General features: G+C 44.3%; 2 protein-coding genes and 1 pseudogene across 5 annotated transcripts in view; all 3 read left to right on the plus strand.

The window, feature by feature from the left end:
- The first annotated feature begins 2,023 nt into the window (after nt 1–2,023).
- Nucleotides 2,024–26,536, plus strand: NPHS1 (NPHS1 adhesion molecule, nephrin). Of its 4 annotated transcripts, none has more exons than XM_024577604.3 (29): nt 2,024–2,706; nt 2,816–3,031; nt 3,108–3,230; nt 3,393–3,521; nt 4,049–4,130; nt 4,514–4,617; nt 4,806–4,933; nt 5,022–5,193; nt 5,381–5,538; nt 5,779–5,923; nt 6,027–6,151; nt 7,571–7,757; nt 7,970–8,099; nt 8,272–8,444; nt 8,891–9,031; nt 9,111–9,251; nt 9,797–9,918; nt 10,784–10,952; nt 11,053–11,209; nt 11,305–11,456; nt 12,696–12,807; nt 12,891–13,072; nt 16,708–16,764; nt 18,469–18,588; nt 18,722–18,746; nt 18,855–18,930; nt 19,078–19,171; nt 19,268–19,383; nt 23,480–26,536. In XM_024577604.3, the coding sequence occupies exons 1-29, from the start codon at nt 2,649–2,651 to the stop codon at nt 23,609–23,611; spliced, it is 3,726 nt and encodes a 1,241-aa protein (XP_024433372.1). In that variant the 5' UTR covers nt 2,024–2,648; the 3' UTR covers nt 23,612–26,536. The 4 variants fall into 4 exon arrangements, with proteins under 4 accessions (XP_024433372.1, XP_045041333.1, XP_045041334.1 ...); XM_045185398.2 differs by having other exon boundaries at nt 10,784–10,880; XM_045185399.2 differs by lacking the exon at nt 3,108–3,230.
- A 4,351-nt stretch (nt 26,537–30,887) lies between these two features.
- LOC112320253 (translationally-controlled tumor protein-like) lies at nt 30,888–33,498 on the plus strand (annotated as a pseudogene).
- Nucleotides 33,499–43,388: 9,890 nt separating this feature from the next.
- The window catches only part of PRODH2 (proline dehydrogenase 2), a 9,798-nt gene continuing 807 nt past the window's right edge, over nt 43,389–52,379 (plus strand). The window contains exons 1-9 of the mRNA XM_024577436.4: nt 43,389–43,632; nt 43,709–43,905; nt 44,110–44,248; nt 44,335–44,421; nt 47,184–47,264; nt 47,347–47,502; nt 47,579–47,745; nt 51,389–51,499; nt 51,909–51,994. Coding sequence (XP_024433204.2) covers nt 43,456–43,632; nt 43,709–43,905; nt 44,110–44,248; nt 44,335–44,421; nt 47,184–47,264; nt 47,347–47,502; nt 47,579–47,745; nt 51,389–51,499; nt 51,909–51,994 — 1,201 coding nt within the window. The 5' untranslated portion in view covers nt 43,389–43,455. The remainder of the gene's footprint in view (nt 43,633–43,708; nt 43,906–44,109; nt 44,249–44,334; nt 44,422–47,183; nt 47,265–47,346; nt 47,503–47,578; nt 47,746–51,388; nt 51,500–51,908; nt 51,995–52,379) is intronic.

Raw genomic sequence — 52,379 nt, forward strand, 5'->3', positions numbered from 1 at the left:
TGGGACTGGGGTCCTCACTCAGGTTTCCTATTGTTCCTGAGCTCAGATTCTTGCGTTCCTCCCTAAGTGGCAGCTACTTGGACTTCCAGGATTCTAAGCCTGGGGATTCAGACCTCTGTTGAATGAGAAGCTCCGAGTTTCCGAGGAGCTGGGGACTCAACTAGGTCCTCTGCCTGTGCAGCAGGATGCAGTTGGGAAAGTATGACCAGGGGTCAAAAAATCTGGTCTTATGTCTTAGAGTCAGTGGATTTAAGCACCTCTCTCTCTTCCAACACCCACACAGGCCCAGGAGGAGGATTTGAAAATCAACAGACAGTGAACATCTGCCCTAAGTTTGTTGAGGGGCGGCGGGGAGGGGAGGGCAGGGAGGAAGGGCTGGGGAGGAAGTAATGGAGACCTGAATTCTTGGAAATTTGAGAAGAAGGGGCTGCAGGCCTGGCTTCCTGAGTCTGAGAGGGGTGGGTCCTTGTGGGCCCAAACTTCTGGGTCTGGGCGCCTGAACTCCTGGCTTCTCTTTTGTGGATCCAACACCTGGATTTTGAAATAAGGTTAGCTTGGAGCCAGCACTCCTGAGGCTTGGGGAGGAAGTCAGGTAGTAAGACTGTTTTTCCGGACACCTGATAATCACTTTCCTTTCCTGGCTCTCTGGGGCCATAGATGGAGAAAGATGGAGAGCCTGGAGTCCCAGGAGCATCCAGAGAAGGAAAACAGCTAAAGTGGAGGATGGAAGGTTTGTGCTAATTAAAGTCCCCAGCAACTGACACCACTACACCCTGGCCCACATGGACACCATCTGGTGAGGGCCCCTATAACAGAACCTCCAGCTCTGCATCCAGCCCATTCCCCAAGGGGTGTGGGGGCAGTTGGAAGAGAAGACGTGGGAGGGTGCAAGGAGTCACTAATGGGAGGGAAGAAGAAAGATTAGAGGGAGCATCAGAGATGGAGCTGCGGGGGCTCAGGCCAGATGCCTCATTTTGTTCCTAAAGGAGGACCAGATAGGGCATCATGGCAGAGGAGACCAATTCCTGCAGGAGATAAGCAGCCAGAAGAAGCTTATCCTATGTGAGTGTGTATGAACACACTGGGGTGAGGAGGGCAGGTCAACCAGCATATGGTTATAAAATTCAAAGATGCAACAATCAGGAGAAACAAAGAAAAGAAAGAGATGTAGTCAAAGGGTGACTGAGAACAAATACTTATTGAGCTCCTGGTGTGTGAGAGAGAGCATGGGATGGGGTGGGAAGATAGAGATGAGAACAGAGCCAAAAAGACAGAAAAGCAGGAATATATCCATATATCTATATAGAGGAATATATATATATAGCGAGAGAGACAGGCAATGACATAAAGGTTGACTGAGGTGTAGCCACCTAATAAAGAGAGAGGAAGAGAGAAAGACACCAACACAGAGAGGAGAGACTCAAAGAGATGGAGAAAAATAAAAAGATAAATTAAGATGGATAGAAGACAGGAGAGGGACAGACAGAAGAGACAGGGAGAGACAGGGAAGCTACGTGAATGAGAACTCACAAGGCCTTTGACAAGGGGTTCCTACCTGGGCTCATTCTTATTCTCACACTTAGTGCTTATGGTCTTAGACTCTATCTTATACTCCCACCCACTCTGATTGCCCTGTCCCCTGCACACTTATACCTTACTCACTTATATACTTTCATATACTCTGCACATGCTTTCACAGATTACAATTCACTCTCACCTTCTCCACATTCACAATCATACTCACTTACATGCACTTCACACACACATGCACAAATATCTCCCAGTCTCTCATACACATTCTTGCACACTCCCTAGCAGACATCCCTGATGTCATTTAGGGGGTAATGCCTACTCAAGGCAGGAAAGGGCTTACCAAGTTTGTACACCAGGGCAGGGAAGAGCTGGGGAGTCCTAGCCCCATGCCAGGCCCAGCTCTCTCCTCCCCATGCTGAGCTGGGACTGCCTGGGTCTGACCTGAACCCCCTCATGCCTGGCCCAAGCCAGGCCCTTGGGGTCATAGGAACTGGGAGGCACCAAAGAATATGCCTGGCATGTGCTGACAGGGGATTTTATGCTCCAGCTGGGCCTGGAGGAGCCTGATGGACAGAAGCCTGTAGTTGGAGACTCCAGAGGCAGACTAGGGAGGTAGTAGTGGGAGGACAAGATCACACTGGGTCCCAGAACAACACTCAATTCTGCCACTGACTTCACTGACCTCATTGCCTCTCCTTGGCTCGTGGGGCCTGTTGGACTCTGAGGGGCTGTGAATGGTGAGAGGAAAGCAGGGGTTAGGGTGGCAGGAGAGAAGAAAGACAAATAGAGACTTATGGAGAGGGAGAGAGAAACTGAGAGAAAAGCTTGCATCTTAGGGAGAAAGAGATAGAAAGACAGGAGGAGGGAGAGTGGAAGGGACTTAGGGCAGGGAGGGAGATAGAAAGACAGAAGGGGAAAGAGAGAGGAAGAGAGAAAGAGAGGGAAACACGGACTCATGGGAAGAGGAAAAAATTAGAGAAAGAGATAGATGGCAAAAGAGAGACAAAGAGAAAAGCAAGAGACAGAGACATAGGGAGAAGGACCCAGAGAAAGCCACAGGCAGATGCAAGAGGCAAGCAGTGGGTATTGCGGAAGCCAGAGGCAGACGACACAGAATGGCTCTGAGGATCCCCGTCTGGGCTCCCCTGCTCTTCATGGGGCTGCTGACCACAGGTGAGTGGGATTCTGGCTTCATGACCTAGTGTTAAGGGACCCTCATTTCCTACTCACATACTCCAGACAGACCCTCTGGACTTTCCTGCTGACTTTCCTGTATCCCCAGGTCTGGCCCAGTTGCAGATTCCTGCATCAACCTCCAGAGGTTTCTGGGCTCTGCCTGAAAACATGACAGTGGTGGAGGGGGCTTCTGCTGAGCTTCTGTGTGGGGTCAGTGCCCCTGACAGTGCAGTGCAATGGGCCAAAGATGGACTACTCCTAGGCCCTGATCCTAGGATCCCTGGCTTCCCACGGTACCACCTGGTAGGGGACCCTACTAGAGGTAAGGTGTCAGATCCTGAGACCCTGAGCCACCAGCAGAAGCTGACTGTGGCCCTGACCTTGAGTCCTACCTGCAGGTGAGTTCCACCTGCATATTGAAGCATGTGACCTCAGTGACGATGCAGAGTATGAGTGCCAGGTCAGCCGCTCAGAGACAGGGCTGGAGCTTGTGTCCCCCAGAGTGATCCTCTCCATTTTGGGTATGGGTCTATACTTCTAATCCTCTCCTACCACAGGACATAGGAGTCCAAGCTACTAGCCTCTCCTTCCTCAGATCCAGGGTACAGAACTCATTTCATAAGCAATGAAATCTTCATATCCTTGTTGGTATTGATGGCTTACTCCAGACCCTTTCTCACCAGTGCCCCCCAAGATGCTTCAGATGACCCCTGAGGCAGGGAGCACAGTCACGTGGGTAGCTGGGCAGGAGTATGAGGTCAGCTGTGTATCTGGGGATGCAAAGCCAGCACCTGACATCACCTTCCTTCAGAGTGAGTGTGGATGAACTGCTGGGAGCAGTGTGAGGCCCCTGGAGTTGGGAGGGGTGTATCCTTGCTCTGTGCCCTCCTAGGGGCCTCAGAAAATATGACATTCTGGAGATGAGGACACAGGCTTGGGGAGGTGCTGAGGCCAGCATGGGATCTGGTGGATGGAAGGACATCCAGGGAAATGCACCAAGGAGATCACAGGAGCACTGGTCTGGGACTCAGTCATCTGGGCTGAGGCTCCAGAAAGAGCTGTGGTGTCATCATCATCAATGCAAAAATGAGAAAAAGAGTAATGGGTGTAGGTGATATACCTAGCAAGGATGGGAGGGGAGGTGAGAAGCCCAGGAAGCAGCCCTGAGTGCTCTGGGATTCAGGGAAGCCTGAATGTGTGGAGGGAATGGAGCTAGCACTTTTCTTCCAGAACCAGGAGGGAGGGGGCAGTATATCCATCCTGATGACTTCTAGGCCATGATCCCCAAGGTCTACCTTGGGGAGAACATGCATCCCTTCTGCCCTCTTGTTACCCCAAGGTGGACAAATAATTTCCGACATCACTGCTAATGTGAATGAGGGATCCCAGGAGAAACTCTTCACCACAGAGGCCACAGCAAGGTAAGGGAGTTGGGATGCCCTAACCTTAGCCTGACCCCCAAATTTCTACATGAAAACCCCATGTCTCAGCGATTCAAGAATGAAACTTGGCTTAGGTTAGGATATCAGGGTTCCTGACTTCACTCTGACACTGCTTCACCCTGACACTCCAAAACTTCTTCATGGGAACCCCAGTTCCAGAGTTTCAAGTATGAAGATTTTGGCCATGCATGGGGCTCTGGGACCACAATTCTCATTCCTAATCTTCCAAATCCCTTCCATAGAACTCCAGATCCTAGAGGAAATCAGCATGGAGACTTAGACCAGGTGTGGGGACTTCTTCACCCTAACTCTCCAAGTTTCTGATAATGACTCTGACTCTAGAACCCCAACTTCCCACCCAGAGTGACACCACAGAGCTCGGATAATGGGCAGTTACTGGTCTGCGAGGGGTCCAGCCCAGCTTTGGATACCCCTATCAAGGTCTCAGTCACCATGAATGTTCTGTGTAAGTGGGAAACTAAGTGGGCTGTGGGCACTGGGGACAGGGAGCAGGAACTGGGGGTCCTGGGAGTGCACAGGGATTATGAACGGTTCTGGTTCTCAAAGAGAAACATAAGGGTTCAAAGGCAGACTGTAGAGCCTAGAAAGAATGGATGGGCTCCCCAGGCCCACTGAGGGACTGCTGCTCTCCAGTCCCCCCAGGCCCCCCTGTGATTGAGTGGCCAGGCCTGGACGAAGGGCACGTGCGGGCAGGGCAGAGCTTGGAGCTGTGGTGCATGGCCCGAGGAGGAAATCCACCAGCCACACTGCAGTGGCTGAAGGTGAAGACAGAAGCATACATGAAGGTGGGGAGAGGGGTGGGGGCTGAGAGCTGGCTCTGAGATGGCCCGGGCCTGTTCCTCTCTCCAGAATGGCCAGCCCATGCCCACAGCATGGGGCACGGAACATGCTCAGGCAGTGGCCAGAAGCATGCTAGTAATGATTGTGCGGCCGGAAGACCATGGGGCGAGGCTCAGCTGTGAGGCCCACAATAGCATATCTAAAGGGATCCAGGAACGTGGGGTCACACTACAGGTTACCTGTGAGTGTTGATGCCAGCTGCCTGTCTGTCAGTCCATGTACCAGAGAGCCCTCTGTTTGTGCCCCCATATCATGCCTGTCTCGTGCAAAAGACCTCATCGTCTGTCCCCAGTTTCCCTGTCTGTCTGGGCTGGTCTGTGTGGTGTCCAGCCCAGCTTAGTGTCTCTCCTCTGCCCATCATCCCTCAGTCCCCCCGAGTGCCATTACTATCCTGGGATCTGCATCCCAATCTGAGAACAAGAACGTGACGCTCTCCTGCATCACCAAGTCCAGTCGCCCACGGGTCCTGCTGCGATGGTGGCTGGGATGGCGGCAGTTGCTGCCCTCAGAGGAGACTGTCATGGATGTGAGGCAGGGGACAGACTCCTGGGTGTGAGGGAGGAGGGAGTTGAAGGCATGGCTCTTGGATCTGAGAGAAAATGCCTTGGTTGTTGGGGAGCATGGACTAGGACCTGGACATCCTGGCTCTGACAGAAGAGGGGGTGGGAAGGCTTCATGTGTCCCCACTGGGGCATGCAGTGGACTCAGGCCTCTGGTCCATGGGTGAGGGTGCTCTAGTTCCAAGCCTGAAGCTCTTTCCTGCCAGGGCCTTCATGGTGGCCACATCTCCATGTCCAACCTGACGTTCCTGGTACGACGGGAGGACAATGGTTTGACCCTCACCTGTGAGGCCTTTAGTGAGGCCTTCACCAAGGAGACCTTCAAAAAGTCACTCACTCTGAATGTGAAATGTGAGCCCATATCCTCCCCCTGAGGGGTACTCCCTGCCTTAATAACCCTACCCTCAGTCCTCACCCCAGAGAGAAGAATCACTCATTCTGTCTCTCCCCATAGATCCTGCCCAGAAACTGTGGATCGAGGGGCCCCCAGAGGGGCAGCTGCTCCGGGCTGGGACCCGGGTGAGGCTGGTGTGTTTGGCCATTGGAGGCAACCCAGACCCTTCCCTCACCTGGTACAAGGTCAGTGCCAAGCAAGGGCTGTAGGGTGGCCAAGAATGTGGGGAAATGCTGAAGTCCTGTCTCTCCTCCAGAGTCTTTGGAAATCTTGGACAAACCTGAATTTAAAAAAAAGTACTAAGAATTTCAAGTTTTGTCAGGGAATTGGAAAAGACACAAATGCCATAAGAATTAAATGGAATCCTAGGAAAATCCTGGGAAATCAATGAGAATCCTAGCTTAAATGAAGGAATTCTGGATCACAATTGGGAATTCTAGAGAAAAGACAATTTCATTAAATGAAATTCTGTTGAAATCTCAGAATGCAGGTGAAATGGTAGAAATTTTAGGGAAAGACTAAGAATTCCAGGAACAAAGACAATGATAGGCAAAGACTAGAAATTTGGAGAAAGACTGGTAATTCCACAGAGCATTGAAAATTCATTAATTAGTATTAAATTGACTTCTTATTGAAATTGATTTGGAGGTAAATAAATGAAATTGTGGTAAAATTAAAAGAAATTCTGACAGAATTCTGGAAAAGATCTTGGGTAGTTAGAGAGCTAGTGGAAATTCTGGGAGAAAAAAATAGGAATTATAGAGATGAAATGGAAGTCCCTGTAATTGGATGGAATTCTGGGGAAATGCCAAGACTTTGGGTCTCACAAAGGATTCTAGTAAAAGACTAATAAGAAAATATTGGGAAAGGATTCAGAAATCTGTGAAAAGACAATTGAATTAAGGCAGGGGTGTCAAACTCATTTTCACTGAGGGCCACATCAGCCTTGCCATTGCCTTCAAAGGGCCGAATGTAATTTTAGGACTGTATAAATGTAACTGCTCCTTAACTAGGAACTAGGGGCAAGGAACTCAACACTGCCGCTGGGTAGAAACAAGGTGCCAGGCTGGATAAAACAAAGTGGAGGGCCGGATTTGGCCCGCAGGCCTTGTGTTTGCCACCTGTGAATTAAGGGACTGATCAAATGAAATCTTTGGGGAAAGTGGGGGATTTTAATTTAAAAAAAACCCAAAACCTAAGGATTGGAAAAAATGAAGGAATTCTTGGAAAGGCTTGGGAATTCCAAGGGAGTTTCCTGGAGTTTGGTATTTGGTAAATGTAGCTGGAATGGATTTTGAGAAATGGGGCTGAGGGTCAGCAGAGGGCACCAACAATTTCAGGCTCCTGCAGAGGAGAGGTGAAGGGTGGAAGTGGAGGACGGATCCGACAGCAAAACAGCGGGGTTGAGGGGGTCCAGGTTAGGTAGGAGAGATCCCGGGTTGGGAATGATCAAGTCCAACCTCTTCCTCTGCCCTGGCAGGGTGCCTGCGGAAGGGGGCGCCTTTTCTTCATCACACAAAGGCTTTATCTTGGGCTGGTAGCTGCCAAGCCAATGAGGGGAAGGCAAGGCTACCCACCGTCCTCAAGTCAGTCTCAACCCTCAGGACTCGCGCACGGTGACTGAGCCGCGGCTGTCCCAGGAACCGCGGCGGGTGCAACTGGGAAATCTGGAGAAGTCGGGGAGCACAGTCTCTCGTGAGCTGGTGCTGGTCACGAGTCCGTCGGACAATCAAGCCAAGTTCACGTGCAAGGCGGGCCAGCTTAGCGCTTCCATGCAGCTTGTGGTGCAGTGTGAGGGCTTGAATGACCCGGGTGCGCGGGAGGGCTTGGCAGTGGCTGAGCCAGAGCCGGTGGCGGGAGCAGTGGGTGTCGCAGAACCAGGAGTCGCGGTAAAGGGACGCGGGGCGGTAAAGGAATGCCAGGAGTCGCTGGGCCGGGCCTGGGGTCAGGGCACGGATCTCCTCTTCACCTCTGAACCTTGCTCCTCCGACATGTTCTCGTAGTTCCCCCAACTAACTTGACGATCCTGGCGAACGTGTCAGTGCTGCGCCCCGGGGATGCCATAAATTTGACATGCGTCAGTGTTAGCAGCAACCCTCCAGTCAACTTGTCCTGGGACAAGGAAGGGGAGAAGTGAGAGCGCGAGTGGCCCCGCCCCTCCCTTATTCTGGCCTTGCCCACTTACCTTCCCAGTCCGGTCCCCGCCCTGCCTGCTGTCCTGCCCAGTTTCCAGCCCACCGCTGGCTCTGCTCCCGCCCCTGTGCCAGCCGTGACAAGATCCCACCACCCCCTGCCCTGTCCACAGGCTGGAAGGCGTAACCTCACCGCCCCGGAGCGCCCCATTCAAAGGCTCTGCCGCCGCCAGGAGTGTCCTTCTGAGAATATCATCCGGGGACCACGGCCACCGAGTGACCTGTCGTGCCCACAGCACCGGGCTACGGGAAACCGTGAGCGCCTTCTACCGACTCAACGTGCTGTGTATGTGCACTGGCCTGCAACCCCTCTTGATTCCCTCCTGACCCTATATCATTCGGGTCTTCACCTTGGCACTGTCCTTGACCTCCATCCTAAACCTTAAAGCTTTCCTGAACTTTATCCTGACCTAGCCTTGCACCAACTCCTATCCTGCCCAAACCCCATCTTGTCTTTGTCCTCTACCCTAACCCCTGATCATGACTCCCATTCTGAACACTCTCTCCATCCTTAACCTGACTCAGGCCTCTACCCCTTTCCTAAACTGGGTCCTAACCACCATCCTGAACTTAACCTCCAAGCTCAATTCTTTACTTTATTGTTCCTTGTCCACAACTTTGAATCTAGTTGCAACCCAGACTTTCACTCTGTATAGCTGTGACTGATCTCAAATTCGTCCCTGTCCCCAATCTTAACACCAGTCTTGATTCTCAATGGCGCCCCCTTCACAGACCCTCCAGAGTTCCTGGGGGAGCAGGTTCTTGTGGTGACTGCAGTGGAGCAGGGCGAAGCACTGCTGCCAGTGTCGGTGTCCGCCAACCCAGCCCCAGAGGCCTTCAACTGGACCTTCCGTGGCTATCGCCTCAGCCCAGGTGCAGGAAAGGGCATGGGGAGGGGTGCAGGTCTTCGGAAAGGGAGGCTTGGTAAGCTCCTCACCTTGACCTCCCTTAGCTGGCGGGCCCCGGCATCGAATCCTATCTGGTGGAGCTCTGCAGCTATGGAATGTGACCCGTGCTGATGATGGCCTCTATCAGCTGCACTGCCAGAACTCGGAGGGCACTGCTGAAGCTCTAGTGCGGCTGGATGTACACTGTGAGCCCCTTATCACCTTAAGAAACTAGGCAGCTCTGGGAGCCCCACCCATCATGGAAACCACATTCATCCAGGAACCTTGCCTGCTGTGGAGTCTCCTTATTGTGGAAGCTCTGCCCACCCAGGGATATTCACCTGTCCTGGAAACCTTTTACTCTGGGAGCCCCAGCTCTAAAGAAACCCAGCCCACTTTGGCTCTACTGCCCACTAGGGTGCTCCTATGTGGAATCTGCCCACACAGGGGACCCACCTACATAGGAGTTACTCCCATCAAGCCCATTGTGGCAGTCCAACCTCCAAACAATTCTGGAAGTCCACCCAACCTACTCTTGTCACCACAGAAGCACAGTAAAGGGTAGGGACAGCCTCACTAACCCTGAGAACTACTCCAAGTGCTCCATATGTTCCACATAAAGGGCAGACTGTCATACCCATAACTTCCCTGGACACCTCTAAGATACCTCACCCACCTGGGATTCTCTACCATGGCCTATCTGGTCCATGGCCTATCTGGTCCTTCCTCAAGCCCCTGTCTCTTCCTCCAGATGCTCCCACCATCCGAGCTCTCCAGGACCCAACTGAGGTGAATATTGGGGGTTCTGTAGACATAGTCTGTACTGTTGATGCCAAGCCCATCCTTCCAGGGATGTTCAACTGGGAGAGACTGGTGAGGATACAACCTTTGGTAAATGGAGGTGGGGCTGGGCAGTGTGGTTTCTTACCTGTAAACTCCTTGGGGAAGAGGGTCATATCTGTATGACTCTATATACTTGTCAGGGCATTCCCCAAGAACTAACTGTTGAATGGCGGATGAGTGGATAGATAACCAAGTGAGTAGGTGGGCAGGTGGATAGATGTGTAGATTGATAGGTAAATGGGTAGATGAACAGGTAGATGGATGAATGAGTAGATGGAATAATAGATAAACAAATGGACAAGTGAATGAATAGACAAATAGCCATGGATGGCTAGATGGATAATTGAATGAGAGAAATGAGTAGATAAATTAATTAGATTAGAAAGTAGATGGATGGCTAGATACTCCATCAGTGTAAAGATGTCTGTGGAAGGATGATGGATGAATGGATGGAGAGATAGAAAGATGGATGAATCGATAAACAGATGCATGTACTCATGAGTGAATAGATGTGCATGTATGAGTGAATAGATAGGGCAGATGGGTGAGAGATGAAAAGGCAAATAGATGAATGGATATAAGGAAGACAAGTGATTAGTTGAATAAATGGGTGAATGAATGAATGGATGGATGGAAAGAGAGGTAGATGGATGGGTAGATAAGTAGATTAATAGGTGGATGGTTAAATAGATAAACATATGTCAATAAATGGCTTCATGAATGAATGGTTAGATAAGTGGATGGATGGATGGATGACAGGGGGAATTTTTTTTTTTGCTAGCTCTGTAAAGGGTGATTGTGGCTAGGAGAATGAGACTACATAAGGGAGCCATTTTGGGGGATAATGGAACTGGGGCAAGACTGGGGGCCATCGTCCTGAGCCTTGGGCACCCAGGGAGAAGAGGAGGACTGGAGCCTGGATGACATGGAGAAGCTGTCAAAGGGATCCACAGGGCGTCTTCGGATTCACCATGCCAATCTGGCTCAGGCAGGTGCTTACCAGTGCATTGTGGACAATGGGGTGGCACCTCCAGCCCGAGGGCTGGTCCGTCTTGTTGTCAGATGTGAGTAACACACATACCCCTGAGTTCAAGTCTTGCCAGTAAACCTACAATTCTCATGCTCTTCCAAATACCTCATGTTGACCTCCTAGTGCCCTCCTAGTTGCTCCCCAGGTAGAACACCCCACTCCCCTAACTAAGGTGGCTGCAGCTGGAGATAGCACCAGTTCTGCCACGCTCCACTGTCGTGCTCGAGGTATACCCAACATTGTCTTCACTTGGACTAAAAACGGGGTCCCTCTGGATCTCCAGGATCCCAGGTGAGCCCAGGCCCAGCAAGACAGCACTCCAGTTCCAACTCTGTTCCCCCAGCCCCAGTCACCCTCCCTAAATTCCTGCCACACCACTTTTCCAGGTACACAGAGCACACATACCACCAGGGTGGAATCCATAGCAGTCTTCTGACAATTGCCAACGTTTCTGCAGCCCAGGATTATGCCCTCTTCACATGCACAGCCACGAACCCCCTCGGCTCTGACCACACCAACATTCAGCTCGTCAGCATCAGTATGTTGGGAGGGGGCTGTGAGGGTTTTGGGAGGGTGCTCCCTGGTTTAAGCCCCAAGTCTCTAGCTGGCTCCCTACTGGCAGTGTTCCTGAAACCTTAGAGTGTTTATGAGTAAGGATGGAGTTTTTGCCTGGCCAGAAAATTCTAATGAAGGCTGCAGGGGAACCCACAACAAATAAAAAAAGGAGGAGGACTTACCGGCTCAAGTAACTTAAAAGTAGATTTCAGGAATCACTGAATCTAGGTTCAGCTGTCATCAGAATTCTGTCTATCAGGTCTGCTTTTTTGTGTGTTGGCTTTATTCTAAGGCTTCTCATAGTGGGCTGTTAGACTTCCTGGGGGAAATTGAATTTTATCTCCTCCTAACAGTGGTATGAAAGTGCTAGAATTAAGATTTATTGGTTCTCCTGGCTCCCAGCCCTGAACCAATCATGTGGTTGAAAGAGCAGAGCCTCTTCTGTAAGAAGCAAGTGGACTGAGGATGTGGGCAAATGTTCTCCAGTAGCTTCTCAAGGTTCTGTAACCAGAAGAAATTAATGGAATGGATGTGAGATAAGCACAAAAATCCACTTCAAGAATGAATACATATATGAAATACAGTTGATCTAGTCATTCAGACACATGTACAGAATGGGTAAGAAGTGTGAGTCACCTGATGAGCACATTCTCAGCCCAGGGAGAAAGCCACATTCTTCCTTCTTGTTTCAGCTCTCATATGTAAAGAAGTGTCCTTTTTGAGGTCTGTTTTGTACCATACATTTTGTGCTGTTTGTCTGTGGTTTTCTTATTTAAAATGGCCTCCAAGCATAGTGCTGAAATGCTGTCTGGTGTTCCTAAGTGCAAGAAGGCTGTGATGTGCCATATGGAGAAAATGCCTCTGTTGGAAAAAGCTTCATTGAGGCAGGGGTTTGAGCTGTTGACTATGACTTCAATGTTAATAAATCAACAAGATATATTAAATAAGGTGTTTTTCAACAGAAAAGCACATAAAACAAGATCATGTAGTAGTTGTCTAATGAAAATGTTGTGATTAGAGGCTTAGGAACCTAACCCTGCATTTCCCCTAGAAGCAATGGTTTGGTATTTGCTAATTCAGTGTTCACAGTAACTTTATTAACATAACCACCATGAATAATAAGAATTGACAAATTTAAAATCATTCTTAGAAAGAATCTGGAAGGAATCTGCCAGAACCCTTTTGTAGCCTCTGATTACTTTTCCCATCCTTTTCCTTAAAGGCCGCCCTGATCCTCCATCTGGGATAAAGGTCGTGAGCATGACCCCATACTCAGTGGGGCTGGAGTGGAAGCCTGGCTTTGATGGGGGTTTGCCACAGACGTTCCAAATCAGGTGAGTCCCAGTTACAGCAGGAAAGGGTGGCAGCCAACAAGGCTGGGGCACCCCCTTGAGTGACTGAGCTCCTTCCCATGCAGGTATGAGGCACTGGAGACCCCAGGGTTCCTCTACATGGATGTCCTACCACCCCAGGCCACCACCTTCACACTGACTGGGCTGCAGCCTTCTACACGATACAGGGTCTGGCTGCTGGCCAGCAATGCCCTGGGGGACAGTGGAGTAGCAGACAAAGGATCCCAGATCTCTATCACCACCCCAGGTGGGACAGTACAGTCTTGGGCAGGTTGCAGAGTTCCTCAGAGGACTTAAAGGGTGATACAGTGAAGTCAGTACTATTATAGCCCTTTTACAGATGAAGAAACTGAGGCCCACAGAGACTGAACATATTGTCCAAGGTCACACAGCTGGAAGGAGGTAGAGATGAGACTGAAACCCAGGCATATGATCTCCAGAGACTAGGTTTTATTCACTGAAATATACTGTCTGAATGCAATTAATGATACAAGGAAATGTAAAAAAAGAGTTTGAATCAAATCAAAATGAAAATTATGCGGTGCAGCTAAGCAGTGCTTCGCAAAAAATTGAGAGTGTTAAGTACTCACATTAGATTTTTTAAGAAGATTTTATTTATTTTAGAGAGAGGGGAAAGGAAAGAGAGAGAGGGAGAGAAACAGCAATGTAAGAGAGGAACACCTATTGGTTGCCTCTTGTGTGTGCCCCAACTGGAGACCGAACTTGCAACCCAGTTGTGTGCCCTGATCAAAATGGAACAAGCACCTTTCACTTTGCAGAATGACGCCCAACCAACTGAGCCACACCAGTCAGGGCTTAGATTTTTTTCTTTTTTAAATATATTTTATTGATTATGCTATTACAGTTTTCCCATTTCCCCCCACCCCCCTCACTCCCCTCTGCCCTGTGCACCCCCTCCCACCCACATTCCTCCCTGTTTAGTTCATGTCCATGGGTCATGCATATAAGTTATTTGGCTTCTACATTTCCTATACTACTCTTACCCTCCCCATGTCTATTTTCTACCTACCATTTATGCTACTTATTTTCTGTATCTTTTCTCCCTCTCTCCCCCTCCCACTCCCCTGTTGATAACCCTCCATGTGATCTCCATTTCTGTGGTTCTGTTCCTGTTCTAGTTGTTTGCTTAGTTTGCTTTTGTTTTTGTTTTAGGTGAGGTCATTAATAACTGTGAGTTTGTTGTCATTTTACTGTTCATATTTTTTATCTTCTTTTTCTTAGATAAACCCCTTTAACATTTCATATAATAAGGGCTTGGTGATGATGAACTCCTTTAACTTGGCCTTATCTGAGAAGCACTTTATCTGCCCTTTCATTCTAAATGAAAGCTTTGCTGATAGAGCAATCTTGGATGTAGGTCCTTGCCTTTCATGACTTGGAATTCTTCTTGCTAGCCCCTTCTTGCCTGTAAGGTCTCTTGAGAAATCAGCTGGCAGTCTTATGGGAACTCCTTTGTAGGTAACTGTGTCCTTTTCTCTTGCTGCTTCTAAGACTCTCTCCTTAACTTTAATCTTGGGTAATGTAATTATGATGTGCCTTGGTGTGTTCCTCCTTGGGTCCGGCTTCTTTGGGACTCTCTGAGCTTCCTGGATTTCTTGGAAGTCTATTTCCTTTGCCAGATTGGGGAAGTTCTCCTTCATTATTCGTTCAAATAAGTTTTCAATTTTTTGTTCTTCCCCTTCTCCTTCTGGCACCCCTATAATTCAGATGTTGGGACATTTCAAGATGTCCTGGAGTTTCCTAAGCCTCTCCTCATTTTTTTGAATTCTTGTTTGTTCATTCTTTTTTGGTTGGATGTTTCTTTCTTCCTTTTCTGGTCCACACCATTGATTTGAGTTCCAGTTTCTTTCCCATCACTATTGGTTCCCTGTACATTTTCCTTTGTTTCACTTAGCATAGCCTTCATTTTTTCATTTAATTTGTGACCAAATTCAACCAATTCTGTGAGCATCCTAATTATCAGTGTTTTGAACTGTGCATCTAATAGGTTGGCTATCTCTTCGTCGCTTAGTTGTATTATTTCTGGAGCTTTGATCTGTTCTTCCATTTGGGACATTTTTTTTCTGTCTTGGCGTGCCTATTACATAAAGGGGTGGAGCCTTAGGTTTCACCAGGGCGGGGTAACCTGTGTTGTGGCGCTGTATGTGGGGGAGGGGTCCAAGAGGGAGCTATGATTCTTGTTCCTCTCTCTGCTGGATTTCAGTCACTCTCCCCGCTACTCACAATCAAATTTGGCCCTTCTGGTGCTGATTCCCAGGTGGGTGGGTATGTGTATGTTCTAGGACCCTGCGGGTCTCTCCAATGAACTCTCCTGTGAGGCTTGGTGTTTCTCCCGCTGCCGCCTGAACCCCCACAGATGTTTTCAGTAAGTGGTTTGAGGCTTTATTTCCCTTCGCTGGAGCCCTGGTTCACCAGCCACCGCCTGGCCGTGAGTCCTGTCTGCCCAGCTGCCCATCTCTACCCCTCCTACTGGTCTGGATGAATGTGTCTTCTTTATCATTTTGGTTGTTGGACTTCCATAGAGTTCGATTTTCTGTCAGTTCTAGTTGGGTTTTTTTTTTTTTTTAATTGTTGTTGTCCTTCTTTTCGTTGTACGAGGAGGCACAGTGTGTCTATCTACATCTCCATCTTGTCCAGAAGTCAGGTTTTTTTCTTAAAAAGACCTCAGATTGATGCTGAAAGTTTCCAGCTTAAGAAACTGGAAAAAGAAGAGCAAGTTAAACACAAAGTAAACAGAAGGAAGGAAATCATAAAGGTAAGAACAGAAATTGGTGAACTCAAAAACAGAAAAACTAGAGGAAAATTAAGGAAACTGAAAGTTGCTTCTTTTAAAAGGTCAATAACATTTATAGAGTTAATCAAGGCAAAAAAGAGAGAAGACACAAGTTAAGCAATATCAGGAATGAAAGAGGAGACATTACATTAAGGGGATAATAGGGAAGTATTATGAACAAATTTAGGCCAATAAACTTATCATCTTTGATGAAATGGACAAGTTCTTTGAATATGACTAATGAGAACATTCTGCTTCTGACAGGCCAATCAGTAGTGTAGTGACTAATCACATAGAGCCTTGTTCAGACAAGCCTGGGTTGAAGTTCCAGCTCTGCTGAATCCTAGTTATGAGACCTTAGGCAAGTTACTTTACCTCTCTGAGCCTCCGTTAAACCTCTATGAGCCACAGTTTCTAAAAATAAGGTGTGCTTTATTTTTCTGAAAGTAAGGTCTATCTCAGACAGTTGTAAGGATTAAATGAATTAATATATCTAAAGTGCTTAGAACAGGGCTCCGTACAAAGTAAGTGCTATGTAAATACTAATTTTTAAGAAATGCCCCCTGCTCACTTTCATTAACTTAGTCCCATGAAAACACCCTCTTTCTGTCTTTCCTTTTCTGGCAGAGCAGCCTTTTACTCATGGAAGTAAGGACACTTCCTCATCTCAACAATATTCCCTTCTTTCCCCCAACCTCCAGATTTGAGCCTTCCTTTTAAGAACTAAAGCATAAAATATTACACTTACCTCCCTTGCTCTGGAACTTGTACCTCTATTAAGGGATCCTGAGAGCAAGCACTTTTTTAGTTAACCTGAAAAACTGACAATTCAGGTTAAAAGAAACTTGCATACCATAAAGTACCCATCAACAAGTTATTATTATTATTATAGACATTAGAATGGCTATTAATAGTATTGCCATTCTTATCAGCAATTTACAGCTCTTCTTGAAATATTTCTGAGAAGCCATAAACCAGTTTTCATGAGTCTCAAAATGGGATACAAAGCTTAATAGAAGACTGAGAAGTATTTAAGGTTTATCCTAGATTTTTAATGTTAATTTGAAATTTCTTTATCCATCCCCCAGGTCTAGACCAGCCTTCTGAAGAACCTGACTACCAGCTGCCCACAGAACAGCCTGCAGGCAAGTCCTCAATTCCCTGAAAACCCCTTTCTCCCTGAGACTAGAACTTTCTTGTTTCTAACCATGCCTCCTTTGCCTCATGGACCCAGTCCCTGAAGACTTAGCTCTGTTCTGTAGGTCCTAACCCATTTCCTTCATTCTTCCTATTGCCTGGATATGACAAATTTTCTCTCTTCTTAACACTGTTTAATTCTGAAAGAATTAGCTGATTTCATGCCCCATGCAGAGCCTGGGCTCAGTTGGCTTTTGCTGCATAACAAACTACCCTAAACATCGGCACTTATAGCAACAACATTATTTTTCATGACTTTGAGTGGCTGAACAGTTCTGGTCTGGGCTACAGTCAGTTGGCAGCTCAGCTGGAACTGGTTGGTCCAAGATGACCTCCTCTTCACATGTCTGACAATATGGCTCTCGATTGGGACAATGAAGATAACTGGGCCACATGTCTCTCCTTGGCTTGTTCACATGGAGGTAGTCACAGGAGTCTCAAGAGCAGCAAGAGAGGGCAAGTTCTGATTTATAAGCATCTTACAAGCTTCTGATTCTGTCACATTTGCTATTGTCTCTGTGGCTAAGGCAAGTGACATAGCTCAACTCCAAGTCAGTGTGGAAGGGGACCCAGAAGTATGAATACAGGGAGAAAATTATGACCATTTTACAAACAATCCCCTTTTAGAGCCTAAGAAGTTTGCAAATGACAGAAATTTGGCTGTTCATGGCAATAAAGGGAATTGTTTGGCTCATGAAATTAAAAACTCTAAGTATGGCTAGATTCAGGTACTTAAAAATTTCACCAAGGATCTATCTCTCACCCTCCCTCAACTTTGCTTTCTTCTGTGATGGCTTCCTTCTCAGGTTCTTTCATCAAGGGTGCAAAGAAGTCTCACACACACCTCTAGCTTTCATTCTACTTCTTAGCAGTCTGCAGAGGAATGTCCTAAATGTTCTAGCAAAAATCCACCTTGGGTCAAATGCTGGTCTCTAAACCAATCACTATGAAAAAATGCTGGTTTTGGCCAGGCTGGGCATATATGTCCTCCATGAGTCCTGCAAAGCTGTACAGACTGAGAGTGGGAAAGTGGCTATTTCATCAAAGGAAAGTGAGTGCTGTTAGCAGAAGATGGGGAATGAATGCTGAACAGACATATACTTAGAGGCACTTAGCCTCAGGGATATAGCAGAGGAGTCTGATATTGTCTGGGATGTAAGTTTCTGCAAAGAAGTCATTTGAGATGGAGTTAGAAGGGTGAATGAAAGTTGAGAAGAAAGGACATTCAAGGACAGACACTTGACTATTTCAAGGCTTAGGGGTGTAGGTTTGCCTCAGTGATTCTGGAAACAGTGTGGTTAGTTTGTATGGGTGGAGGGTCTAATACCAGGGTCTATGGTTGATGGGCAAGGCTGGAGACATTAGAATAGGCCAGATCATAGGTCCTGAATACCCAGCTAAGGAGCTGAAGCTCCTGCCTGAGTTCCTCCATGGGTCTCAGGCAAAGGTAGGACCCTCTATTAGTGTCTTGACTTGAGAAAGGAGCCTATCTGCCCTGGCAAGGAGTGGACATAAAATCCCCTGTCCATTTTCTTCCCTGACCTATGAAGAGGGGCTTTCTCTGGTCAGGGATAGACTTTCTCAGAGAACCCTGCTCTGGGTCTAGAGCCAGTTGTTTTGAGCTCACTGAGGGGGCTACCTTCTATCCTCAGGCTTCTCAGAGCTGCCCCTGATGCCTGTGCTATTCGCTGTTGGGGGTCTTCTGCTGCTTTCTAATGCCTCCTGTGTTGGGGGATTCCTCTGGCAGCGGAGACTGAGGCGTCTTGCTGAGGGTGAGGAGCCTTGCCCTGCTGGGATTGAAGTCCACGGGTGATGGGGAGCCCTATGGCCACTGCATGTTGAAGGTCCCCCAGGACCAGGTGGGCTTGGGGGAGTCTCTGACCCCTTTTTTCCCACTTCCCTCAGGCATCTCAGAGAAGACAAAGGCAGGGTAAGTAGGTATACTTTTCTGTAAGAAAGGCTCTGAGGGAAGAGGTTTGGGGGTGATGGGTGTCTGAGGATCAATACCCAACTTCCCTCCATACCTCCATCCTAAAAGCTCAAAGGAGGACCGAATCAGGAATGACTATGAAGGAAGCCAGTGGACTGAAGACCTGGACAACCGAAGCTCCACGGTGAGTGAAGGTACTCCAGACAGCTTCACTGACAAGGAACTGACAGTGATTAAAATTCTATTAGCTTCAGGTTAATCACTGACCTTTCTAGGGAGTCAAAGGATGAAAAAGACTTTACCTGTTTTTTGGGGGGGTGGGGCGTGACAGGTCAGCGCAAAAGATATGGAGCCATATTATCACTCCATGAAGGATTTCAGCCCCCATCTGCCATCAACACTGGAGGAGGTATCTTGTCCCAGAGGTGAGTTGTGACTACATCAGAACTCCCCAACTCATAGACACCCTTTATATCTGGACTGGGTGCCCTGATCATCCCTTCTTTCCACTCCAATCCCAGGTTTCACAGGTCTTGAAGAGGAGAATATGGTCTTTCCTGGGCACTTATATGATGAGGTGGAAAGACTGAACACCCCATCTGGAACCTGGGGACCCCTCTATGATGAAGTACAGTTGGTGAGGAGATTTGGGTCTGCAGAAGTCTTTCCTGGCCAGTGCCAGAAACCCACATCCTACTGTGTATATTAGTTAGGGTAAGCTAGCTGCTATAATAAGCAGGCCTGGCCACAAACCAGTGACCTAAAGAAGACAGTCTATTTACTTTTCTCTCATAGTATTCAGAGGTGAGTGGCCCTGATGCAGGTGGTTATTACAGAATACAAGTTCTTTCCATTGCGGTTCTTTGTTATCTCCTAGCACATTGTCCAAGTTTGAGTGGATGGGCCATTTCACTGGGGTTTCAACCAATGGAAAAGGTAAAAAAGAGAGTAATGCAAGCACAATTCTGCTTTATGGTTCAGGCCCAGAAATTACACACTCTACTCATTTCTCTGGTGAAAAGATGCTCACATGGCCACATCTGACTGCAAAGGAGGCTGAGAAATGTAGTCTAGTTTGGGAGCTATATGCCTCACTACAGTTAGATTACTGTGGAAGAAAAAAAGTATGCATTTTGTTGGATAGTTAGCCATCTCCACTACACAGAGAAAATATTTTGGCTCATTCAATTGAAAAGTCAAAGTGTAGAATTGTCTTCAGGCCCACACAACTGGATGAAGAATTTCCTCCTTAAAGATGTCCCCAGAAAATCCAGGTTTGTCTCTTATTAGTTGGAAACCTTCAAAGAAAGAGAATGCCTCTTTTCCAATAGCTCCAAAGTCCCAATGCTGGCACTTACTGATGTAGCTGATGTCCCCAAAAAATCCAGGTTTGTCTCTTATTAGTTGGAAACCTTCAAAGAAAGAGAATGCCTCTTTTCCAATAGCTCCAAAGTCCCAATGCTCACACTTATTGATGTAGCTCGGGTCACATACTCATCACTAAACTGCTGAGGCAGGGAATAGAATATGCTAATTAGACAGGTCTGTATTACTGTCCACTCATGGCATCAGGGAGTAAGGACGAGCCCCACTCAATCCACTGGATTGAGAGTTGGAGAGGGTCAGAGAGCCCAGAGAGAAATGAACATGGTAGCAGGATAGGTAAAAACAATAGACAAGTACTTTGATCATCAACTAACCCCCATCAACTGCCCCACAGTAAGGGCAGTGGGGCAGAATACCTGACTTTTGGTGCAGCCTTGGCTAATGCTGGCACCTCTGGGCCAAAGATTTCCATCTCTAACATTGTGCCAGATGGGGCACTGATCTCCCTATCAGGGTGGATATAAGGAGCATAAAATGTTGTCCATGGCGCTGAACCACATGTGCCCTCTAAAGCACAGATATATTCTGCACACTTTTCCTGTAAAGAACCAGATAGTCGATATTTTGGGCTTTGCAGGATATACTGTCCTCAAAACTACTAAACTTTGTCATTGTAGTGTAAAAGCAGCCATAGACAATACATAGGCAGACGAATGTGGCTAAATTCCAATAAAACTTTTTTTTGAACACTGAAATTTGAATTTCATACATCACAAATATTATTCTTCTTTTGATACTTTCCTTGCAATAAAAGAAATATAAAACCATTCTCATGTTTTGGCCAGTACAAAAACAGGCTGAAGGCCATATTTGGCCCATGGCAAATCTGCCGTAAAATTTCCTGAGCCAAAACAACCATTTTCTCCCAAACTTAGTGGAAAACACATCCCCAGTAAGGATCACCCTACATGGATTTTTTCCCCTTTCTCTTTGATAAGGAAATGTTTTGGCAATTCATAGGACTAACAGAATCATGACTCACATTCCACAACTCCCACAGCTGACATCATGGGCTTCTAAAAGTTTCATATATCTGACATTTAAATTCCTTTTCTGACAGAAATTCATGAGAGTTCTTGGGCTTGCTTAAAAATAACCCAGTTAGAAGGGATAGAGGATGAGAATATAAAGATAGATAAATCAAGATTGACTGAGAGTTGGTATTATTGAAGCTAAGTAACGGGTACATGGGGATTCATGATAAGAGTTCATTATAATCACTCCCTTCTTTTTTAAAATATATTTTATTGATTGTGCTATTATAGTTGTCCCACTTTTTCCTCTCCTTTATTCCCTTCCACCTTGCACCCCTCCCTTCCACCAGCATTCCCCCACATTAGTTCATGTCCATGGATCATACATATAACTTCTTTGGCTTCTTTGGTTTCTCATACTATTTTTAACCTCCCCCTGTCTATTTTGTACCTACCATTTATGCTTCTTATTCCCTGTACCTTTTCCCCCATTCTCCTTTCTTCCCCTCCTCACTGGTAACCCTCCATGTGATCTCCACTTCTGTGATTCTGTTCCTATTCTAGTTGTTTGCTTAGTTTGTTTTTGTTTTTGTTTCTGGGTGTTTTTTTTAGGTTCAGTTGTTGACAGTTGTGAGTTTATCATTTTACTGTTCATATTTTTGATCTTTTTTTTCTTAGATAAGTCCCTTTAACATTTCATAAAATAAGGGCTTGGTGATGACGAGCTCCTTTAACTTGACCTTATCTGGGAAGCACTTTATCTGCCCTCCCATTCTAAATGAAAGCTTTGCTAGATAGAGTAATCTTGGATGTAGGTCCTGCCTTTCATGACTTGGAATACTTCTTTCCAGCCCCTTCTTGCCTGTAACGTTTCTTTTGAGAAATCAGCTGATAGTCTTATGGGAACTCCTTCGTAGGTAACTGTCTCCTTTCCTCTTGCTGCTTTTACGATTCTCTCCTTATCTTTAATCTAAGGTAATGTTGGGTAAAAATTGGGATGTTCCTTGGTGTGTGCTTCCTTGGGCCCAACTTCTTTGGGACTCACTAAGCTTTTTGGACTTCCTGGAAGTCTATATCCTTTGCCAGATTGGGGAAGTTCTCCTTCATTATTTTTTCAAATAAGTTTTCCATTTCTTGCTCTTCTTCTTCTCCTTCTGGCACCCCTATGATTCAAATGTCGGAATGTTTAAAGTTGTCCCTGAGGTTCCTAAGCTTTTCCTTATTGTTTTGAATTCTCAATTCTTAATTCTGTTCTGGTTGAACATTGACTTCTTCCTTTTGGTCCAAATCATTGATTTGAGTCCCGGTTCCCTTCCCATCACTGTTGGTCCCCTTTACATTTTCCTTATTCCACTTTGCATAGCCGTCACTTCTTCCATTATTTTGCAACCATACTCAACCATTTCTGTGAGCATCCTGATTACCAGTGTTTTGAACTATGCATCTGATAGGTTGGCTATCTCTTCATTGCTTAGTTCTATTTTTGGAGTTTTGGTCTGTTCTTTCATTTAGGCCATATTTTTTTTGTCTCGATGTGCCTGTTACATTATCAGGGGCAAAGCCTTAGGTATTTGCCAGGGTGGGGCAATCCACATTGGCTTCATTATGGTGCTGTATGGGGGAAGGGGTCTGAGAGGGAACAATGACACTTGCTTGGCTCTCAGCTGGCTTTCAGTCACTTCCCCGGCTACCCACAAGCAAGTTGGGCCCTTCTGGTGCTGATTCCTGGGTGGGTAGGTTTGTATACACTCTAGGACCCTGTGGGTCTCTCCAATGAACCCTCCTGTGAAGCTGGAAGTTTCTCCTACTGCCACAACCCCCCAAAGTTTTTACAGTCAGAGATTTTGAGGCTTTATTTCCCTGCACTGGAACCCTGGGTTGCACAGTCTGTCACACCTCTGCCCCTACCCCCGTTGTTCCTCCTGGTTTATTCACACACAAATGAGGGACCACCCCATCCACCAGCCACCACCTCACCTGCCTGGTCCTCTAGCTGCTGATTTGCCATGAGTACTCTCTGCCCTGGCTGCCCATCTCTGCCCTTCCTACCAGTCTCTGGGTGAATGTTTCTTCTTTAACTCCCTGGTTGTTGGACTTCCATACAGTTTGATTTTCTGACAGTTGCGGTTATTTTTTGTTTTTAAATTTGTTGTTGTCTTTCTTTTGGTTTCACGAGGAGGCAAAGTGCATGTATCTATGCCTCCATCTTGGCCAGAAGTCTCTCTTCTTTTTATATGTTGGAATTTACCCCCATAATTTGATGGTAAAACTTTTTTTCTCTGGGAAGGCGAGTATGAGTATGTATACCCCACAGCTACAATGATGACCCACAGGGCATCTCTTTATGGTTCTAACTCCACCTTTGTTTGTCAGAGCCCCTGTGACCTCTGCTGGCCTGAGGATGAATATGAGAATCCAAAAGGGATCTATGATCAGCTGGCAGGAGACTTGGACCCTACAGGAATGGATTCTCTACCCTTTGAGCTGAGGGGACATCTGGTGTAACAGGCTTCTCAACACTCTTTTCCTACACCTGCAAGACATAACGTTTCAGTGGTCCTTTTCATTCCAGTCTGGGATGAGCTTGTTAAATGAGCTCTAAAAGACACAAAGGGACTGGACTTTTTCAGGAAAGAGATGGGATATGTGTGTTAGTGACAAAAAAAAAAAAAAGGATTCAAGTTGCTATCGAAGTATAAACAAGACTTCTCCTTGGGTCAGCTTTAGAAACTAAACTTCTCCAAGGGGACACAATGAATTGTAAAAGACATTTTAATAATGAAAAGTTATTCTGAGGATTTTAATGCTTTTTCAGAAATAAGAAAACATATATTAAAAACTCAGTTCATTTAGAATTTAACTACACCTGAAATAGCTAATAATAAGTGGAATTTATGGACTATTATTGTATCCTAGTTGTTTTATTATTTTCCAGTTATCTAAAATATTATATATAAACTATGACACACATGTAGACATAAATAGACTCTATAAAAATAAAATAGACTATCAAAACATGACACAAAAGAATATATATTATGTGATTTCACTTACAGAAATTCTAAAATAGGTGAAGTTAATCTATGGTGAGCAGATTAGTTGTTGTCTAGGGGCATGAAAAGAGAATTGATTGTAAAAGGCCATGGGGGAATGTTTTTTGAGGGGGTGATAAAAATGTTCCATGAGTGTGGTGGTAGTTACATGGATGTATAGATTTGTCAAAGATCATTAAACTGTACAGTTAAGATGCATGCATTTGTGGTACATACCTCAATACCTCAATAAAGGTGACTCTATAAACAGGCTCCATAGTAAAGCAGCACAGCAACATAAATTTTATTCTTTATATTGAATAGCAGAAAAAGATAACTGAGAAACCTGTTTCCATGGAGGACAGACAAAATCTTTCTTTAGGTCTCTACTTCTACTTTATTAATAATATCATCAAAACTGCCCTGGCCAGTGTGGCTCAGTTGGGTGGAGTGTCATCCCTTAGCCAAAGGGTTGTGGATTTGATTCCAGATCAGGGCGCATACCTAGGTTGTGTGTTTGGTCCCCTGTCCAGATGCATACTGGAGGCAACCAATTGATGCTTCTCTCCTGTATTAATCTTTCTCTATCTCCCTTCCTGTCTCTCTCTAAAAAGCAATGAGAAAATGTCCTCAGGTGAGGATAATAATGATAATAATAGTAATAGGAATAGGAATAATAATAATAATAATAAATATCAAAACTGTTTGTTCAAATGCTTGTCCATATATTATTTTCATCACTACAGACCTAAAATAGGTTTACACCATAGCACTTGAATCAAATAATTTCCATTTAATTAAAAAATGATTCCATTCTGCTCTGGCTGGTGTGGCTCAGTGGAATGAGTGCCAGCCTACAAACCAAAGGGTTGCTGGTTCGATTCCCACTCAGGGCACATGACTGGGTTGCAGGCCATGTCCCCAGTAGGGGTGCGTGAGAAGCAACCACAACCACACATTGATGTTCCTCTCCCTCTCTTTCTCCCTCCCTTCTCTCTCTAAAAATTAATAAGTAAATAAAAATGATTCCATTCCTAAGAGTAGAACTTTTCTAATTGTGCATTTTTCCTTTTCTAAGAAGAAATATTCAACATTTTGTTTCCACATTGGTTTTGCAGGAAAGATGAATTTATTGGCTTTTCTCGCTGACATTCTCTGGGGAGTGCCAGCTTCAAGCACTGCTGGATCCAGTGTTTGAAAAAGCCATGAGGAGTCAATTTCTCTGTATTTCCTGGTCCCATTTTTTTCTGTGTTGATTTCATTCTCAAGTAGACTCTTCATTTGGTAGATAAAAATGACCATTTACAGGTCTAGGCTGGTATTCCACAAGCTCAGTAGCCAGAGTGCCTCTTTTGCCAATAGTTCTGAAAAATTATGGGCCCATCTTTGATCCGCCCAGCTTGCGTCTCATGTCCATCCCTGAACCAATCATTGTGGCCAAGGAATGAAATATGATGATAACTTGGGTCCTGGGTTGCTCTACCATGTACACCACTGGAGCAATGTTCTCTAAGGGAACTTCAGGCTGTGAGTGGATCTCTTTCTGTACTTCCCACTTCCTCTTTGACATTGTCTAAATCAATGTATAAGATATCTATTGCTTCTTTCTGCCCAGAATCTAGTTTCTCCTAATTTATATACATATTGTTGAATAAGCCCTGGCTGGTGTGGCTCAGTGGATTCAGTGCCAGCCTGTGAACCAAAGGGTCACTGGTTCAATTCCTGGTCAGGGCACACGCCTGGGTTGTGGGCCAGGTCCCTGTTTGGAGGTGTGCGAGAAGCAACCAGTCAATGTCTCTCCTGCACATCAATATTTCTCTCTCTCTTTCTCCCTCCCTTCCTGACTATCTAAAAAAAAATAAAACCTTAAAATAAATAAATTAATTAATTAAAAAATATTTTTAAAGGATGCTCATATGTGGTGTTATTAATAATATAGCAAAAGAGGCCATTGTTGCTGGGGTATAAATTGGTAACCCTGTCCTAGACTTCCCTAAATTTCTGTGGCTAAAACTAAGGTAAGACAGGTGTGCAGACATTTATGTAAATATACTAATCCCTGAAATATTTGTAACATCATACAACTGAAAACAACCCAAATGTCCGTCAATATAGTAATAATTTAGTAAATTCAAGTAATTAATTAAAATGTACTTGTGAATTATGTTTATTTACCTGGACAGATGCCCATTATTATTTTTCAATTACAGATGACATTCAACATTATATTAGTTTCAGCATTATATTAGTTCAACATAGTGATTAGACATTTATATAACTCATAAAGTGATCCCCTGATAAGTCTGATATCTCCTGACACCATACATAGTTATTATGATATTATGGACTCTATTCTCTATTCTGTACCTAACAACCCCATGACTATTCTGTAACTACCAATTTATATTTCTTAATCTCTTCACCCAGCTCCCCAGTCCTCCTCCCACCTGGCAACTATCAGTTTGTTCTCTGTATCTATGAGTTTGTTTCTGTCACAAACATAATATTGAATCTAAGAAGTCAGACCCAAGAGGGAGCATTCTGTATGATTTCATCAGCTTAAAGTTAAAAATGGTCAAAAATAATTTGTGGCAGTAGAAGTCAAGAGTGGCCATCTTTGGCGTTTAGAGAGGGAGAGTAGTTACAATGGGATACATGGCTGCTAGAGGGCCAATAATGTTTCTTGACTTGGGTGCTAGTTTCAACAGGTGGTGTTGTCACTTTCTGAAAATTTGTCTAACTGAACACTTGTAGTATGGGCACATTTCTTTATGTGTTATACATCATTAAAATTTTACATTGTATCTTGAGATGGCATTTAATTATGATTTTCCAATGTGATGATGAGCAGCCTTTGATACTGTGTTGAACAACAAATTTTCGTTCTATTTGTATCATAGTTTTGTTTTTTCTTAAAAAAGTATATTTTCAGACTTCAGGTCAAGATGGAGGCATAGGTAAACATGCTTTGCCTCCTCACACAACCAAAGAAAGAATTACAAACAGGCCTCAGAACAAATAACACCCAGAACCATCAGAAAATTGAGCTGTATGGAAATCAGATAACCAAGGATTTAAAGAAGCCACTTTCATCCAGATGGATAGGAGGGGCAGAGATGCAGAAGGGGCAGAGGGCCACAGAGATGCAGTGTGGCACAGAGGGGTGGAGGCTGAATGGGCAGTCATACATTCATGTGTGGTGGATAAAAATGGGAAGGGATACCTTGGGAGCAAGCGATGCCAGCCCCGGGCCAGACCACACAGCACAGGGCTCCAGTGCCAGGGAGATAAATCCCCATAACTTCTGGCTATAAAAAACAGTGTGGGGGGGCAGATGAAGAAATTGCCAGATTTTCAGGAGACTCAACTTCAAGGGCCCTCAAGAACTTAAAATATATGCAGGCCCACCCCCTCTCGGATTCAGCACCAGGGCAACAACTGGAAGGGTGCCAGTTGCACAGGACAACTACAGGACAAACCTCCAAGAGCCAGGAAGTAGCATTGTCCTCCCTCTGAGCGCTCCCCCCACAAAAAGCCACAAAGCAGTGAAGTGGGTTGCCCCACCCTGGTGATTACCTAAGGCTCCACTCCACACAATTTACAGGTGCCTTTTCTATAAGAGGCCACACTACTAAGACAGGGAGTCAAAGCAGCTCTACCTAATACACAGAAACAAACACAGGGAGGCTGCCTGTGTTGCTACTGTTCAAGGCCTGAGAGGTTCATGGTATTTGCACAGATGGAATAATAGTCACGGAGCCATTGGGAGTGAGGCATGCCTTTATTCTGGGGTGGACAAGCCACACACACTGGAAGCCACATATCCCCCTGCATGTCTCCGCATGGCACACGTTGTGGCCCTTGCTCCCCAGCGTGGCACCTATCATGGTACTCAGCAGGGAGTCCCTAGTCCCTTTTAAATACTAGAACAAACAAAGCTGGCAAAAAGGCAGAAAATTATATAACAATAATTCTGCGCATGTGAGCCCACTTCATGTTATGGGAACAGATTATCGGACTCAGTCTCAAGGCCATGAAAACACTACTTATCAGGCATCTCCAAGGCTATGGGAACACTGTTTCCCTTAGTCACCCAGACACCTAGGTGAGGAAGCCAGACTGCCTCCACTTATCCTACACTGCCAAAGAAATATGGTCCAAATGAAAGAACAGAAAAAAACGCAGAAAAAGAACTAAACAAAACAGAGATAACTCATGTGTCACATGCAGAGTTCAAAACACTGGTGGTCAGGATGCTCAAAAAACTCACTGAGTATGGCAACAAAATTAAAAAGACCCAGGAAGAAATGAAAGTTACACTAAGTGAAATAAAGAAAAATCTACAGGGAGTCAACAGTGGAGAGGATAAAGACTGAATTCACATCAACTACTTGGAACATAAGGAAGAACTAAGCATTCAACCAAAACAGCAAGAAGAAAAAAGAGTCCAGCCCTGACTGGTGTGGCTCAGTGGATTGAGCACCAGCCTGCGAACCAAAGAGTCTCTGGTTCAATCCCAATCAGGGCACATGCCTGGGTGGTGGGCCAGGTCCCCAGTAGGGGGCATGTGAGAGGCAACAGCACATTGATGTTTATCTCCTTCTCTAACTCCCTCCTTTCCCCCTCTCTAAAAATAAATAAAATATATTTTAATATATTTTATTAAATATATACTTTAAATATCTTTTTAAATATATTTTATTGATTATGCTATTACAGTTGTCCCATTTCCCCCTCTTCACTCCACTCCATCCTGCCCACCCCCCCTCCCACATTCCCCCCCTATAGTTCATGTCCATGGGTCATACATGTAAGTTCTTTGGCTTCTACATTTCCTATAATATTTTTACCCTCCCCCTGTCTATTTTCTACCTACATTTATGCTACTTATTCTCTATACTTTTCCCCCCTCTCTCCCCCTCCCACTTCCCTGATGATAACCTTCCATGTGATCTCCATTTCTGTGGTTCTGTTCCTGTTCTAATTGTTTGCAGAGTTTGCTTTTGTTTTTGTTTTAGGTGTGGTTGTTGATAACTGTGAGTTTGCTGTCATTTTTACTGTTCATATTTTTTATCTTCTTTTTCTTAGATAAACCCCTTTAACATTTCATATAATAAGGGCTTGGTGATGATGAACTCCTTTAACTTGGCCTTATCTGAGAAGCACTTTATCTGCCCTTTCATTCTAAATGAAAGCTTTGCTGATAGAGCAATCTTGGATGTAGGTCCTTGCCTTTCATGACTTGGAATACTTCTTGCCAGCCCTTTCTTGTCTGTAGGTCTCTTGAGAAATCAGCTGACAGTCTTATGGGAACTCCTTTGTAGGTAACTGTGTCCTTTTCTCTTGCTGCTTCTAAGATTCTCTCCTTAACTTTAATCTTGGGTAATGTAATGATGATGTGCCTTGGTGTGTTCCTCCTTGGGTCCAGCTTCTTTGGGACTCTCTGAGCTTCCTGGACTTCTTGGAAGTCTATTTCCCTTGCCAGATCGGGGAAGTTCTCCTTCATTATTCGTTCAAATAAGTTTTCAATTTTTTGTTCTTCCCCTTCTCCTTCTGGCACCCCTATAATTCAGATGTTGGAACATTTCAAGATGTCTGGAGGTTCCTAAGCCTCTCCTCATTTTTTTGAATTCCCAATTCTTCATTCTTTTCTGGTTGGATGTTTCTTTCTTCCTTCTGGACCACACTGTTGATTTGAGTTCCAGTGTTCTTCCCATCACTATTGGTTCCCTGTACATTTTCCTTTGTTTCTCTTAGCATAGCCTTCATTTTTTCATCTAATTTGTGACCAAATTCAACCAATTCTGTGAGCATCCTGATTACCAGTGTTTTGAACTGTGCATCTGATAGGTTGGCTATCTCTTCATTGCTTAGTTGTATTATTTCTGGAGTTTTAATCTGTCCTTTCATTTGGTCCATTTTTTTTTTTTTTTGTCTTGGCACACCTGTTTCATAAAGGGGCAGAGACTTAGGTGTTCACCGGGGCGGCGTAACTCTAGTCTCTGTGCTGTGATGCTGCATGTGGGGGAGGGGCCAAGAGGGAGCAATGGTGCCTGCTCCACTCTCTGCTGGTTTTCAGTCACTCCCTCCACTACCCACAATCAAATTGGGACACTCTGGTGCTGCTTTCTGAGTGGGTGGGTTTGTGTATGTTCTAGGACCCTGTGGGTCTCTCCAACGAACTCTCCTAAGAGGCTGGGCATTTCTCCTGCTGCCACCTGAACCCGCACAGGTGTTTTCAGTAAGTGGTTTGATGCTTTATTTCCCCACGCTGGACTCTGGGTTGCATGGTCAGTCGCCTGGTCCACCAGCTGCTCCTTGCCAGCCAGCTGCAGCTCTGCCCATCTCTCTCCACAATCTGTCGCCTCGCTGTGTCCACCAGCGGTGGCCTTGCCGCGAGTCCTCTCTGCAGCGGCTGCCCGTCTCCGCCCCTCCTACCGGTCTGGATGAATGTCTCTTCTTTATCTCCTTGGTCGTCACAATTCCATAGAGTTCAATTTTCTGTCAGTTCTGGTTGGTTTTTGTTTTTAAATTGTTGTTGTCCTTCTTTTGGTTGTGCAAGGAGGCACAGTGTGTCTACCTACGCCTCCATCTTGGCTGGAAGTCCTAAATAAAATCTTTAAAAAAAAGAATTCACTCCCCCCCACCCCAACTCCTCACTTCCCTAGAACACCACTCAGTCTGCACTACATTCACTAGTGGGGCTGTCGTTCAGCCAGTGTGGCTGTCGATTTCTTCCAGCCGCCTTCATGATCATCTACCAGGACCTCATCAGTCATGACGAGGTGTTCTCTGATATCTACAAGATCCAGAGGTTGCAGATAGTCTGTGTTTGGAGGTAGAGGAGAAGATGGTCAGTAGGACAGAGGGTAACATTGATGACTCACTTATTGGTGGAAATGCCTCTGCTGAAGGCCCAGGGGGTTGAAGGAACCAAAAGCACGGTAATCACTGGTGTTGATATTGTTATGAACCATCATTTGCAGGAAACAAGCTTCACAAAAAAGACAAACAAGAAGTACATCATAGAACTTCTTGGCTTCCGGCCAAGATGGAGGCGTAGGTAGACACACTGCACCTCCTCGCACAACCAAAAGAAGGACAACAACAATTTAAAAACAAAAAAAAAAAACAACCAGAACTGACAGAAAATTGAACCACACGGAAGTCTGACAACCAAGGAGATAAAGAAGAGACATTCATCCAGACCGGTAGGAGGGGCAGAGATGGGCAGCCGGGACAGACAGGCCTGGCTGCAATGTGGTGACTGGAAGACCCAGCGAGGTGGTGGATTGTGGAACAAACAGGGCAGGCAGTGCAACCGCCAGCAGACCTTGCGGCCCCACATTTGCGCATAGATAAATCGGGAGGAATGGCGGGGGAGCGAGACAGACCACCCAACCCAGAGCTCCAGCGCAGGGAAATAAAGCCTCAAACCTTTGATTGAAAACACCCGTGGGGGTTGAGGCGGCAGCAGGAGAAACTCTCAGCCTCACAGGAGAGTTTGTTGGAGAGACTCACAGGAGCCTAGAGTGTGCATAAGCCCACCCACTCAGGAGTCAGCACCAGAGTGTCCCAATTTGATTGTGGGTAGTGGAGGGAGTGACTGAAAACCAGCAGAGAGTGGAGCAGGCACCATTGCTCCCTCTTGGCCCCTCCCCCACATGCAGCATCACAGCACAGAGACTAGAGTTACGCCGCCCCGGTGAACACCTAAGTCTCTGCCCCTTTATGAAACAGGTGTGCCAAGACAAAAAAAAAAAAAAATGGACCAAATGAAAGGACAGATTAAAACTCCAGAAATAATACAACTAAGCAATGAAGAGATAGCCAACCTATCAGATGCACAGTTCAAAACACTGGTAATCAGGATGCTCACAGAATTGGTTGAATTTGGTCACAAATTAGATGAAAAAATGAAGGCTATGCTAAGAGAAACAAAGGAAAATGTACAGGGAACCAATAGTGATGGGAAGAACACTGGAACTCAAATCAACAGTGTGGTCCAGAAGGAAGAAAGAAACATCCAACCAGAAAAGAATGAAGAATTGGGAATTCAAAAAAATGAGGAGAGGCTTAGGAACCTCCAGACATCTTGAAATGTTCCAACATCTGAATTATAGGGGTGCCAGAAGGAGAAGGGGAAGAACAAAAAATTGAAAACTTATTTGAACGAATAATGAAGGAGAACTTCCCCGATCTGGCAAGGGAAATAGACTTCCAAGAAGTCCAGGAAGCTCAGAGAGTCCCAAAGAAGCTGGACCCAAGGAGGAACACACCAAGGCACATCATCATTACATTACCCAAGATTAAAGTTAAGGAGAGAATCTTAGAAGCAGCAAGAGAAAAGGACACAGTTACCTACAAAGGAGTTCCCATAAGACTGTCAGCTGATTTCTCAAGAGACCTACAGACAAGAAAGGGCTGGCAAGAAGTATTCCAAGTCATGAAAGGCAAGGACCTACATCCAAGATTGCTCTATCAGCAAAGCTTTCATTTAGAATGAAAGGGCAGATAAAGTGCTTCTCAGATAAGGCCAAGTTAAAGGAGTTCATCATCACCAAGCCCTTATTATATGAAATGTTAAAGGGGTTTATCTAAGAAAAAGAAGATAAAAAATATGAACAGTAAAAATGACAGCAAACTCACAGTTATCAACAACCACACCTAAAACAAAAACAAAAGCAAACTCTGCAAACAACCAGAACAGGAATAGAACCACAGAAATGGAGATCACATGGAGGGTTATCAACAGGGGAGTGGGAGGGGGAGAAAGGGGGGAAAAGTATAGAGAATAAGTAGCATAAATGGTAGGTAGAAAATAGACAGGGGGAGGGTAAGAATAGTATAGGAAATGTAGAAGTCAAAGAACTTACATGTATGACCCATGGACATGAACTATAGGGGGGAATGTGTGAGGGAGAGGGTGGGCAGGATGGAGTGGAGTGAAGAGGGGGAAATGGGACAACTGTAATAGCAAAATGAATAAATGTGTGTGTGTGCATGTGTGTGTGTGTGTATCAAAGATTACATGAATTCAATCAAAGGGAAACTTGAACAGAGACCAGATAGAGTAAAAGTCCATTTGTGACAGGGGCTGCAGAACAAGTCAACAAATCAAGTACATTTTTGCTAATTTCAAAAACTACCAGTTCTTTATTGGTGAAAACATGAATCCAGATGGTTCAGGGCATGGTTGCTCTGCGTGACTACTGTGAGGACGGTGTGACCCCATATATGATTTTCCTTAAGGAGGATTTAGAAATGGGAAAATGTTAACAAATTTGGCAATTTGGACCTATCACCTGTCATCATAACTGGCTGCTGCTTTTCATCCACACACTAGGACTAGGACAAATGGGACTGGTCTTATCTTGAGCTCTTCATTTATTTTGACCTTGATTTATATGGAGTAGGGGCATTGTTTTTAAGAAAAATGGACAATTGGAAGATGGCAGCGAGATAGGTGGGAGTGGAGTCCACTTTCCCCTGAGCGTGGATGAAGCACCTATCCAATCTTCTGAGGAACAGAGAGAACAACCAACAGTATCCCAGCATATATGAAGATTGGAGACCAAAAATTGTAGAGGACATTGAAAAATCATACAGTGGGAGTTGTGAACACCAGTACACCTGCTGGAAGAGGAAACCCGCCAACAAAAGAACCACCAACAGATAACAATGGAAGAAGGTGAAGGAGGGAGTGGAAGCCACACTAACCTCCACCCAGGACCTATCTGGAAATACAACTAAATGGTGGAAAAATTACCCAGAACAAACAACTGAACAAGAGTGAGAGAGAAGCCTCAAAAACTTGTACACAGAAGAATCAGCTTCAACACGACCTGCCCACACCTGCACAACATAATACAAGAGGTGGGGGACAGACTGACCCTCAGTTAAACAGCTGGAGGGAAGGACCCACCAAAGAAAGATCCAACAACAATCAAAACCCAAAGATACATAGAGAGAACCAACATAAACAACAGCCCAAGACCAGTGAGCTCAGGAGATTAAGGAGACTGCACCACTGAATCTCACAGGTCTTCTACCATAGAAGTTAACACCAGAAACTGAGGGAGTCAGAACAGATCAATTTAAGAAGCAGAGGCTAACAAGAAGAGTCTCACAAACAATGGAAGGCAAAGAAACAATCCCCAAGTGAAAGGAAAGGAGGAAGACTCAGAAAGAATGCTAAATGAAATAAAGGCAAGTCAACTATCAGATATTGAGTTCAAAGCAATGGTTATCATGGAGTTCAATGGGCTCACAGAGAATTACCAGAAACTACAGGGAAACTACAATGAACTCACTGCAAACTGTATCACCATGAAAAAAGAAATAGAAACTATGAACAAGGGCAAAGAGGAAATGAGGAATACAATTCTGAACTGAAGAACACAGTAGAAGGAATCAAAAGCAGGCTTGATGAAGCAGAGGACCGGATCAGCAAGCTGGAGGACAAGGTAGAAAAAAACACCCAGAAAGAGCGAGAAAAAGAAAAGAGGCTCAGAAAGAATGAAGAGGGGTTAAGGGAAATGCAGGACAACATGAAATGTAATAGTATCCATATAATATGGATACCAGAAGAAGAAGAAGAGCAAGGGATAGAAAACCTTTTTGAAAAAGTAATGGACGAAAACTTCCCTAATTTGATGAGAGAAGTCACACAAATCCAGGAAACACAGAGAGTCCCAATCAAGAGGAACCCAAAGAGGCCCACTGCAAGACACATCATAATTAAAATGGCAAAATTCCAAGACAAAGAGAGAATCTTAAAGGCAGCAAGGGAGAAACAAGAAGTAACATACAAGGGAGACCCGATAAGGCTAGCAGCTGACTTTTCAATGGAAATGCTTCAAGCCAGAAGAGAATGGCAAGAAATATTCCAAGTAGTGAGAACGAGAGGCCTGCAACCAAGGCTACTTTACCCAGCAAGGCTCTCAATTAAGATGGAAGACCAAATAAGGAGCTTCCTGGACAAAAGAAGTCTAAAAGAATATGCTTCCACCAAACCAGCTCTGCAAGAGATGCTAAGGGGACTGCTTTAAGAAAAGAAAGGAAAAGAGTAAGACAGAGAAGAACACAAGTACTAAAAAATGGCAATGAATAAATACCTATCAATAATAACCTTAAATGTAAATGGATTAAATGCTCCAATCAAAAGACATAGAATAGCTGAATGGATAAGAAAGCATGACCCACACATGTACTGCCTACAAGAGATCCACCACAGGACAAAAGACCTACACAGCCTGAAAGTGAAGGACAGGAAACAAATGTTCCAAGCAAACGGACAGGAAAAAAAAAAAAAAGCCAAGGTAGCGATACTCATATCAGACAAAATAGACTTCAAAAAAAGGACCATAAAAGGAGACCCAGAAGGTCACTTCATAATACTCAAGTGAAGAATCCACCAAGAAGACATAAACATTGTAAATATATATGTACCCAATGTAGGAGCATCCAAATACATAAAGAAAAGCTTGGAGGACTTCAAGAAAGATATTGACAGCAACAAAATTATAGTAGGGGATTTCAACATCCCACTGTCAAAAATGGATAGATCTTCCAGACAAAATGTCAACAAAGATATTTCAGCATTGAACAATGTCCTAGATCAAATGAAATTAACTGATATACAAAGAGCCTTTCATCCCAAAGAAGCAAAATACACATTCTTTTCAAATGCACATGGAACATTTTCAAAGATAGACCACATAATAGGACACAAAACAAGCCTGAACAAATTCAAGAAAATTGAAATCATATCAAGCATTTTCTCTGACCACAAGGGACTGAAACTAGAAACCAACCTCAAGGAAAAACTCAAAAACCCCTCAAATTCATGGAGATTGAATAGCATGTTATTAAACAATGAATGGGTAAAGAATGAGATCAAAGAAGAAATCAAAGTTTTCTGGAAACAAATGAAAATGAACTCACAACAACCCAAAACTTATGGGACACAGCAAAGGCAGTCCTGAGAGGGAAGTTCATAGCAATACAGGCCTACCTTAGAAAAATAGAAACATTTCAAATAAACAGCCTAACCCTACACCTACAAGAACTCAAAGAACAACAACAAAGACAGCCCAGAGCAAGTAGAAGGAAGGAAATAACCAAGATCAGAGAAGAACTAAATGACATAGAGACTAAAAGCACAATTCTAAGGATCAATAAATCCAGGAGCTGGTTCTTTGAAAAGATAAACAAAATCGACCAACCTTTAAGCAGACTCATTAAGAACAAAAGAGAGAGGACCCAAATAAACCCAATCAGAAATGAAAGAGGAGAGATGACAACTGATACCACAGAAATACAAAGGATTGTAAGAAATTACTATGAAGAACTCTATACCAAGAAATTTGAAAACGTAGGTGAAATGCTCAAATTTCTAGAAAAATATAATCTTCCAAAACTCAATGAAGAAGAACCAGAAAGACCAATAACAGACCAATAACAGCAGACAAAATTGATGCAGTAATCAAGAAACTCTCAACACACAAAAGTCCTCGACTGGACGGTTTCACAGGAGAATTCTACAAAGCATTTAAGGAAGAGCTAACCCTTATCCTTCACAGACTATTCCAAAAAATCTAAGAAGATGGAAGACTCCCAAACTCTTTTTATGAAGCCAGCATCATCCTAATCCCAAAACCAGATAAAGACACAACGAAGAAAGAAAACTTCAGGCCAATATCGCTGATGAACATAGACGCTAAAATTCTCAACAAAATATTGGCAAACCGCATCCAGCAATACATTAAAAAGATCATCCACCATGACCAAGTGGGATTCATCCCAGGGATGCAAGGATGGTACAATATTCGCAAATCAATAAACATAATACATCACATCAACAACAGCAAAGACAAAAATCACATGATCATCTCAATAGATGCGGAAAAAGCATTTGATAAGATACAGCACCCATTTCTGATAAAAACACTCAGCAAAGTGGGAATAGAGGGAGCATTCCTCAATATAATAAAGGTCATATATGAGAGACCCACAGCCAACATCATACTCAATGGACAAAAACTAAAATCTTTCCCACTAAGATCAGGAATAAGACAAGGTTGTCCACTTTCACCACTTCTATTCAACATAGTATTGGAAGTCATAGCCACAGCAATCACACAAGAAAAGGAAATAAAAGGCATCCAAACTGAAAAGAGGAAACAAAACTGTCATTGTTTGCAGATGACATGCTAGTGTACATAGGAAATCCTATAAACTCCACCAAAAAACTGCTCAACCTAATAGATGAATTTGGCAAAACAGTGGGATACAAAGTCAATATTCAGAAATCAAAGGCATTTTTGTATACCAACAATGAAATATTCAAAGAAGAAATCAGAAAAAAAAATCCCATTTAATATAGCAACAAGAAAAATAAATTACCTAGGAATAAACCTAACCAAGGAGGTAAAAGACCTGTACTCAGAAAACTACACAACGCTGGATAAAGGAATTAAGGAAGACACAAACAAATGGAAACATATACAGTGTTCATGGATTGGAATAATTAACATCATCAAAATGGCCATACTACCCAAAGCAATTTATAGATTCAGTGCAATACTTGTTGAAGTACCAATGGCATATTTCACAGATATAGAACAAACACTTCAAAAATTTATATGGAACCATAAACAACTCCAAATAACTGCAGCAATTTTGAGAAAGAAGAGCAAAGCAGGAAGGATCACAATCCCTGATAACAAACTGTATTACAAGGCCCCTGTAATCAAAAGAGCATGGTACTGGCATAAGAACAAACACATAGACCAATGTAACAGAATAGAGAGCCCAGTCTCTATGGTCAAGTAATATTTGACAAGGGGGGGAAGCAGCATAAAGTGGAGTAAAAATTGGTCTCTTCAAAAATTGGTGTTGGGAGAGCTGGACAGCTACATGCAAAAAAATGAAACTTGAGCACCAACTTACACCATACACAAAAATAAATTCAAGGTGGATAAAAGGTTTAAATGTAAGTCGTGACACCATTTAAGTCCTAGAAGAGAACATAGACAGGAAAATCTCAGATATTCCATGCTGCAATATTTTCACTGATATGTCCCCTGGAGCAAGGACATAAAGGAAAGAATAAACAAATGGTATCTCATCAAAATAAAAAGTTTCTGCATGGCTAAAGAAAACAGTATGAAAACGAAAACAGAACCAACCGTATGGGAAAACATATTTGCCAATGATACCTCAGACAAGGGTTTGATCTCCAAAATATATAAAGAACTCACGTGACTCCACTCTGAGAAGACAAGCAACCCAATTAAAAAATGGGCAAAGGACTTGAACAGACACTTCTCCAAAGAGGACATACAGAGGGTCCAGAGACTACAAAAAGATGCTCGGTATTGCTAGCTATCAGAGAGGTGCAAATTAAAGCCACAATGAGATACCACCTCACACCATTGAGAATGGTCATCATAAACAAAGCAACAAACAACAAGTGTTGGAGAGATTGTGGAGAAAAGGGAACCCTAGTGCACTGTTGGTCGGGTTGCAGACTGGTGCATTCACTATGGAAAACAGTATGGAATTTCCTCAAAAAACTAAAAATGGAACTGCCTTTTGACCCAGCAATTCCACTGCTAAGATTATATCCTAAGAACTCTGAAACACCAATCCAAAAGAACCTATGTACCACAATGTTCATAGCAGCACAATTTACAATAGCCAAGTGCTGGAAGCAACCTAAGTGCCCATCAGTAAATGTATGGATCAAAAAACTATAGTACATCTACGCAATGGAATTCTACTCAGCAGAAAGAAAGAAGGAGCTCCTACCTTTTGTGACAGTGTGGATGGAACTGGAGAGCATTATGCTAAGTGAAATAAGCCAGGCAGTGACAGACAAATACCACATGATCTCACCTTTAACAGGAACCTAATCAACAATATGAACAAGCAGGCAAAATATAACCAAAGACACTGAAATTGAGAAGAGGCTGACAGTAGCCAGCGGGGACAGCAGAGGAGTTTATAGGGGAAAAGGGTGAAGGGTTTGCAGGAACAATTATAAAGGACACATGGCCAATAACAAGGGGTGTGGGAACAGGGGAGGGAGGTGGGGAGGGCTGGGGTGGTGGGGAGGGGTGGGGGGAAAAGGCAGAAAACTGTACTTGAACAACAATTAAAAATGTTAAAAATGAAAAAAAAAGTGTCATGTATGTTGTCTAAAAATAAAATGCATTGAGCTATGCAGAAGCTTTTTATTCTGATGAGGTCTCATTTGTTTATTCTTTCCGTTATGTCCCTTGCTTTAGCAAACAAAATATAACCAGAGACATTGAAGTTAAGAGCAATCTCACAATAACCAGAGGGGAGTGGGGAGGGGATAGTGGGGAGAGGGGTTTCCAGGAACTACTATAAAGGACACATGGACAAAACCAAGGGGGAGGGTGGAGGCAGGGGAGGGAGGTGGGTTTGGCTGGGATGGGGTGGAGGGGTGGGGAGAAAATACAGACAGCTGTAATTGAACAACAATAAAAAATGTTTAATTTAAAAAATAAAATAAATAAAATGCATTGAAACTTTAAAAAAAGAATTTAAAAAAATGAGGATAGTACATGGCACTTCTGAGACAATCCAAACATGCTAAAATCTGAATCATAGGGATGCCAGAAGGAAAAAAGGAAGAGCAAGAAATTGAAAACTCATTTAAAAATGATGAAAAAAATTCCCTAATTTGGTGAAGGAAATAGACATGCAAATCCAGGAAACACAGAGTGTCCCAAACAAGGTGGACCCAAAGACCACACCAAGTCACATCATAATTAAAATTTCAGGAGTTAAACAGAGAATCTTAAAAGCAGCAAGAGAAATGCAGACAGTTACTTACAAAGAGTTTCCATAAGGCTGTTGGCTGATTTCTCAAAAGAAACTTTGCAGTCAAGAAGGGACTGGCAAGAAGTATTCAAAGTGATGAAAAGCAAAGACCTACAACCTAGATTACTCTATCTAGCAAAGTTATTATTTAGAATCGAAGGACAGATAAAGTGCCTCCTAGACAAGGTAAAGCTAAAGAAGTTCATCATCACCAAGTAATTATTATATGAAATGTGAAGGAACTTATTTAAGAAAAATATCAAAACTATGAATAATAAAATGGCAAAAATACATATGTATCAACAATTGAATCTAAAAAGCAAACTAAGCAAACAAGAACAGAGAGAGAATCATAGATACAGAGAACATTTTGATGGTTGCCAGATCAGAGGGAGTAGGACAGAATAGGTTAAGAGGTGAGGGGATTAAGAAGTACAAATAGGCAGTTACAGAATAGCCACAGGGATGTAAAGTACAGTAGAAGAAATGGAGAAGCCAAAGAACTTATACACATGACCCATGGACATGAACAATGCTGTGGGGATTGCCTGAGGGAGTCAGGGTGCTTGGTGTAGGAGAGCAAAGGAGGAAAATCAGGAAAATGTAATTTTAAAAAGATATTGAATTCATGATTAAATACCTCCCCACAAATAAAACTTCAGGTTCAAATGGCTTTACTGGTAAATTCTATCAATGATTAAAAGAAGAAATACTATAGAATTTTCAAATTTGTTACAGAAATATAAATTATAAGATGAAAGTTATCTTTCAAAAGCATTGTTAAGTAAAAAAAATTAGTGTGCAAAAGACTGAGTAATATTTTCTTTTTAAAATTATTTTAGTGTTCAAGTACAGTTGTCTGCATTTACCCTCCACCACTCCCCCCCATATTTTCTTATGTATATAATAAATAAGTGATATGTATAGGTTCATTTCTGTGCACAGAATATCTCTGCAAGGATATCTCATTATCTTAAAGAAAGGAAATTGAAGGACTTAAGTTTAGGAGTAGGAAAAAAAACACATTTTTCACTTTGCCTCCTTTTGTATTGTTTTATTTTTAAAATATGAACTGTGATGATATTTTTTAAAAGTTTGAAAACTTTTATCTCAGGCTTTGCTGGATTTATAATCTGAGTCTTGTCACTTAGGTCTGTGAACTGGGTACCAAAGAAAAAAACTGTAGAAAGGGATGATTAAAATCTTCAGGCCTGGGGTCTAGGGGACAAGATCATTCAACCCACACTTGGCCACCAACTGGTTGTGTGATTTCAGGAAAATATCTCTACCCCTCTGGGCCTCTGCTTATAACATCTGTGAATGTCAGGTTAATTTTTCCCAGCTCCTGGGGGATAACCTCTAAGCCCTTGAAATGGCCTGCTCGATAAGACCGTTTTGGTTCACCTGGTGGCCTTGGTCTGTGCATTATCAGCGTGCACTCTGGAGGGGTTGCAAACTAAGTTTAGTCATGTGGGAGGTCAGCCCTGCCTATGTAACTGACCTCCAGTAAAAAGCCTGGACACCAAAGCTCATATTAGCATCACTGGCTGCAGTACTCTGTATGTTGTCACACATTGTTGCTGGGAGAACTGGGTGCTATTCACTTGATTCTACTGGGAAGGGCCAACTAGATTCTTGCACCTGGCATCTCTTGGACCCTATGCTCCTCTTCCCTTTGATATCTTCAATGTGTATCCATTCAGTGTAATAAACCATAACTGTGGGTAAAAAACTTCTCTGAGTTCTGCAAGTCCCTCTAGTGAATTACTGAACCTGAGGTGGTTTTTTGGATCCCCAGATGCAAGGGTGATTAATGGTATATACCTCACCAGGACACAGGAACCAATGAGATTGTGCATACACAACATGTACTAATCACAGCCAGTACTTACTAAGTTCATATTGTGTACCACTGTGTGTCCATGAACTCGAGTGACTCCTCATGACAACCCTGTGAAACTGATAATTTTTATTCCCATTCCCTACCCATGATTAATTTTTTACTTTTTATTGTTAAATGTATTTTATAGTCAGGAGTATAAAATATAGATGTATGGCTTTTAAAAATACTATGTAGACAACTGTTAATATCATCACCTTAAGAATCAAGGACGGCTCTAACTGGTGTAGCTCAGTGGGTTGGACGTCATCCCACAAAGCCAATGGTTACCAATTTGATTCCCAGTCAGGGCACATGCCTGGGTTGCAGGCCTGGTTCCCAGTTGGGGCATGTGTGAGACGCAACCAATCCATCTCACATCTGTGTTTCTCTTCCTCTCTTTCTCTCTCCCTTCCCCTCTCTCTAAACAAACAAACAAATAAATAAATAAAATCTTCAAATAATAGAACAAAGGACATAGAAGCCCCCATGAGCCCCTACCTAGTGACAACTCCTCCCACCTTCCAAGGTAATCATTTTCTTGCTTGCCTTTTTTTAATAGTTGAACTACCCATGTACATATCCCCAATACTTTATTGCTTCCTTTAATTTTCCCTGCTTTCAAGTTTTTTTAAAAAGATATTATTTACTTTTTAGAGAGGGGAAGGGAGGGAGAAAGAGAGGGAGAGAAATGTCAATGTGAGAGAGATACATCGATCGGTTGCAACCAGGGACCTGGCCTGCAATGCAGGCATGTGCCCTGACCGGGAATCAAACTGGTGACCTTTCGATTCACAGGCTGGCACTCAATCCACTGGGCCACACCAGCCAGGATTGCTTTCAAGTTTATTGAATGGAATAATACAGCATGTGCTCTTTGGTGTCTGGTTTCTTTCACTTAACATTATGTGTGTGAGATTTATCCATGTGGTTGTGTGTATCAATCAGTAGTTTGTTCTTTTTATTGCTGTATAGTATTCCATCGTGTAAATATACCATAATGTATTTATCCTTTCTGCAGTTGGTGGAAAGTTGGGTGATTCCCAGTTGGACCTATTGAAAACAGTGCTGCTATGAACATTCCTTTTTGTACATACTTCCTGATTTCCATGCTCAAGTTCTCCAGGATATATACTTAACATGAAATGACTGGGTAATAGGTTATATGCATTTTCAAATTTATTCAATAACACTGCACTCTTTCTGATTGTAAGATGAAGCAATTTCAACAAGAGAGGTCAAGTAACTTTCCTAAGATCACAAAGCCAAATTGCCTTGAACCCAAAGATCCTTGTCCCCAGAGCCAAGCTCTCACTTAGCACCCAGTGGCAAATGTGGACACTTAATAATTGTGAGCTATCATACTGAGGGTATAGAGGACTGTTATTTGGGGTTTCCTTTCCTATCCAAGTTATTCTGAACTCTGTCCCTTTTAGTTAATCGTTAACTGACCCCCAAGAAGCCTGTGATCCTAAAGATTTGCCTTTCCCTGCATATTGCCTGGTTAATCAGTCACTGACCCTGTCTGGTAGCACTGCAGCCTCCAAAGCCCATTTATCTAGTGTGAAAGTGGTGAGGGATTCATGATGCTCCGGACCTGTCAAGTGCTCTATTCCCAGGCTGGCACCACGACTGGGGGCTGGCAGCCCCTCAGTTTTGATGGTGGGGCCTTCCACCTCAAGAGCACGGGAGAACTGATGCGGGCATTCCTGGTGCTGAGACTGTGTGCCTGGCCCCCTCTGGTCACTCATGGCCTGGCGGTGAGCAGTGACCTTGGGGACTGGCCTTAGGGCTCCCCAGGGTCTGGCTCTGAGCCCTCACTCCTTGTTACCACAGCTCCAGGCCTGGTCTCAGCGACTCCTGGGCTCCCGGCTCTCGGGAGCTCTTCTCCGAGCTTCCATCTACGGGCAGTTTGTGGCTGGTGAGACAGCAGAAGAGGTGAGGGGCTGTGTCCAACAGCTCCAGACCCTAAGCCTCCGGCCCCTGCTGGCAGTGCCCACAGAAGAGGAGCCAGACTCAACTGTCAAGACTGGGTGAGTAAGCACACCACCTCATGGGCCATCACAGTTCATGCGTGCCTAGTACCTGGCTTGCCATGGGAGGTTATATTAAAAATAAAAATTTTAAAATAAAAAAGGGAAAAAATAAAATTTAAAAGAAATACTGGATGAACAGGGGGCCAGGGCCCAGGGAAGGGGGTTAGTGGCTCCAGGATCTGACGCCTGCTGGCTGGGCAGTGAGGCCTGGTATGAGGGGAACCTCAAGGCTATGCTGCGGTGTGTGGAGCTGTCACAAAGCCTCTTGAAGACCTCTGCCCCAACTGGGAACATCCTCATGCAGTTGAAGTTGACGGCGCTGACCAGCACTTGGCTCTGTGTAAGGCACTGACAGGATGTGGGAGGAAGGTGTGGCTGGCTGTCCACCATGTCCCCCTCACCACCCCACCCACCACCCTGTTCCAGAAGGTGCTAACTTCATGGATCGGACGGCCAGGAGCTTCCTTGGAGCTGAGCCCTGAGAGGCTGGCAGAAGCCATGGACTCTGGGCGGGTAAGAATCTCAGGCTAGGGAAGAAATAAATAGCTGGTGGGGAATGTTGGGGGAGTAGAATCCCCTGGACTTGTATGTAGCAGACACCTGAAAGCAGTTTGTTCAAACTATTTAACTACCACTATTTTCCAAGCTCAGAACAATCAGAATAAATGTGGCTCTAGTTGGAATGGATGGAATATGGGTCATCTGGTGGTTCTAGGGGAGGGACCTGGAGGCTCAAAGCTCTCAGGAGCGATTGAGACAGCAGCTCTTTATCAACTAGAAGAAAGTATATCAATATTTTATCAATCTACTTAACTATGCTAGTGTATGCTGGAAGTTGTGATTAGACCAATGGGGTTTGGTTTAATCATTCATTCACCCATCCATATATCCGCTTCTTCATTCTTTTTTATTTTCATGTCTTATTTCTACCCTGCCTGCCACTGGCACCCACTCTGTCCTGTATAGTGTATATCTTTGTTATTGTGATTTTGTTTTGCCGAGTATATGCTGTTTAAGGGCATGTTTTCTCCAACATTTCATTATGAAAATTTTCAAACATATATAAAAGTTTAAAGAATTTTACAACAAATACCCATATACCTGCCATTGTTAATATTTAACTATATTTGCTTTAAATCATCTGTCCCTCTCTCCATTGCTCTGTCCATCTATCAATACGTCTTATTTTTTGATGAACTTCAAAGTAAGTTGCTCACATCAGCACACTTCCCTCCAAATGCTTCAGAAAGCATGTCACTAATGAGAGCTCAGTAATTATTTATAGTACTTAACTTATTTTCAGGTAAAATTTTCATATAATGAATAATGCACAAATTGTTAAGGCAAGCTTAAAAAATTTTTTTGTATCCTCACCCAAGGACATTTTTTCATTGCTTTTAAAGATAGAGGAAGGGGGAGAGAGAGAGAGAAACACTAATTGGTTGCCTCCCACACTCCCCAACTGGGGCTCCCCAACCAGGGCTCAGACCTGCAACTTAGACACGTGACCTGACTGGAGAGAGAACCCACAGCTTTTTGGTTCATGGGACAATGCTTCAACCAACTCAACCGCATCAGCCAGGGCCATAAATAGTCCCTTTGATGAGCTTGTACAAATGCACAAAACTGAGCAATTCAAATCCCTATCAAGTTATAGAACATTTCTTTTTTTTTTAGATTATTTGTTTATTATTTTTAGAGAGAGGGAAAGGGCAGGAGAAAGAGAGGGAAAGAAACATCAATGTGTGGTTGCCTCTCACATGGCCCCGCTAGGGGCCCGGCCCACAACCCAGGCATGTGCCCCTACCGGGAATCGAACCAGCGACCCTTTGGCTCGCAGCCTGTGCTCAATCCACTGAGCTACACCAGTCAGGGAAGTTATAGAACATTTCTATCATTGCAAAAGCTCTCTTGTGTCCTCCATTAATCTGGGGCATATGTTTTAAGATGCACACAAATAGTGTTATGTTATCTATCTCAACCTGTTACATATTTTTCTCCTGAGCACTCGGACTTTAAGTTCCATCCAAGTGTCTTTGTGAATAGAATTCCATTGTGTGCAATTGCTGCTTCTAGTGGAGTGGTTTATCTTTCCTGGGATGGACACTCTGGTAGCCTCCAAGTGTCTACCACCCCAAACAATGCGGTAAAGCTGAGTTAGAAATAATTGTGATTTCCACGTTAAAAATGCATTAATTCCCTAAATGTTTATTGGACATCTATCATATTCCAGGTGCTGTGCTAGGGGTGGAAGAGCAATGACCAAGATAAACAAACTCCCTGCCCTCAAGGCCCTTCTTGCTATCAGGGAGGATGTAAGAGACACTTAAAAATGAAAACCAAAGCCAATATGTAACAAATTAGGTATAAATAAATATTGTAGGTGAAAAAGGCTGAGGAAGGGGCAAGGAAAGCCCCAGATAGGCAGTTGAGAATTTAAACCAGGGAAAACCTCAGTAAGTAGGGGATATTGGAACAAAGATCTGGAGTAGAGGTAAGTGGACCTCTGCAGGAAGAGTGTGCCAGGGAGAAGGGACAGCCAGAGCAAAGGCTCTGAGGTCGGAAGGTACCTGGCATGTTTAAGAGCAGGGAGGTCAGTGTGGTTGGAGGGCAGAGATCCAAATGGACAGTGGGAGGCAGTGAGAACAGAGGGGCCAGACAGGGCGGAGCCTAGAAGGTTGCAATGAGGCCTTGGTATTTGTTGAGGAAATTGAGGTCCAAAGAGACTAATAGGAGGAAAACATGGCATTTATTATGAACTAGCCACTGCTCTAAGCATGATCTATAGGCCAACTCCAAGTCACTTCTCTGTCTAAGCTTCAGTTTCCTCACTGGAAAATGGAGCTTGGAATAACACCTGTCTACTAGGATCATTATGGAAAGTAAATAAACACGATAGTATATGCAGTTATGTGCTGGCACTGTCCTGTTGTTGTTATGTCTAGACACATCTCACATGTTAACCCATTTTTATCCACATAACTCCATGAAGAAGCTACTATTATCATTTCCATTTTACAGAGGAGAAAACTGAGGCCCAGAGAGGTTATATGACTTGCTCAAGGCCACAAAATGGTAGAACCAGGATTCAAACTCAGTTTCTGGGCTCTTAACCACTGTATTACACTTCAATAAATTGCATATATGTGAAGTAGCAACTTTTTAGATTTCTAACAATTTCTAATTTTTTCCCCTTCCTGTGGTGGGGGAGAGGAGACTTAGGCCCTGGAAGGAAGTCCTGAGCTGCTCTCACCTTCCCTGCTGCCCTTCCCTAGGACCTCCAGGTCTCCTGCCTCAGCACTGAGCAAAACAGGCATCTCCAGGCCTCTCTGAGCCGCTTGCAGAGGGTGGTACAGGTAATGCCTCCTGCTGTGGCCTGCCTATGCTGTACCTGCTGGGTACCTCTGGAGCTCTGACCACAGTCTCTCTTGCCCTCAGCATGCCCAGGCCCAAAATGTGAGGCTCCTGGTGGATGCTGAGTGTACCTCGCTGAACCCCGCTCTCTCTCTGCTGGTGGCTGCCCTGGCCCTGCGCTGGAACAGCTCCAGGGAGGGTGGGCCCTGGGTGTGGAACACTTACCAGGCCTATCTGAAGGTGTGTGGCGCATTCCTGGGCTATTCAGGCTGGAGTTCCAGCATCCTGACCTTAAGCGGCCTGCGTGCTTTGCCAGGACACACCAGAGCGGCTGAGGCAGGATGCTGAAGCCGCAGACAGGGCTGGCCTGGCCTTCGGAGTGAAGTTGGTACGAGGGGCATATCTGGACATGGAGAGAGAGATGGCCCGGCTCCAAGGGACAAAAGATCCCACTCAGCCTCACTATGAGGCTACCAGTCAGAGGTAGGAGTGGGCCAGGCCAGGCTCTGTGACTAGTAATAATAGCATCTAACCTTTAGAGCTCACTACCCAAGATACTGAGCATCCTGTGTATGTCTACACATTACTCCCTCTTCCTGGTTCAGGACACCACCACATCCCACCTGAATAGTAGCCTTCTCCTTGGGCTCCTTGCTCTCTCCTTTAATCCCCCCTTCCCTGTCTCTTCCCCACACGCAGCCAGAGGGAGTCCTGTTTATACTCAAGTCAAATCATGTCCCTCCTCAGTTCAAAATCCTTCCATGGACAGGGAAAGACAAAAAAAGTGGGAACGACTTGTGACAGCACAAACAATAAAAATAAAATGTTTTTAAAAACCCATATTATTTTTAAAAAATCTTTTCATGGATCCCATTGCACCCTCAGTAAACCCCAAATCCTTACAGTAGCCCACAAGGTCCCACACAATCTGGTCACCGCCACCTCTCTAACTTTTCCTTCCACTTTTCCCCTCACTCTCTGCACTCCTTGATGATCCCCAGGGCCTTTGTACTTCCTGTCCCACTACCTAGAATGTTCTTCCTCCAGACAACTGCATGGCTCAATCCCTCACCTCCTTAGGTCTTTGTGTATTTTGTACCTTCTCAGGGGGCCTTCCCTGACCTCCCTATCAAAAACTAGAATACCTCATCACCCATTCTCTTCCTGGATTAATTTTTCTCTCTAGCATCTATCAGTAGTTGAGGTTCTATACAGTTTCATATTAAATTGCTCATTGTTTGTGTCCCCCACTAGTGTGTGGGCCTAGCAGGGTAGGAATTTCTGATTTGTTCACTGCTGAAATTTGTTCACTGCTTAAAATTCTGTCTGTTGCATGGTGGTGTTCACTCAGTATATGTCTTCTGAATGAATAAATAAACCATTCCAAGCAGTAGGTAGTATTATTAACACCCTCATTGCACAAAGGCTAAAACCAAGGCACTGAAAAGTGGAATCACTTATCCAAGGTCACATAGCTTGTAAGTGGCAGGGCCAAGATTTGAGCCCAGGCAGACTGGCTATAGAACCCTCATTCTTACCCACCATAAATCACCCCATGCTGGGTGGGGCAAGATGTGAGTGAGCTCCTTGGACCCCTACCTCATGGCTCTGGAAAGAAGGAATTTATTTCTTCAACACATACTTGCCAACCACCTGATTTGGATCAAGACCTGTTTTGGACCCTGGTCACAGTAGCAACCAAGGTGACCGACCCTAGGTCTTGTCCTCATGGAGCTTTCGAAGTCTGACTCCATTCCACAGTGAATCAAGGAGAGGTCTGTACAGCTTCAGGGACTTACCCAAGCTATCAGGCAAGAGGCCAAGCCATGGGTTGCATCCAGGGACAGTGAGGGTTTCTGCACAAGTACCATATAATTCATGTGCCATAAAACTCACCATTTAAAAGTGTACAATTAATTCAGTAGATTTTAGTGTATTCACAAGGTTGTGCAACCATAGCCACTATCTAATTCCAGAACATTTTCATCACTTTAAAAAGAAACTTCATACCCACTCATTAGCATTCACTCCCCATTGCCTTTTCCCCTCAACCTCTGGCAACCACTGATCTTTTTGTCTCTATATTGGACATTTCATACAAATGAAGCCATGCAATATGTAGCCTTTGTATCTGGCTTATTTCACTCAGCATGTTTTCAGGATTCAACTATGTTGTAGTATGTATCTGGGCTTCATTCCTTTCTATGACTAAGTGACTAAGTAATATTCCTTTGTATGAATGAACCACATTTCCTTTATCCATTAATCAGTTGATGGACTTTCAAATTGTTTATACTTTCTGGCTGTTGTGAATGGTGCTGCAAAGAAGATTCATGTATACATTTTTGTGTAAACATACATTTTCAATTTTCCTGAAAGTTCAGTTATCTGGGAGTGAGGTTGCTGTGTCACATGATAATTCCACATTTAAACTTTTGAGGAATTGCCAGATGGTGTTCCATGGTCTCGCACCATTTTACATTCATACCAGCATTGTGTAAGGGTTCCAAGTTCTGCACATCCTCCCTGACATGGTACCACTCATGTTTTAATATAGATTTTGAATGAATAATGAATTCACATTATTCAAAAATTAAAATATGAAAATGAATATGCTGACATATCTCATTTTGACCCAAATCCCCATCTAATCATGAGGTCTCCCTGGCCCCCACAGGTAATCCCTTTTGTTAGTTTCTTACATGTGTTTCTTAAATTCCTTTATGCATACAGAGGCAAACACAAAGATTTTTGTATTTGCAAAAGTCACTTGTCTACATACTGCTACTTGCTTTTCCACTCAACTGCCTCTCTTAAAGGCAAAATAGTCTAGTGATGAGCACAAGCCTTGGAGCATCAGATAGTCTGAGTTCAAATCCCAGCTCAGCCATTTCTAGCTGTGTGACCTGGGGACAAGAAACTTAACTTCTTTCAGCTTCAACTCTGCTTCTGTAAAATGAGGATAACCAGAATATCTGCCTCACAGAGTTGATTTGAGAGTGAGATGAGTGAACATATGTGTGTCAGGCAAGGTAAAGGAAATTTAGTGAAGGGACTAAATTAATGGAGTACCCTGGATGGTGGATTGAGGGCTGGTGTGCAAACCAAAAGGGTCACAGCTTTGATTCCCAATCAAGGTGCATGCTTGGGTTTCAGGCCAGGTCCTCAGCTGGGGTCGTGAGAGACAACCAATGGGTGTTTCTTTCCTTCTCTTTCCCCCTCCCTTTCCCTCTCTGGAAAAATAAATAAAATCACTAAAAATAATATTTAAAAAATTAATGGAGTGTGGGTAAGGTCTGAATAATCCACAAGGAGTGTTGAGGCACTCAGAAACTCATAAAAGTGGGAAGTGGTTACAACCCTAATGCTATAGGTGAGGAAGAAGGGCCACATTGGAAGAGGTATGGACAGCTAGAGTGGGGCATATAGGGGGCTAAGGGACAAAACACCTGAGCTCTCTTACCTCCCACTTACTAATCTCCTGCCCGTGACTCCCTGGGTATTGCAGGATGTAAAAAGTCAGCTTCCTGAGAGGCAGAGAAGGGCAAAGAACAGATCTGGAGGGCAGTGGAAAATAACCACCATGGCAGGTGAAGGCCGTAGGGTGGCACCTGGCCTATAGCAGCTCAGAAAGCATTTTCCAGTCTTTTTACCTTTCTAGGTCAGTACCAAGAATGTCCTTGTTCTTTATACAGCTGCATGGCACTCCACTGTACTCTGTGTACCATCATTCATCAAGCCAGTCCCCTACTTAAGGACATTTGGGTTGTTGTTAATCATGTTCTATAGACAATGCTGCAGTGAATGACCTTGAGAAAATGTCGTGTTGTATGTGTGATGTGGCCCTTTCTTGTGAGACTGCCATTGTGCCAAAGGCTTTTTGTATACCTTCATCTCATTCCATCCTCAGAGCATCATTTTTAGGTGAACTTGCACTGTTACAAGAGAGGAAAAAAGCTCAAAGAAGTGATGTCCCTTGCAACTGGTCCAAGTGGAAGTGGGGTATTTTATGACTCCAGAGTTCTTGTCCCTAGGCACCCCATGTCCCAAGGACAGAAATGCCCAGTCCCTGAGGCCTGACTCTCACTCACCTGGTACCATAACTGAATGGAGCATCTCTCTTCAGTTACAGACGCTGTTTGGAGCTGATGTTGACCCATGTTTCCCACCGTGGCCCTATGTGCCACCTCATGGTGGCATCCCACAATGAGGAATCTATTCACCAGGCAACAAAACGGTATGAGGTGGGCCCATTCCTTCCTCTCCTTCATTTACATGCTTGGAATGGGTAGAGGGTGGTGGATATGGAACAAGGTGAGGAGCAGTATGGCGACAGTAGGTTCAGAGGAATTCTTGGAGGATATTAAAAACATTAAACTCCTCCTACACCTGTAGGTCTTATAGTCCCCGGCTGAACGAGGCATCACCCCTTAATATGCTAGGGCACTGAGAAGTCCTAGGGTTCCAGGGAAGGAGCTGGGATTCACTGGGGAGATTTCAGGTGCCTTAGAGCAGTGCTTTTTTTTATCATTAAGTTTAGAAATATTTTAATAGTTAAGTAACCGGAACAGCCATGTGGGTGTCAATGGCTGACTGAGCTCTGGATCCAACCACTGTATGGATTGATGATGTGGCCTTTTCTGTAGCATGTGGGAGCTGGGCATTCCTCTGGATGGGCCTGTCTCTTTTGGACAACTTCTGGGGATGTGTGACCACGTCTCCTTGGCATTGGGTATGTGAATGGCCCGTTCCCCCCCCCCCCCCGCCATGCTCCACCCAGCCCCAGGCCTCATTCCTTCTCAAACGGGGAAAGCCAGGATCCTTCCCCCATTTTCAACCAATGCCTTACCATGCTCCTATCTAGAGCTTACAGATGGCCCAGTCTCTTCCAATGTCTAAAGCCTTGTAGGCCTTTGTCTCTGTACCTGCTCTCTGTTGTTTTGCTAGGTTTTGATCATGGTGTTTTCTTTCCTGTGTGCTTTGTTATCTTTACCATATTGCTCCACAGGGACTGATGAGATTTATGACTTTCTCTGCCAGATGCTAAGTGGTACAAAATCGTTGTATCCTAAATTCATAGCTTGAGGTTTCCCGAGACATCTCAGATAGGCAAATTT

This window comes from Desmodus rotundus, chromosome 12, assembly GCF_022682495.2.
Source record: "Desmodus rotundus isolate HL8 chromosome 12, HLdesRot8A.1, whole genome shotgun sequence".
Taxonomy (NCBI): Eukaryota; Metazoa; Chordata; class Mammalia; order Chiroptera; family Phyllostomidae; genus Desmodus; species Desmodus rotundus.

Excerpts from the sequence above, each read along its gene's own strand:
- NPHS1 (XM_024577604.3), top strand. The coding sequence starts at position 2,649 with ATGGCTCTGAGGATCCCCGTCTGGGCTCCCCTGCTCTTCATGGGGCTG. Across the intron at positions 8,445-8,890 it reads CTACCGACTCAACGTGCTGT|ACCCTCCAGAGTTCCTGGGG; the intron begins GTATGTGCACTG and ends CCCCCTTCACAG. Across the intron at positions 9,032-9,110 it reads TGGCTATCGCCTCAGCCCAG|CTGGCGGGCCCCGGCATCGA; the intron begins GTGCAGGAAAGG and ends GACCTCCCTTAG.